The 59019-nt window shown below is 34.3% G+C and overlaps 6 protein-coding genes across 9 annotated transcripts; 3 read left to right on the forward strand and 3 right to left on the reverse strand.

Moving 5' to 3' along the window:
* Nucleotides 1–5644: 5644 nt before the first annotated feature.
* Nucleotides 5645–7350, reverse strand: LOC116007591. Its single transcript, XM_031248306.1, has 3 exons — nucleotides 7304–7350; nucleotides 6319–7161; nucleotides 5645–6026 (listed from the first exon to the last, which is right to left on the reverse strand). Exons 2-3 carry the CDS (start codon nucleotides 7147–7149, stop codon nucleotides 5742–5744), a joined length of 1116 nt encoding a protein of 371 aa, XP_031104166.1. The 5' UTR covers nucleotides 7150–7161; nucleotides 7304–7350; the 3' UTR covers nucleotides 5645–5741.
* Nucleotides 7351–29664: 22314 nt separating this feature from the next.
* Nucleotides 29665–31154, forward strand: LOC116007065 (cyclin-U1-1). Its single transcript, XM_031247647.1, has 2 exons — nucleotides 29665–30219; nucleotides 30794–31154. Exons 1-2 carry the CDS (start codon nucleotides 29795–29797, stop codon nucleotides 31044–31046), a joined length of 678 nt encoding a protein of 225 aa, XP_031103507.1. The 5' UTR covers nucleotides 29665–29794; the 3' UTR covers nucleotides 31047–31154.
* A 504-nt stretch (nucleotides 31155–31658) lies between these two features.
* LOC116006571 (mitochondrial Rho GTPase 1-like) lies at nucleotides 31659–40928 on the reverse strand. The gene is made up of 14 exons (XM_031247003.1): nucleotides 40548–40928; nucleotides 38866–38998; nucleotides 38218–38367; nucleotides 37846–38022; nucleotides 37473–37724; nucleotides 36921–36989; nucleotides 36742–36797; nucleotides 36358–36439; nucleotides 35571–35782; nucleotides 35344–35413; nucleotides 34974–35086; nucleotides 34435–34585; nucleotides 33428–33614; nucleotides 31659–32053 (listed from the first exon to the last, which is right to left on the reverse strand). Exons 1-14 carry the CDS (start codon nucleotides 40760–40762, stop codon nucleotides 31980–31982), a joined length of 1941 nt encoding a protein of 646 aa, XP_031102863.1. The 5' UTR covers nucleotides 40763–40928; the 3' UTR covers nucleotides 31659–31979.
* Nucleotides 40929–44224: 3296 nt separating this feature from the next.
* On the forward strand, nucleotides 44225–49684 carry LOC116007263 (riboflavin biosynthesis protein PYRD, chloroplastic). Of its 4 annotated transcripts, none has more exons than XM_031247894.1 (7): nucleotides 44225–44401; nucleotides 45232–45307; nucleotides 46738–46834; nucleotides 46947–47037; nucleotides 47251–47645; nucleotides 48041–48339; nucleotides 48622–49684. In XM_031247894.1, the coding sequence occupies exons 5-7, from the start codon at nucleotides 47253–47255 to the stop codon at nucleotides 49214–49216; spliced, it is 1287 nt and encodes a 428-aa protein (XP_031103754.1). In that variant the 5' UTR covers nucleotides 44225–44401; nucleotides 45232–45307; nucleotides 46738–46834; nucleotides 46947–47037; nucleotides 47251–47252; the 3' UTR covers nucleotides 49217–49684. The 4 variants fall into 4 exon arrangements, with proteins under 4 accessions (XP_031103754.1, XP_031103752.1, XP_031103753.1 ...); XM_031247892.1 differs by having other exon boundaries at nucleotides 46775–46834; XM_031247893.1 differs by having other exon boundaries at nucleotides 46778–46851.
* A 2718-nt stretch (nucleotides 49685–52402) lies between these two features.
* Nucleotides 52403–54862, forward strand: LOC116007210 (microtubule-binding protein TANGLED). The gene is made up of 4 exons (XM_031247821.1): nucleotides 52403–52598; nucleotides 52782–52924; nucleotides 53029–53090; nucleotides 53705–54862. Exons 1-4 carry the CDS (start codon nucleotides 52509–52511, stop codon nucleotides 54676–54678), a joined length of 1269 nt encoding a protein of 422 aa, XP_031103681.1. The 5' UTR covers nucleotides 52403–52508; the 3' UTR covers nucleotides 54679–54862.
* Nucleotides 54863–55461: 599 nt separating this feature from the next.
* LOC116005665 (protein RKD4-like) lies at nucleotides 55462–56602 on the reverse strand. The gene is made up of 2 exons (XM_031245910.1): nucleotides 56384–56602; nucleotides 55462–56181 (listed from the first exon to the last, which is right to left on the reverse strand). The coding sequence occupies exons 1-2, from the start codon at nucleotides 56600–56602 to the stop codon at nucleotides 55462–55464; spliced, it is 939 nt and encodes a 312-aa protein (XP_031101770.1).
* Between the last annotated feature and the right edge of the window lie 2417 nt (nucleotides 56603–59019).

Below are 59019 nucleotides of genomic sequence, written 5' to 3' on the forward strand. Positions count from 1 at the left end.
TATATATATATATATATATATATATATATATATATATATATATATATATATATATATATATATATATATACACGTAAAATATAATTCACAGTTCAACTGTGAAATTAAAAAAAAAATTAAAAAGAAGAAAAGTCCGCGGGGACGCGGGTTAGGGTTACATGAATCCTAACACGCGGGCCTAACGGGCTGGCCCGCAAAAACCCGTCAGAAATTAGGCCCACGGTGGGGCGGGCCAACCCGCTTTGACAGTACTACCTTTAGTGCTTCAACTTTCAAATTGTTACCATCTATTGCCCAAGTTAACCACCCATAGTCCTTCAACTTTCAAAATTAAACTAGTCGTGGTCCTCTTAGAATGACCTTGGGTGGTTAAAATAGTTGAAGGACCATGGGTGCTTAACTTGGATCACGGATGGTAACAATTTGAAAGTTGATGGACCACGAGTGATCAATTTGAAAGTTTAGGACTAAACGTAGCAAAACCACTATACTCGGAGGACCCCAGATTGTATTAACTCATAGTAGTAATAACAATAATAATAATAATAATAAAATTTAAAAAAAAATTGATGTGGGATCAAGTTTGGATCTCCCTCATTAAAAGGGGAGCTCAACGCCCCTTTAAATATCCATGCCCATCCGATTCTCACATCGGATGGGCAGGAAAAGAGAAGCCGCAGGCTTCATTATTAAAGAAGCCTCAGGCATCTGTTAAACGAAACAATTTCTTTTTTTTTTTTAGGGAAAAGGGTCAAATAAGCCCTCCAACTTTACCTAAGGAGTCAATTAGGCCCCTGAACATTTTAAAGTAGCAATTAAACCCATCAACATTATATTTTGATGCAAAAAAGTCCATAAGCCTATTAATGACCTGTGATCACAGGTCATTAAGATTCCGGTCAAATTTTCAGCACCCATATTCCGGCACAAAATTTGACCGGAATCCTAGTGACCTGTGATCACAGGTCATTAACAGGTTTATGGACTTTTTTGCATCAAAATACAATGTTGATGGGTTTAATTGCTACTTTAAAATGTTCAGGGGCCTAATTGACTCCTTAGGTAAAGTTGGAGGGCTTATTTGACCATTTTCCCTTTTTTTTATGATATAATGGAATTTTGGGCAGAAGTCCAAAACGGCAATCTGAAAGTTGCAAATTGCAGCATTTCAGATTTTTGCGGTTTGGAGCAAATCCGCTGCTCCAAACCACCATTTACCAAACAAAAATTTGAGCGTTTTGACAAAGCCAAAACTTTAAAATGACGAATTCGTCAAAATTTTTAAAGATCCGCCAATTACCAAACAAGCTCATTAGTTAATTGCCAAACAACCCCTTTACTTGCTAACACCTATCAACCACATATCATAATAAAACTACATCGTCATGAGTAATAATAAGATATTAGACAACAATTAGGAATCCAATAATGCTAAGTTCAATATTTAATACATACAAACTAAAAGAACTTTCAAAAAAAAAAAAAACTAAAAGAACGACAAAAAACATGTATAATTTAGGAAAAACTTGATTATACCATAAGGAACAAAAAACATTTATCAAATTATAACACATCTAAACGTACTGAACCAAATACGTAAGGGAGATGAACAATGAGTTCACAATTTAATTAAACAAGTCTGGAGAAGTTGAAATAGGTCGCACTGGACACGAAGAATTAGAAACATACCCATCCATTCCAATATTTTTCATCAAATCATTCAAAGACTTGAGCTTTTTAGTCAATTCCATTACTTGGGCTCTTAGAACATTATTATCATCTTCCAAAATCGAACACTTCACCTGCATCTCAGTAGCCATGCTAGCAATACCCACATCTAAAATCTCCATTCTAAAAACTTCCTCAACCAAACCTTCCATAAGGTTTTGCTTCTTCATTCTTAATCTCCTTGGATACTCCCTACTTATCATCTTCCTTTCATTGTTACTTACACAACTTTGCTGATTGTTTTTTGATGTTGAGCTACTTTCGCTTTGACTTAAATATGACATCTTTCCTGCAATGGATTAAATTTATGGGTTATCCTTCAAGAGCATAGAAATGGATACTTGAAATAGGGGTTTTAAAGGAAAAACATAGGTGATATAGCAAAATACGGACACCAAGTAAAACCGGAAAATACGATCTCTTATTGCCTCAAGGATCCAAACCCGGTTACAAGTCAAAGTAAGGACTCAAAGGGCTCGGCAGGTCGGCAGTGGGCTTCCCTACTGTCCGAGCACTCTCTAAGTCTTAGTCTAGAAATGACCAAAAGATCCTCTCTCTCCTCATAAATGCGCTATTTATAAGGGAGAAAAGTGCGGTTGCCGGACCTCCGGCATGGCGGGAACGTGGCGCGCATGCGTCCGCCCCACTTCGCACCCACGCGGGAAGGAGCACGTGGCAGTCGTTGGCATGCCACGTTGTGGTCGAGTCGAGGGCACTGTTCGGCCCGTGATGTCCGAGTTCGCCACAGTCTTCCCGACCTTTCGGTCTCCCGACCGTATCCCCTTCCGACCGGACCTGGAGTGTATCCGACCGGTCCTGGAGTATATTCACTATCAATAGGAATGGAAAAGAGATACAAACGAGAACAATTGAAGGAGACGATTTCCCAAAGTAATATTACCAATCACTAGCATTATAGATTGATTTTCTTCTAAAAAAAACCTAAAATTTATATCAAAAGCACCACAACTTTTCGAAAATAAGAACAACATAATGAGGACAGGAAACGTGATCTTAACAAATAAGTTGTTGAACAAAACAACAATCTTCATGTGAATAATAAAGAAAAATAGTTCAAAGATCCCGATATTCCGCTCTAGTAACACAATAATAATTTAATTTAATTAATTTGGTAAATTTTTTTTCATTATTACTAGTATTTTCGCACGTGCGTGGCACGAAATGGATTTATTAAAATATTTTAATAATATATAGATTTATACAAAGGAAAAAATATTTGGAAAAATTGCACTTTTAGTCCCTAAGTTATAGGATAATTGTAGAATTTGTCCCTAAGTGTTGGTCATGCTCACTTTTCGTCCCTAAATTATCATTGGCGTTGCACTTTTCGTCATTGAGTTATACTAAAATTATACATTTTATCCCTAATATTTTATTAGTAAAGGGACGAAAAGTGCAATGTCAATAATAACTTAGGAATGAAAAGTGAGTGTAACCAATACTTAGGGACGAAAAGTGTAATTTTTCAAAAATATTTGTACCCCCTCAATTATTATGCAGCTCTAATTGTTTTAATACTTGTACTATAATCATTTCATAAGAGTTAATACAACAAATGGACCTCTGACTATTGGGCTAGTACTCCTTTTAGTCCTTGACTTTCAATTCGACCACAATTGGTCCTCTGACTTTCATTTTTTACCACAAATAGTCCTCTGTTAAAATTTCTGTTAAATAGGTGTTAAATCTAGGGTTAATATCGCCAAATTGATTAATATTATTATGATTACTTCTTTTTGAGAATTATATGATAACATAATTAATTTCAAATATTAATAAACATTAAGTTAATAAATATAGAAACAAAATGGACGTGACAAATCACATAAATGAAAAAATTAAATAAAAATCTATGATTAATGTTCATAATTTATACTTGAATAATTATATTAATTCAGCGGTGGAACAAAATGTTTGACTAATTAATAAAGAGTGAAAACTATTAATCGGCCATGTTTGAACAACCATGAAAATTATGGAAGCAAGGTTTTTGAAACAAATTTCTTCCATTTTAATCCATTGGTTAAATTAAAAATATTTAGCTATAATATTAAATCTTCATTTTGTATGCATAATTACGAGAATAAGGCGTATTGTCTTTCTATTTAGGAGTATTTATATTCATTAATTGTTCAATGCTTGTTGGTGAAAAATTCGAAACATTTTTATTTTATGACAATTATATATATCAATTTGATGATAATACCCCTAGATTTAACACCTATTTAACAGAAATTTTAACGGAAGACTATTTGTAGTAAAAAAATGAATGTCAGGTGACCATTTGTGGTTGAATTGAAAGTCGAGAACTAAAAGGAGTACTAACCCAATAGTCAGAGGACCATTTGTGGTATTAACTCATTTCATAATATACTCTTAACTTTAATTTACAAAACAATTGTTATTATCGTCCCATGAACAATGGAACTGCAAACCTTTGTTGCAATATTACTGTGAGCATAAATATAATATAAACATAAATGTGCAGTCCAACTACCAGCTTAGGCTTTTAGTTGGATGGAGCACATGATTCAATTTGGTATCAGACCCTGGTCGGAGCCCATCAAGTCAATCGCCCCCTCACACGTGAGGGGGGGCGTGTGAGCATAAATGTGCCTTTTAGTTGGATGGAGCATATGATTCAATTATTACATCTTTCATTTTTTATTTTTTTTTGCCAAGTGTATTTGGTAAAAATATAGGGACAAAACCAAAATTATTTTTTTAGTGGGAGGGGGCTAACTTTTGCCAAGTGAGCGATAGACTTGTTAATTTTTGGTCTCGAAAGGTGTGTGAACAAGTCTTGGGGGTGTGAATAGACTTGTTAGTTTTTTTTTGAAAACTTTTGCAAATTAACAGTTTTGCAAACGTTAGAGTACTTTTGTGCAGCGAAAATGTTTATAAACCCTTTTTTTAATATTGTATGGCACATTTATATTGTTAGAAAAGTTGGTTTGATGATGGATAATAAAAGTGGAAATATAAAGCAGCGAATAAAGAGATAATTTTTTTTGGTGGTTCAACAAACTCGGCCTAATCCATTCTTCTAGAATTTCTTAAGATGTTCGACTAGTACTTATCACCCCAAATACAAGTGGCGAGGACTTGTGTTTTGATCACAAAGCTAACCACAAGCCTCATATTTCCTCCTCCACTACCTAAAAAAAAAAAAAAAAAAGCGAAAATAGTGACAAGCATTTTCGTTGCTAAAAAGTGAAAAAATCGTCACTAAAGTGATTAGTGATGGAATCCGTCTCTCCCTAGAACTATGCGACGCAATTTAATTCCGTCGTGAACGAAAACAATTCGTCGCTATTTTCCTCTTCGCGGTGATTTGATTACAAAATTTGCAAGAAAATAACGACGAAAATTATCCTCGCTAAACCAACAAAAACCCGTCACTAATTTCTTGCCATAACGATCTGATGACAAACTTTGCAAGAAAATAACGACGAATTTTCCGTCGCTAATATAACGTCAAAAATTTCTGTCGCTAATTTGTTTCTATTATTTGCATTAGATGTCATTTAGTTACAGCTTAGTGATGAAAATATATGTGCTAAATTTAGCAACAAATTCTTTCGTCGCTATATCGTTGCTAATCTTTATTGTTATTAGATAGGTACTTAGCTACAATATTTGTTTGTCTCTAAATTTAAAAAAAAAACAAAACAAAAATTATCCACTAATTAATATCACATACCTGCATTAAACCTATAATATATTACTTCAATAATATAATTTAAAAATATATTATATTAAAACATTTAAACTCAATAACATTAACAAAAGTATAGCACTATGTAATGTTACATTGTTAGAAACAGTATCAAATATATTAATAAACATAATCTAATCATCTCCTAAATTTTAGCATTTGAATTAGTAGAATGTTCAGCTTGAGTAGTTGGATGTCGTGGCATAGAAATGGATAGCATGCCATTGCGACGCAACTCATCCATCAAGCTTGTAATTTGAGCTTGTATTTGAGCCTACATTTGAGCCTGCATTTGAGTTCTTTCAGCTTGTAATTTAGCCTCCATTTGAGCTTGTAGTTGAGTCTGCATCTCAGCTAGCATGGTTTGTAACTGTTGGGTCACGATCTCCTTCATTGCATCTTGATTAAGTTGTGAAGTAGCAGATGAACTACAGCTGTTCTCCTTAGTCCCTAAGCCAGAAATACGTTGTTTCTTTAGCTGTGACATATTTATAATTGGTGGCTTAGTTGACCCTTCAACTTCCTGCATTGCAAAATCACGTTGCGCTTGTATTTCTTCCTACAAGTAAAAACATATACAAAATAAAAGAAGTATACAAAGGCATATAAGAATTTTATCTATTTAACAATATATGATTATTACTTTATATTTACAACGATTTTTTCTTTGACCTCTCATCAATCAATGTACCATTCTTCTTTCTGTGCATGCACTCAAAGCACTAAAATGAATTAGGTTCTTTTTTAAATTCACTCGCTATTAAACCAGCACAAAGAATTGCATATTTTAATTTATAAAATATATACAAATAATAAATTTTACAAATAAATTATTAAGTTAAATGTATTACCAGTTTATGATAGTGCTCAATAGCTGATCTAGATCCTCTGATATGTCGAGAACATCCCGTACGAGGTCTTGCCACCTCACTCATCTTATTCTTGCGTTGTTGTTCAGATTTAGCTTTCACATCAAGTCTATCCCAATATGCCTCCCAAATGCGCCATGTTTCTTTAGGTACACAAGCTAGCCTCCCAGTTGAAGTCCGTTTTGCCCGTAATAGCCTTTTAGCTTCATAGAAGTTGTCAGGAACTAGATTATTCTCCGGAACAACTTCTTTCATAAGTTCAGTGATTTGATTGAAACATTTTTCTGATATGTGGTTCTCTGATTTCAAGCTTATAAGTCGAGCTATAAGGGACAACTGCGAGTGTTTTTTACACCCAGGCCACAACTCTTGATCTACAGCTTTCAGCATGTCATAAAACTTTTGGGCCTCAGGATTTGGCGATTCTTCTAATGCATCCAAATTAAATTCAAGAGCATTAGCATCCATAACCATTGTGTGGTAAGCATTAGATGTTTCTTCACTAGCCATTTGAGATGGCCCACCAACATCTCGATCAACATCTACCCTCACATTACTCTCGCTATGGAAGCGCCAGATATAGTAGTCCGATACAAATCCATATTTTGCTAAGTGATATTTCACAGTAGGCACATCTAAAAACTTGGTGTTTTGACACTTGCGCTGAGTACATGGACACCTAATTCTTTCCCCGTCCATCCAACTATGTTGACTAGTAGCAAATTGGATGAAAGTTTCAAGACCAGCCAAAAACTCCTCAGTGAGAAGACCATTTCTAATTCGTGTATACATCCAATGACGACTTGATCTCATTGTATTTATCACCTATTTCAAAAAAAAATCAATATTTCATTTAAAAAAAAAAACTACATTTCACCGAGACAAAAACCATACAAAGAAATTCTCATAGACATTCAAATAGAGATTCAAATAAACAATCATATTCTCAAAAACCCCTGGTACCCACAGGCAGTTTAGCCGGAGAAAACACAAGCGTCGGTACCCACGGGCGGTTTAACCGGCAAATAAACAATAGATGAAAAAATTGTAAGTTCAAACCTTATCAACCCAAAAAGACCTTGAAGATTTTTGTATGTTCAAATTTTTCAGCTCGCAATACCTAGTAGTGATGAGAAGAAACTCTCACGTCCGGTTTTGTAGTAGAGATGGAATTCAGAAAAAACCATCAACTATAACCCCAAAAGAACCAGATTCCGTAAACAACATAGAGGAAGAATGAGGGGAATATCTTATCGAGGTAATCCTATTTGTTTCGGTAAATATGCTCTTCAAGCACTTGAACCTGCTTGGATCACATCTAGACAAATAGAAGCAGGTCGACGAGCAATGACACGAAATGCACGTCGTGGGGGAAAAATATGGGTACGTATATTTCCAGACAAACCAGTTACTGTACGACCCGCGGAAACACGTATGGGTTCGGGAAAAGGATCCCCTTAATATTGGGTAGCTGTTGTTAAACCCGGTCGAATACTTTATGAAATGGGTGGAGTAACAGAAAATATAGCCAGAAGAGCTATTTCAATAGCAGCATCCAAAATGCCTATACGAACTCAATTCATTATTTCGGATATAGAAGAAAAATGTAGAACCAACCGAAAGGAATCTTAGGAATGAAACAAAAACGCAGGTTTCTTTTTGTGTTTGTGGACAAAAAGATTTATTTTTTCTTCGCCCTTTGCATTGTAAAGAAAAGAGTAAAAAAATGATATGATTCAACCTCAGACCCATTTAAATGTAGCGGATAACAGCGGGGCTCGAGAATTGATGTGTATTCGAATCATAGGAGCTAGCAATCGCCGATATGCTCATATTGGTGACATTATTGTTGCTGTTATCAAAGAAGCAGTACCTAATATGCCCCTAGAAAGATCCGAAGTAGTAATTGTGCGTACCTGTAAAGAACTCAAACGTGACAACGGGGATGATAATACGATATGATGAAAATGCCGCAGTTGTTATTGATCAAGAAGGAAATCCAAAAGGAACTAGAATTTTGGGTGCAATCGCCCGGGAGTTGAGACAATGAAATTTGACTAAAATAGTTTCATTAGCTCCCGAGGTATTATAAAATGAAATCGTGATATGTTTCTAGTGGAGTATTTGAAAGAAATAGATTAAGAATTTAGTATAATGTGTCTCACGCATATACCTTTCTTTAATAATATAATGAATATTCATAGACAAATAAGTAAAAAAAAACACGTTGATAGTATAAAATTTTTTTGCCCCAATAATTATAGTTCATCATGGGTAGGGACACTATTGCTGAGATAAGAACTTCTATACGAAATGCTGATATGGATCGAAAAAGAGTGGTTCGAATAGCATCCACTAATATTACCGAAAATATTGTAAGAATACTTTTACGAGAAGGTTTTATTGAAAACGTGAGAAAACATCGAGAAAACAACAAAAATTTTTTGGTTTGAACCCTGCGACATAGAAGGAATAGGAAAAGACCCTATAGAAATATTTAAAATTGAAAACGGATCAGTCGACCCGGTCTACGAATCTATTCTAACTATCAACGAATCCCTAGAATTTTAGGTGGGATGGGGGTTGTAATTCTTTCTACTTCGCGAGGTATAATGACAGACCGAGAGGCTCGACTAGAAGGAATCGGTGGAGAAATTTGGTGTTATATATGGTAAGATTTTGAATATCCAAATTGGATCCAAAACTTCCTATTTGTGCAAATTTGGGAAAAAAGGGTCGGGTTGTCTAATATCGTTCTACCTCCATTAGTTGATACTTCAAGGTAACTTACTGTACCTGGGATGAAAGAACCAAAATGAATTCATGAGGGTTTAATTAATGAATCGCTTCCGAATAGTATGTTCCGGGTTTATTTAGATAATGAAGATCTGATTCTAAGTTATGTTTCGGGAAAGATCCGACGTAGGTTTATACGGATACCGCCATNATGGCGGTATCCGTATAAACCTACGTCGGATCTTTCCCGAAACATAACTTAGAATCAGATCTTCATTATCTAAATAAACCCGGAACATACTATTCGGAAGCGATTCATTAATTAAACCCTCATGAATTCATTTTGGTTCTTTCATCCCAGGTACAGTAAGTTACCTTGAAGTATCAACTAATGGAGGTAGAACGATATTAGACAACCCGACCCTTTTTTCCCAAATTTGCACAAATAGGAAGTTTTGGATCCAATTTGGATATTCAAAATCTTACCATATATAACACCAAATTTCTCCACCGATTCCTTCTAGTCGAGCCTCTCGGTCTGTCATTATACCTCTCGCGAAGTAGAAAGAATTACAACCCCCATCCCACCTAAAATTCTAGGGATTCGTTGATAGTTAGAATAGATTCGTAGACCGGGTCGACTGATCCGTTTTCAATTTTAAATATTTCTATAGGGTCTTTTCCTATTCCTTCTATGTCGCAGGGTTCAAACCAAAAAATTTTTGTTGTTTTCTCGATGTTTTCTCACGTTTTCAATAAAACCTTCTCGTAAAAGTATTCTTACAATATTTTCGGTAATATTAGTGGATGCTATTCGAACCACTCTTTTTCGATCCATATCAGCATTTCGTATAGAAGTTCTTATCTCAGCAATAGTGTCCCTACCCATGATGAACTATAATTATTGGGGCAAAAAAATTTTATACTATCAACGTGTTTTTTTTTACTTATTTGTCTATGAATATTCATTATATTATTAAAGAAAGGTATATGCGTGAGACACATTATACTAAATTCTTAATCTATTTCTTTCAAATACTCCACTAGAAACATATCACGATTTCATTTTATAATACCTCGGGAGCTAATGAAACTATTTTAGTCAAATTTCATTGTCTCAACTCCCGGGCGATTGCACCCAAAATTCTAGTTCCTTTTGGATTTCCTTCTTGATCAATAACAACTGCGGCATTTTCATCATATCGTATTATCATCCCGTTGTCACGTTTGAGTTCTTTACAGGTACGCACAATTACTACTTCGGATCTTTCTAGGGGCATATTAGGTACTGCTTCTTTGATAACAGCAACAATAATGTCACCAATATGAGCATATCGGCGATTGCTAGCTCCTATGATTCGAATACACATCAATTCTCGAGCCCCGCTGTTATCCGCTACATTTAAATGGGTCTGAGGTTGAATCATATCATTTTTTTACTCTTTTCTTTACAATGCAAAGGGCGAAGAAAAAAATAAATCTTTTTTGTCCACAAACACAAAAAGAAACCTGCGTTTTTGTTTCATTCCTAAGATTCCTTTCGGTTGGTTCTACATTTTTCTTCTATATCCGAAATAATGAATTGAGTTCGTATAGGCATTTTGGATGCTGCTATTGAAATAGCTCTTCTTGCTATATTTTCTGTTACTCCACCCATTTCATAAAGTATTCGACCGGGTTTAACAACAGCTACCCAATATATTTCCAGACAAACCAGTTACTGTACGACCCGCGGAAACACGTATGGGTTCGGGAAAAGGATCCCCTTAATAACAAGATAGAAATAAAACATTCTGAACTAAAATGATTTCATTTGTGTTCACTTTTTAATACGTATTTGCCCTTGTTATTGATTGAGACAATATCTTTACCTATATTCTTATTGAGTGAGATAAATAGGTAATGTTCGATTCAATCAAATGATTAATTTGAATCATAAACATTAAAAAAGCAAACCTTGACTCAATGATCTCAGATGCCTTTTCTCAATGAACTAAATATTTGATAGTGCTGGAAAACATGTTACTAGAAGATCCTTGACTAGAGCATTTATTTAATTGGAAAAGTAGTAATCTTCTCTCAAGCATTCAATTTCTTAGAGCAGTAAAAGGGAAAATCGCACTTTTGGTCCCTCAATTGTTGCCCGATCTGCAATGTGATCCCCCATTGTCAATTTTAGGCAATTGGGTCCCTAATAGTCTTAAACCTTAGCCAATGTTGTCCTCTGGTCAGATTTGGCTCTAACCAGTGTTAATACCATGGACATTTAGGTAATTTCACACCCCTTTTCTTTTTACCTTTGGCTCTGACCTGTGTTAACCCACCGGAGGGTGTCCTCAAAGATTCTCCAAAACAATTTGATAAAATCAAGCTTAGACCAACTTCACAATGCTGGATGTGGGTTCTTTTATGAAACAATTAACACAAGAATCAACTCAAAAGACAAAGATTTATACAAATTGACAAACAGATAAATCGAAACTAAAAATTTATCAGAAAAAAATTGAATAAAAAAGAACAATAACCGAAAGAAAGAGATTCACTCATTAGGATGCATTAAATGCATAAGATAATGATGAAGATTAAAGGCCGTAGCCGTAGCTGCAACTGCAGCCGTGTGGCGGACCGGCGATGGAGTGAGGACATGCGGCTGACCAGCAGTGGCGTGAGGTCTCAATTGGAAGTAGGTTGGTATTCTCTTTTTAATTGGGTCGCAACCGGCTGCAGTTGCAGCTACGGCTACGGCCTTTAATCTTCATCATTATCTTATGCATTTAATGCATCCTAATGAGTGAATCTCTTTCTTTCGGTTATTGTTCTTTTTTATTCAATTTTTTTCTGATAAATTTTTAGTTTCGATTTATCTGTTTGTCAATTTGTATAAATCTTTGTCTTTTGAGTTGATTCTTGTGTTAATTGTTTCATAAAAGAACCCACATCCAGCATTGTGAAGTTGGTCTAAGCTTGATTTTATCAAATTGTTTTGGAGAATCTTTGAGGACACCCTCCGGTGGGTTAACACAGGTCAGAGCCAAAGGTAAAAAGAAAAGGGGTGTGAAATTACCTAAATGTCCATGGTATTAACACTGGTTAGAGCCAAATCTGACCAGAGGACAACATTGGCTAAGGTTTAAGACTATTAGGGACCCAATTGCCTAAAATTGACAATGAGGGATCACATTGCAAATCTGGCAACAATTGAGGGACCAAAAGTGCGATTTTCCCGCAATAAATTTCTTAGCTTATTTGGGTTTAAGGAGTAGAAAAGAGAAAAGAGCTAGTTTTCTATACTTACTACTATTAGAAATCCTGTTTGAGGGGCTTCCTGTGAAGATCTTGTTCCTGAAATTTTTGGACTATGTCATATCACTGACATTGATATAGCCAGTTCATTCATTGTGTAGTATAACAACCCATTTCTCATATTAGGAAGCAGTTTTCTCCGGTGCTTTCCTGAGCTTTTTTAATTTGAATCTTAAACATGATAAATAGCTAGCTAAGGCAGACCATTTTGTAATTAATACGGAGTACTTATTATCAATAGACTAGGCTAGCTAACATAATTAACTAAAATAACTCTTTCAAGAACACGATTCATTAGCACTACGAGCTCCTACTCTTTGTCTACAAACTATGAGGTCTGAAGCATTTCCTTGACAACATTTTCATTGAGCCATAACAGATAACCTGTAGATTCCAGGTGGATTGATTCCTGTGTGTGTAAAAACAAGAATCTAGGATGCAAATTACATGCAGTAGTTGTTGACAACTTCTAATGACTCAAAGTGTATGAAATCTCAACAATAAAATACAAAATACTCAATTCCTTTCAATTTGTATGAAATCTGAAAGGGCATTCATAACCTCAAAGTGTCTTCTTCAATTTTCTGCTAATACTTGATGAAATCACTTCATAAACAAGTTCAATAATAAGCATGGTTTTCCATTTACCTAAAGAAAGCTAAACAATAATGAATCTATGTTGATAGTGGAAACCAGGTTAAGGAAGCTACTGCAATTCTGGAAAGAAATTGATCCAGTATCTGGCCAGTATCGAAACTGAATTGGGTGAATAAATGAAGGGCAACAGCAAATGTATTTACACTAAATGACTAAAGAACAACCAAAATAATAATAAATAAATAAATAAAAAGTAAAACTGACAGGTTTTTTTACTCAAATTATACACCATACATGAACAAATTTACACTAAAAACTCTCGACCGAACCAGAGAAGAAATATCATACCTCTGTTTCTGAAATTTCCACGTCTTCCAATATATAATATAGCAGCAGGGGAGGGGGCGGTCGGCGGATCAGGCAGCGCCGTCGGTAGTCGGCAGTCTTGCTAAGGGAGAGACGCGAGTTTAGGGTTCATCTGAAATTTGTTCAGCAATAAAAAACAAAAGCAATTTTAATTTAACTTTAAAAACAACAACGTTTAGCGACGGAAAAGTATCCGTGGCTACTATATAAAAATAATCTCACTCGTATGATCGTATCCGTCGCTCTATAGCTACGGATGCTAAAATCTATCGCTAAAATGTTTAAAAACTCCCAATTCCATCCTTCTCTCTCATCCCAAACATCATCAACCTTCAAGGCTTCATCATGTCTGTTGAGAGGGCCAATCGCCCAGGGGGGCTATCTCCAATCCAACAGTCCATGCAAACCAAAGTCTCCTGTCCGTTTCTTACAATCTTTTTGACTCCAAGCTCAATTTCCAGGCATTCGAGTCATTTATTTTTCTCTTCATGTTAGCAATACTCACCCCCGACTTCATATATTTCTTTGTTACCACTTGAGACCACGTCTTGTACCCACCCTCATGACCCTCCACCCCAGTTTAGCGAGTCCAGCTATGTTTAGGTTGCCAACTAGTTGCAAAAATCAACCTGGGGAGATTCGCTTTCCCCACCTCCCGAGAGAACAAAATAAAGTGGCCGATCTAATTGCTAGACAAGCATTCCAACAGGAGGAGGATGATCGCTTTCTCAATAGCGCTACCACGAGCATACACAAGTTACTGCATGAGCTGAGGATGAGCTTGGGCTCCTTGGTGCACTTAACACCGTGAGGACCAATTATTGATCTTGTATGTACTCCCCTCTTTTCCAAAAAAAAAAAAAAATGTTTAAAAACTAGCTTCCTAAGTCTAACGACGAATTTGAAATCCGTCCCTAAAATGTTAAAAAAATTCACGCTTTATAACTGTAGCGACGGATTTAGCTTCGTATGTTTAACGACGAATTTGAGAATCCGTCACTAAAATGTTAAAAAATTCACGCTTTATAACTGTAGCAATGGATTTGAGAATCCATCTCTATATAGCAACGAATGCTCAAATATGTCACTATATAGCGATGGATTCTTATATCCGTCACTAAAATGTAAACACACAAAAAAAAATCTGCTTGAATATTTAGCGACGGATTCATATATCCGCCGCTAATTTGTAGCAATTAAAAGTATGGAATAAACACGCAAAAAATATGTCACAAATCTGTCGCAAATCTATCTTTATTTTTTGCGTCAAAATTTACCGCTAAAATTAGTTACGTATTTAACAATAGAAATATTCCGTCGCAATATCAATTACAAATCCGTCGCTATTCTGTCACTAAATATCAATTTAACAAAAAATAAATAAAATATGTCACTAATTTATCGTTATCATGTCGTTAAATTAGCAATAGAATGTGTTTGTCGCTAAATCCATTGCTATTTCAGCGTTTTTTTGTAGTGCTCTGTCTAGTACACCAAGTAGAGATTAAACTTTGAACACACCAAAAAAATAAAAATAAAAATAAAAAGTTTTTCTCCAACTGTGTAGACTTGGCATTTGAATGTGCTGAATCTGCCAAAGTCTTGAACTTTATTTGGAATTTGATCACATTTGTCTCTCACCAGTCATTTAAAATGCACTCGATCACAATAACACTTATAAGTAATTTTTCTCAAAATGACAAACACCTGATTCAACTTGAATTGATAGTGTTCTTAGTCATTGGAATCTTTGGCATGACTAACGACTCATGACTCATAAATAAGTTTGCAACTTTTATCTTGAAAGTGTTAGAAAAATTCATACATGCGTAGCGGGAGTATCAGATCGGTTTCCTAAGATTCTATGTAAAAGAGGAGTTAGAATGTTTTACCCTTGAAGAGTGCTTTGGCAGAATCAACAGCTTGAACCGTCTAATTGTCCAGCCTCTAGTCCGTCCACCAGTCGAGCACGCGAGAACTCCCAGATATTTTACGTGAAAACACTTTTCTACTAATCTCTGTATCACTTCTTTTTCTTAAGAAAGAGGGCAATGCTTATATATATAGGCATATAGCCTGGTTTGGGCCCAAAGGTGTTAACCTTTAAAAGCTCAAAAATACCCAAAATTGAATTAATTCATTAATCAGTTATTAATGTATTTGATGATTGATGGGATAAAGGCTTGGTACTCGATGCTCGACGTGGGTACGAAGGACAACCGAAGAGGGGGAAGAAAGGGCTCGAAGGAAGAGAGGACGACGTGGCCAAGGTCGACCAGTGATAAGTCGGTCGGTCGGTCGGAGGACGTTCAGCGAACTAGTCGGTGGGGTCGCGGATAAGGAGGAATTTGGTAACGAAATGAATATGCTTGGTGGATCCTTAGGTGACAAGGCAGCTGAAGATCTTAGACTAAGAGTGATTGAACATAGCTATTAAAACAGTTAATTACCATGGAGGAAAAGGTCGGCCCAAAGAAGTAAGAAGAAGGTAAGTCGGACCAGACCGACCTAGGAGGGGTCGGGGAAGGAAAGGCGGTATAAGAAAGACGGTGCAGAAAAGGCGGGGTGAAGCAGGCCGATATGGAAGTTTCCTAAAGGGAGTTTGGCGGTGGAAGGAAAGAGACACGGATGGAAGGTCGAGATAGATTAGGAAAGTACTTAATGAGTCATGAGTGTGAAATAGTAATGTCAAAAAGGGAAAATCGCAAATAAATATATAAATAGACAAACCCCAAAAATCCTAAAGATTATGCACTGAAGGTTTATAATTAGTTTATAGTTGTACTATTTTTCTCTTAATTTTTTCCCACTGAGTTTTGTTAACCTACGATTTTTAATGAGGCAACCACGTATAACACATGTTTTGAAATATATCATGTACTCTTTTTCACTAGTCTAGACTTTTTCCACAGAGTTTTTCTAGCTAGTTTTTATTAGCGAGACATGAGTATGCATGGGTATGGTAATGGTAAAGGGAGAGTGTTGTAAATACTTTGGTTGATGTATTGTTATTATCCTACTTCTCCTATTATTATGCAACTAATGTACGCTTGTCCCTTTGTACACATATGAGTTTTTTACACTTTTAGTCCCACGACTATAGTGGCACTATCAGGATTGATCCACAACTTTCAAACCTTGCAATTTCGGTCCACGACTGTTGTTTTTGTTGCAAAAATGGTCCTTCAGGCTTCAGGTAGAGTTTTCGTCAATTTATTCTCGCTAGAAAAAAATCGGCGAATTTTCGTCAATTTCTCGCCGGGAAAAAAAATTCCTCTTTCAAGCAAGGTTAAAATGGACATCTATATTTTTGACTGTTACCAAAGTTCTTAAAAAAAAAAAAACACTCAATTGTGAGAGGAACCCTAATATGCTCTCTTCTCATCAAAACAATTGTGAACAAGAGGAAAACATTGATTGTCATCTTCATCACACCATCCAATAAAGAAAATAAAATAAAATAAAAACTAATTCATTTCTATAAATAAAAAAAAATGCGATTGCGTCAGCCTGGACTCCAAAATTATTTTAATTTTAGTAAACTAGTTAAAGTTAAAACTAATTCATTTCTAAAAAGATATGTAGCCAATTTAATCTTAGTAAAATTAAATACGAATTCGTAATTGTTTTGATGAGATGAGAGCATATTAGGGTTCCTCTCGCAATTGAATTTTTTTTTTGTTTGAGTTTTTCGCACTTTGGTCAGTAGAATAACATGTCAACGACGGTCAACAATGTAAATATCTATTTTAACCCTGCTTGAAAGATTTTTTTTTCTCGGCGAGAAATTGACGGAAAATCCACCGGAAGAACCATTTTTGCAACAAAAACAATAGTCGTTGACCGAAATTGCAATGTTTGAAAGTCGTGGGTCAATTCTTTTTTGGGGGTTATGATCTTTTTTTCTCCCTCTCACTTCTTTGTTGTATCGTTTAAAGTGCGCATAATTATGCATGTTCACGCGAGAATATGTTGAATTTCACAACACAAAATAGATTATACTTGCTTTTAAAAGTAACAAAATGCACTGACTTCTTTCTCTTTTTTGTTTTTAATTTCCTTCCAATCAATTGTGAATATTGTATAGAGTTATTAGAGTATAGTAATTTTGCCTTCATTTCCGACGAGGTAAAAAAAAATTGATTGGCATCAAAATTTCTATCTTTCATTCTACTTCAATTCCCGTTCAGCTCCTTTGTGCATTTTAAGGCAAATTTTATTATGGAACACGATCTATATAGTAATGTGGTCCATGAAATAAATATCATTGTAATTACACTTTTGTTTCATTTGACAATATTGCTCTGTTTTTTAGTTTCATTTTTCACACACTAGTATAGTTTCATTATAGTAATACCAAAGTATCTTTTTAATTCTACTATAGTTTTATTTGACAATATACATTATTGTATGAACTCTATTTTGCAGCTTCATTTTCCACACACTATTTTAATTATAATAATGTTAAAGTATTATTTTAATTACACTCCACGTTCATTTGACAATACATGTTATTGTATGACTCTGGAGTTTAGTTTTATTTTCTATACACTAGTTTCATTTTAACGATACTAAAGTATCATTTTAATTTTAATTATACTACAGTTGCATTTAACAATATACCGTTGTTGAATGAGCTCTGTTTTTTAGTTTCATTTTTCACACATAATAATTTCATTTTAACAACACTAAAGTATCATTTTAATTATACTACAATTTTATTTGACGAGCATGATCCACATATCACTATGGTACCTGGTCCACTGTATACCAATTGGCATTTTAACTGTCCCAATAAAAACGAAATGGATACAGTTTTGGATACATTCTTTTGAATTCAAATCCTTGAAAATGATGTATCCAATATATTAAAAAAATATTTTTTTTTTCACATTTTAGATTCCAAGCTTGAAAAGAGGGGAATCAGTAGTGGAGTACCAATAACCTTTTCATTTACTTTCCCCATTTGCCCTTATCAATTATGAATCCTACCTTCTATCATTATATAGGCAATAGACCAATGAAATCTTAATATTTGTGTAAAGTCTATGCTACACTATTCTTTTTATTCTTAAAATATATTTTTACTCATAAATTTCAACTTTACATAATCAAGTGAGTTTCAGAGAGTTTATTTTAATATACTCCTTATAATAATACGTGTCAGCTCATATAATCATTGTACAAGTTCGGATTTATTGTATGGGTAAATTAAAATTCAAAAGATTAGAAGTTATTCAATCATGATCAAGACATACCAATAAGAAAGATTGTTGACAACTAGTATAGAATTGAATTTTAGTCAAAGTCATTTTAAGCTAAATAAATTATCCTTTTCAACTGAATCTCATCAACATGAGACAAATTCATATAAAAAAACAAATTAAAGTACTATCAACTTTATTATAATGTAGTATTATTCAATATGCTTTTTCACAATGAGAGCCACAGAGGTGCCGACTGAGTACAGATGCTTGACTAAAAAAAAGTTACATTTTCTTCTACTAAAATTACTATATATACTCTGTAATATTTATTACCTAATATGACTTCAACTACAAAGGAATTTTTTTTTTATTTCTATTTTTATTGACTACTTATGGATTGGTGGACCTCATTCAAATAATAAATAATATTAATTTTTTTTAAATACTCATGATTTTTTACAAGAAATCGGAGTTTGAACCTATGACCATTCATTGAAAGAGTAATATAATTGAGATATCATCACGTTTCATGGTAGTTGGCAATAATATCAAGTTACAAAGACAAATTCTACAGCATCTAACATGTCTGTATAAATAAATTCTATTTTTTTTAACGTGAAGTGTGAACCAATATATATATATATACTAGCGGTGGCACGCGCGATGCGCGTAGTATAATGCCCAACAAAGATCGAATAAATACAATGATATTAAAAAATGTGTTAAAATTTAAATTCTTTGGTATTTATTTTGTAATTTTTTTTGTTTAAATTTGAATTTAATTAAGAGGTCAAGAGTGTTATTTCAATAGTTATGTACGATATAAATATAAAGAGCTAGTTTATTTTTGTCAAACGGAGATTCATACATACAAGTTTATTGATAATAAATAGAGTTGTAGCATTTATATATACAAGTTTATTAAAATTGTAGTTCATTCTCCTACATCATTGTTAGTGTCCTACTTTGGGTTTTTTGTTCGTACAGTTTCTAAAACAAACATAGAAACTTGTGTTTTTGGTTGTTCATATCTCATATTCAAATAAATGTACTAACATGTAATGCTTTTATTTCTTTAAATAAAGTTAGTTGTGTTGCACGAAAGAAAACATAAACAATTTGAAATGAAGACTTATACATGTATTTAAATTATTGTCCATCTCAATAAAAAAAAAAGTTGTGTCAAATTGCATCAATGTATAATAAAAAATATAAAAGTACGAATCGAACATGTACAAAATGATCTCCAAATGATTTGTTTGTTGTAGGGGTTTAAATTATTAAACAAATGAGTAGTAGATAACTTGCTCAATATTTGCTGAGAAGCAAACTAAATTCCACCTAAATGGCTAAATGCGACATAAAAAATAAATAAGCATAAATGAATATAAATATAAATAATTTTGTAAGAATAGAAATAAGTTTTTACAATTAAAAGAGGTGTGCAAAGGTGTAATTTTTAACTCACAGTTTGAGAAGTGCCGCTATTGAAATTGACTCAAACAAATGAGCAACAGATCACTTGATCAATAACCTGTTTTGAAAAAAAAAATTATCAAGTAGGAAGATGAATACTATTTTTTTCCTGTGTGTATTAACCTTCAGCTCAATTAAAGAGAGATTAAAAAAGTTGGAAATCTTTTGCTTGGTTTGAGCTATGGATATATGCGTAAAAAAGAGTTGATAATCTTTTGCTTTCTTTGAGATGCATGTATATACGTGTACTTTATAATTAAATAAGAATATTTTTTTTTAAACCATAAAGCTGCAAACCATGTGTCCAATTCTATAAGTTGATTAAATAATTTTTTGTTATATTTTTTAAGCATGAAGTTGAACAATTTGTCAGGATCTGTTGTAAATTGTGTATATATGTTTGTGTCTTAAGTAATGATGTATATAATTATATATGTTTGTGGCTTAAGTAATGATACGACGAAGAACAATCACGCGACATACATATATATAAGCTATGAGTTAAATAAATCGAAGATGAAATATACATATCACAGCAAAATATATAGATATATCAGCCTAACAATGAAAGTTCAGCAGTTTAGGAAATTACATGGATATCATTTGGTAAGATCTCATGTCCTTCAAAATTATTGTTTTCACTTATTGTAGTATGGAAATTGTAAATTCGGAACTTAGATTTTCATCATCAGTAAAAAAGAAATACCTGAACGTCGTTGTAGATTTTTATTTTTTTTTTTGCGTAGATGTGATTCCACAATGGTTTTGTAAGAATTTTTTTTAGCAAAGGTCGTAAAAAAAATTTGGTATGGAAATGGCGTTGTTACAATGGCCATTTGTATTGAATGTTTTTAAAACTGTTTTTGGCATTTATTTCAATGTTATTTTATATAAATATATAAATATATAAATAAATAAATAAATATATATATATATATATATATATATATATATATACCTTGTAAGTGCAGCATGAGTCACGTGGTACCCCACCCTAAATGTCGATTTGTTCTTTAAGCATAGTGAATTTGGTTGTCCAATCCAATCACTCCTATCATTTTGTTGTTGTATTCACCAAATAACAGGTTTACGCGATCCTATCTTTCTCATTATTGATGGTGGCGGCTAACTATTCCGACACAACAAAAAAAAATCCAATCACTTAATTTTTTTTTATATATTTATGGTCTTCTTAATCTTGTCTTTTCTTAATCAGTATCAGCTCCATAATTAAGAGTGCATAATGAGTCATGTTGTGGTCTCCCACCATTATATTATTGCTTTTTTTTTTGTTTTGTAGATCTTGTTTATGTTGTGGTCTCCCACCCTTCTATTATTGCATTTTTTTTACATCTTGTTTTTGTTTTATCAGTACTGTCCATTGTTAATAATGCGTAATGAGTCATGCAGTAGTCCCCCACAATGGCTACAGGTTTTCCATCTCATCTGTCATGCCACCAATAATTTTGGCCTTTGTAGTGATCGCAAGACCCAAGAAGTGGAAGATGAATGAAGGAGAGGAAAATATAAAGATACTTTCTCCAGTGATCGCCGCCTGAGGAGGAGATCACTGGGGACAAGTTCCATCGGTCTGCTGCTGTTCGTCGTAAAGACTGAGGGGACAAATCAAACTGTCCAGTCAAGCACTTGAATTGAATATGAAATTTGATAAAACACAATATGCAACCGGAAAACTCTTTAACTCTAACACGTCGTTCAGTCCAGCATGAGTCCCAAAAAGGGCCAGCAAATTAGATGACAAACACATAAATTAAAGTTTACTTTCTTTCAGTATTTATGCGTATCCATGCTAGATTTTGGAGTTTCACATAATTGCGCATAACTTGGTCTCACATTTATTTGCCAGGACAGGAACTCGTTCGTCCGTTGCTGCTGCCGTCGTCGCCAACCACCATCAACGGTAGAGCTTCGTCCATGAATAGATAGATGATGTCCTCCCATATCCTTGAAGACTCGTCTTACTGCTCGGATTTTCAGTCTCACCATCCGTTGACTTGCACCTGCTGCTTCGGCGAACCTTGAAACAAAATTAGAAAAAAAAATCAGCATCTTCTTCACAAATTTATCTCATATGGTTATTGTTTATATCCCAATTTTATTATAAAAATAAATTACTCTAGACTGTAAAGGAATTGAGAAGAGTGAGTGAAAGAGAGTCTGCGATCTGCAACTCCATCTGTGAGGCAAGATGGCTGTCAATGAGGAAGAAAATAACACAGTGGAGTGGGTGAGTGGGTGGATTAAAAAAAATTAAAAAAAGATGATAGTGGAGTGGTTGGACGAAAAGACAAAAGGATAAAGAGGAAGAAAACAAAAAAAAAATGCCAAACTCGTAATTTGATAAAAATTTGGAATCAGTGCTTGATTGTCCCCATGGCCCCCTGTTTTTTATTTTTGTCGGCAAACTTTATGTATAATATAGAAAGCAGGCCCACGAGAGTAATTGAATATTTGTCCTTAAGCAGTCGGAAAGTGAACGTCTTTGTAGTATCATGTAACTCACGCTCTGCTGTAATATAACAATTTCCTTTGTAACCTAAATGGAAAGATTTTTTTGAATTAGTAAATCCAAATTATATTACATATAATCATATTCAAGAGCTTAATTATAATCTCAAATACATTAATAATGAAAGCCATTTGTATTGATACATTTGATATCACTACTTAATTATTATTATTTAAAATAAAAAATATTGACAAAATACTAAGTATAGAGATTTATCATTGCTATCAACAATTTCCTTTGTAACCTAAATGGAAAGATTTTTTTGAATTAGTAAATCCAAATTATATTACATATAATCATATTCAAGAGCTTAATTATAATCTCAAATACATTAATAATGAAAGCCATTTGTATTGATACATTTGATATCACTACTTAATTATTATTATTTAAAATAAAAAATATTGACAAAATACTAAGTATAGAGATTTATCATTGCTATCAACAATTTCCTTTGTAACCTAAATGGAAAGAATTTTTTGAATTATTATTATTTAAAATAATTATTATTATTTAATTATTATTATTTAAAATAAAAAATATTGACAAAATACTAAGTATAGAGATTTATCATTGCTATCATCAGTCAATTGTGGAATGGAATTTAAGTCAAATCCACTCACAAAATCCTTGTTTGAATTTGTGGTATCATTCACTGAGTTTGCTTTAGAAAATCATATAAATGTTAGTACAACAGTTATACGAAAATAGTTGTAGAGGAAAAAAAATATATATGATTAATAAAAAAATAGGAAACATATATACTATTTCTAATGTTGCTTAAAGGTAATATATTCGGTGTATTTTGTTTTCTTGGAGTTGGATCGCAAAAATGTAGAACAATATTGAAATATAAGTTTAACACAGAAGGTATATATATTCGAATTTTTTCATATAAGAAACATAACATTTTAATATTGACATTACGACCATAATAAAGTAATAAATAAGGATGAGCAATTATAAGATAAGATTTATATGTTTCAATTTTCTTCTTAAGCATGCATATAGTAATTAAGAAGCATGAAAAAGAAGTTAGTACAGGCATTACCATTACCTTTGTCCTGCTCATATTCGTGTGACCAAAAAATTAATTACATCGAAGTTGAATTCCCAACCTTAGAAATCAGGAAGGCTTGAGAAGAGGTCAAGCTGGATAATACAATATATATAATTGCAAAAATTTGGTTAATTTAATGCAAAATTAAAAGGCAGCATCGCAGAAAGGAAAGATTTATTGAGATTTTGGGTTGAAATTAAATCTAGTAAATAGAATAATGGAAGTTGAAACAATGTTTTATCTGAGTTTGAGTTTAAAGGTTTAAAAAAAATAAAAATAAGTTACGTGTAAGAAAAAGAAGAAAAAAATTGAAAGATTCTAGAAATAACTTTGATAAAAGATTTCCATTAATAAAAGGTTAAAGTCTATAAATTAAATATGCATCACCTTATTGTAGTCTTGCACACCAGGATGAGGGGGATTTAAATTTGAAATCCCATGTGCATATAATTCCAAGGAGACATTCTGCGCTTCCCATGTGCAAAAGATGCAGTTTTCTTCAAACCATGCATGAAAGTAATTTACATTGTTGAGGTCCTTGAGCACCTGTGGCCATATGCCTATGTCGGCATTTAATAAATGACATTTTTTTAATTAAGCCATGCTAAAATAATTCATTAAGCTTTGTGCTTGTCTGACTCTTGGAATCAGATTCCACTTCACANGCTTGTCTGACTCTTGGAATCAGATTCCACTTCACATGGCAACAAGAATTATCGGTCAACAACTAAACCAAAAACACAAGCATATATCAATTTTAATGTTCTAAATTTCTTCCCTCACTCTACAAAGGGATTCAGAAGAAGACCGTGACAGAGTCACAGAGGTAGGTGTAAAATATTTCTATTTTTTCCGACCACCTTTAAAAACAAATACTTCTCTCATCCGCATGCAATGTCTATCAGAGTTACAAACAGTCGCACACCTCCCATAAATCTGTTTAAATAATGTTTTAGGCAGATTGGATTATACTCTCGATCTCACCCACCATCTCTTCCTCTCATCCATTTCTATAGTCTCTGGCCTCTGAGCCTCTCTATCTCACTCATCTCTCAAAATAGGATTGGGGATACAGTGATACAGATAGAGATTGAGGTATATAGAGATAGAGATATGCTTAAACAAACTTTTGCGGAAGTGAATTTCTAATTTCCTATTCATGTTTATATTCAATGTTCTTACCTGAGACAGGATGTGTTCTTCATTTTTCAATATCATAGCTTCAAGTCAAAGGTGTTTCCTCGACGTTGAGGCAGCTGGAGATCGTCGTCCATCGCGAGCGTAGCCGGCTGGAGATCGAAGGAACACCATCGCATATGGTAGACCTCCTCCGCCACCAAATGCTACTGCTTTTCCCGTCCAAGTCGCTGTTCAGGCGACCAGACATCTTCCAAGATCGTTATCGTCATCACCCTCGTCCGTCGTTGTTTCGCCGCATACCGTCACCGTCACTATGCGCCGCACTCGTTACTCAAACCCACGACCCTGTAGAGATATCACGTAGGAATTGAAGTGTGTACGTGACGAACCTGAGTGTGATGAAGAACAGATAAAAAACAACAATTTTTTAATTGAGTAAGAAAACCAGCCAAATTCTAAAAGCATCTAATTTGAAGAGAAACAATAAACCTGTTCTGGATCTTCAATCTGCTCTTTGATTATGACAATTTTGCTCTGCTCAGCATCCAACAAGCCTCCATACGGATCAGCCTCTTCTTCGCCTTTATCTTCGCCTTCTTCCCGTTCCATACGGATCAGCCTCTTATTCGCCTTCTTCCCGTGCAGAAGTATAAAGAAACAAAATAGATAACCAAAATCCAGAGAAAAAAATTCAGGCGTGGGTGACAACTTGCCAACCCAATGCCACTAAAACTCACTAACCCCGGTTTTACAAAACAAATGCCACAACACACGCAAATTGACAAACCCACAACCCAATACATACCCCAAATACAAGAAAACCATGTCACACAACTATAATTGATTCAATAAAGATGAATATAAGCGTAGTTGCGGGAGACTCGCACAGAAGTCACATAACCACCGGTTGCATGCTGTTCAATATAAGCCTTCAACTTAGCATCTTCTTCGATCTGGCGACCATCGCCCTTTTTTCACGTTATTTTTGTCATAGCAAGGCGCTCTACCCATTCTTCAATTATTTCTCTTGCCAGCTGCATTATTCGATCTATCCTCTCTTCTTTCCTGAGATAGATAAGAATTTGCAGACAGAGAGAGAAAGAGAAAGAGTAAACAACCAGCGCCACTTACCTCAGCCGCGATAGCCTCCGTCGCAGCCCTTCGACGTCGTCTATGTCATCCATCCCGAGCCGAGCCAGCGGGAGAGCGAAAGAGCAACATCGCAGATCACAGATTCATGCACCTCCTCAGGGGTTGGTTTGATAAGAATTTGGAGAGAGAGAGAAAGATGTTGATATGCATGTGTCGGCCGCTATTTCTTTGTTTTATTCCCCATGACAACACATACACATACAAAAATTAGTGGAGTTGGTTTGCTTAGTGGAGGAGTGGGTATGCAGGTTAATAATATAATATTGAATCCTAAATTATGTATACATAGCATGCGGACATGCGGATATAATATTCAAAGAAGGCCCATGCAAATAGTGTTAGAGTTGTATTTAAGCGGTCTGAATTTGGACGGCCGATCATCTGCAAGGGCAAATATGGCATTCTGTTTGCAAAGCACATCCGCAAAAGCACAAGGTACAAGAAATTCCGCCGGAAAAAGTGCTGGGCAAATTATAAGTGACTCTTTATATTATTTTAAGATATATATATATATATATATATATATATATATATATATATATATATATTGTCACTTTTTTTTGCCTCCATAACTAAATACATGATAAACAATACTCCCCTGTCTCATTTTACATGTCCTACTTACTATTCATGGGTCAAACTAATTTTGTGTTCTTTGTTTTTTTCTTTTAGTATTTTTTAGTTATTTTTAAATTTGATTTTTTGTGTTTAATAGTACTTTTAGTATAGTTTCTAAATATATAAATTTGTATATTAATATTATAAAAATTGGATTAAAACTAACTTCAGTCAAACCTCATTAATCGAATCAAACACATAAAATATGACGGGTGGAGTACTAATTATTTACACATAATGTGCCACCCAAGAACGGTAAATACTAATTACTTGCACATAACCTGCGACCCAAGAACGGTAAATACTAATTACATGTGATGGGTTTAGAAGGTGAATGATGATGCTAGGTAGCACGTTAATGGGTAAATGCTAGACAAAATGATTTCCCACTTTTTCAAAATTATTATATTCCCCAAACAAGAAAAATATTGGTAGACGTAAAAGNTCTTGGAATCAGATTCCACTTCACATGGCAACAAGAATTATCGGTCAACAACTAAACCAAAAACACAAGCATATATCAATTTTAATGTTCTAAATTTCTTCCCTCACTCTACAAAGGGATTCAGAAGAAGACCGTGACAGAGTCACAGAGGTAGGTGTAAAATATTTCTATTTTTTCCGACCACCTTTAAAAACAAATACTTCTCTCATCCGCATGCAATGTCTATCAGAGTTACAAACAGTCGCACACCTCCCATAAATCTGTTTAAATAATGTTTTAGGCAGATTGGATTATACTCTCGATCTCACCCACCATCTCTTCCTCTCATCCATTTCTATAGTCTCTGGCCTCTGAGCCTCTCTATCTCACTCATCTCTCAAAATAGGATTGGGGATACAGTGATACAGATAGAGATTGAGGTATATAGAGATAGAGATATGCTTAAACAAACTTTTGCGGAAGTGAATTTCTAATTTCCTATTCATGTTTATATTCAATGTTCTTACCTGAGACAGGATGTGTTCTTCATTTTTCAATATCATAGCTTCAAGTCAAAGGTGTTTCCTCGACGTTGAGGCAGCTGGAGATCGTCGTCCATCGCGAGCGTAGCCGGCTGGAGATCGAAGGAACACCATCGCATATGGTAGACCTCCTCCGCCACCAAATGCTACTGCTTTTCCCGTCCAAGTCGCTGTTCAGGCGACCAGACATCTTCCAAGATCGTTATCGTCATCACCCTCGTCCGTCGTTGTTTCGCCGCATACCGTCACCGTCACTATGCGCCGCACTCGTTACTCAAACCCACGACCCTGTAGAGATATCACGTAGGAATTGAAGTGTGTACGTGACGAACCTGAGTGTGATGAAGAACAGATAAAAAACAACAATTTTTTAATTGAGTAAGAAAACCAGCCAAATTCTAAAAGCATCTAATTTGAAGAGAAACAATAAACCTGTTCTGGATCTTCAATCTGCTCTTTGATTATGACAATTTTGCTCTGCTCAGCATCCAACAAGCCTCCATACGGATCAGCCTCTTCTTCGCCTTTATCTTCGCCTTCTTCCCGTTCCATACGGATCAGCCTCTTATTCGCCTTCTTCCCGTGCAGAAGTATAAAGAAACAAAATAGATAACCAAAATCCAGAGAAAAAAATTCAGGCGTGGGTGACAACTTGCCAACCCAATGCCACTAAAACTCACTAACCCCGGTTTTACAAAACAAATGCCACAACACACGCAAATTGACAAACCCACAACCCAATACATACCCCAAATACAAGAAAACCATGTCACACAACTATAATTGATTCAATAAAGATGAATATAAGCGTAGTTGCGGGAGACTCGCACAGAAGTCACATAACCACCGGTTGCATGCTGTTCAATATAAGCCTTCAACTTAGCATCTTCTTCGATCTGGCGACCATCGCCCTTTTTTCACGTTATTTTTGTCATAGCAAGGCGCTCTACCCATTCTTCAATTATTTCTCTTGCCAGCTGCATTATTCGATCTATCCTCTCTTCTTTCCTGAGATAGATAAGAATTTGCAGACAGAGAGAGAAAGAGAAAGAGTAAACAACCAGCGCCACTTACCTCAGCCGCGATAGCCTCCGTCGCAGCCCTTCGACGTCGTCTATGTCATCCATCCCGAGCCGAGCCAGCGGGAGAGCGAAAGAGCAACATCGCAGATCACAGATTCATGCACCTCCTCAGGGGTTGGTTTGATAAGAATTTGGAGAGAGAGAGAAAGATGTTGATATGCATGTGTCGGCCGCTATTTCTTTGTTTTATTCCCCATGACAACACATACACATACAAAAATTAGTGGAGTTGGTTTGCTTAGTGGAGGAGTGGGTATGCAGGTTAATAATATAATATTGAATCCTAAATTATGTATACATAGCATGCGGACATGCGGATATAATATTCAAAGAAGGCCCATGCAAATAGTGTTAGAGTTGTATTTAAGCGGTCTGAATTTGGACGGCCGATCATCTGCAAGGGCAAATATGGCATTCTGTTTGCAAAGCACATCCGCAAAAGCACAAGGTACAAGAAATTCCGCCGGAAAAAGTGCTGGGCAAATTATAAGTGACTCTTTATATTATTTTAAGATATATATATATATATATATATATATATATATATATATATATATATATTGTCACTTTTTTTTGCCTCCATAACTAAATACATGATAAACAATACTCCCCTGTCTCATTTTACATGTCCTACTTACTATTCATGGGTCAAACTAATTTTGTGTTCTTTGTTTTTTTCTTTTAGTATTTTTTAGTTATTTTTAAATTTGATTTTTTGTGTTTAATAGTACTTTTAGTATAGTTTCTAAATATATAAATTTGTATATTAATATTATAAAAATTGGATTAAAACTAACTTCAGTCAAACCTCATTAATCGAATCAAACACATAAAATATGACGGGTGGAGTACTAATTATTTACACATAATGTGCCACCCAAGAACGGTAAATACTAATTACTTGCACATAACCTGCGACCCAAGAACGGTAAATACTAATTACATGTGATGGGTTTAGAAGGTGAATGATGATGCTAGGTAGCACGTTAATGGGTAAATGCTAGACAAAATGATTTCCCACTTTTTCAAAATTATTATATTCCCCAAACAAGAAAAATATTGGTAGACGTAAAAGAAACGCGAAAAGAAACCCATCCACCCATCCATCCAAAAAATTCCTTGTAAACAAAAGCAAGCAAAGCAAAATCCAGGACTCACTGCACTGCACTGCTATTCAATTCAATTCAAATTCAAATTCCTCTCTGGATCTCTCAGCTCAGAGCTCATGGGAGGAGCTCAAGCTCTGAGCCTTGATAAAAGTAGCCGCCATGTTTCCGCAGCAACTAATTACGAAAACATGGGGCTAGAAGAGTACGAGATTGGAGGAGAGAAGGGGGCTCCGAGAATCGTGTGGGTTGTTGGATCAGTTGTGGAGAAGATGATTAAGAAGAATGAGAAGATGATGAAAGGGTGGAAGATGAAAGATGTGAAGATCACTGCATTTCATGGCGCCAGAGCTCCTTCTTTGGGCGTTCATCAGTATATTGACCGGATTTTCAGGTACTCCAGCTGTAGCCCCGCCTGTTTCGTGGTTGCTTATATATACTTGGAACGCTTCCTTAGCCAGACCGCCGGTTTTCTGACGTCACTTAACGTTCACCGCCTTTTGATTACTAGTATCATGTTGGCCGCCAAGTTTCTAGACGATGAGTAAGTAGTCTACCTTTTCAATTCACTCATCTAATTAATTTCAATTCCGATCCTACCAATCAATATATTAACCTTAGCTTGCTGCGATCGAATGAGCTAGGGAGGATTATATTATATTGTGTTAGGATGAAACGCTTCCTCTCTCCTTCGCCAGTCTTCACCCAACAATCCCAATCCCTAGCTGCACAGTTTATCATTTATGGGACTTAAATTTGTTAGAGCAAGCACTTGCCTGGGTACATCAAAAGTTATAACTCACAGTTATATAAACTTTATTTCTTTATATGTACGCCACAGCAGGGTGTTGGATTTTAGTTATCCATGACTGAACTTGGCCTTTCACCGACAACTGCCCTAAGTGCCTAAGATATTGTGAGCAAAGATGCACTTAGTATTTTAAGAAAAATTTGAACCAAACAAATCAGAGATCTCGGATTTGAGCTCTTGAAAAATTGCTTCTTTTTATTTTAATTTTTGCGTGATAATTGGTAGTTTTATGAATTTGTATAGACGACATTGCATATATATATATCCATCATCTTACAAATTACAATGTGTATGGTGGGTGGTGCAGCTGTTACAACAACGCATACTACGCAAAGGTTGGGGGGATTACAAACTCGGAACTGAACAAGCTGGAGATGAAGTTTTTGACGAGTCTTGATTTCAGGCTGCATGTAAGTGTAGACACCTTCAATAGCTATTGTTTGCAGCTAGAAAGAGAAGGGAACAATGGGGAGACTACTCAGATTGACCGGCCGGCTAAAATTTTCGGCTATGTGTGCGGCCGTGCACGTGCACCCAACATTGCTTGTAGAGCTGTTTAATATTGAGATTTTCAACTCAACTCAACTCTCTATATTTGTTGAATGCATATTAAAAACTTATCCCGGCAGATGCCTCAACAGTATACACCAGATGTCACTTGACCACAAGGCCTTTGGCAGTTACATCCCATTTATTTTAACAATATCTTAATTTTTAAGTTCAAAATTTAAAAATTAAAATTAGCAACAAAGCATGACCTTACAACATAAATGCTCTATACCCGAAGACGCCAATAATGTTTCAAAAAATGGTTCAAGTTCGTATACACACTAATTCAAACCAACTTAATAAAACCAAAAATAAACTTGCCAATAGAGTTAAAGTTCTTTTTTTTTATCCTTGTATTATTATGATAATATGACATCACAAAATGTTATTAAATAAAGATATTTCAATCTTTTTAATACAAAGTGTGTTGATCCATTATACTTTGTTATGTTTATTTTTTTAAAAAAAATCATAACCGAAGACATGAATACAATACCCGACATTTAAACTATTTTGTGAATAGAAAACCCCAAAGGTAATCATACCACAATAATACAAACCAAAAGAGAATGTTTTGAAAAAAAAAAAAAAAACTGTCACTTATATAAATGTAAGACCAAAAATGAAATTAACTGCTTGCCAATAAACCAACAAAGATCAAATTTGCATTACAAAATGTAAGATTAGCCAAAAGGCCCAAAATCATTTTTATTGCACAAACATGCATCCATTGCTATCATCAATTCTTTCTATCTGCAGATACCACTTTGACTAAAAAACAGCTCATGCATAACTTGCAAATTGAAACCTGCTAGGAAACAGCTAACTGTATAGAATATTTAAAAATTTGATATGAGAATTTCACGCCAGGGTAAACAAAATCAGCAGCTGCAGTGATCTGCATAAATCGGTTTGATGCCAGAAACATCTCACCCTTCACCTTTTCAACTAGAGCTGTTCTTCCTTGCAGCATAAACACGGTAAGCGGCAAGGCCTACAACAGCAACTGCAGCCCCAACTGCATTCCCCAAACATTTAAAATTTCAAGATCATAAATAAAGGTCATATCTTTGAAATAACAATGATTATTATACTAAAAGATCATTAAGAACTATGGCATAACCACCCACACATGCTAGGATGGTAGACTTTGAGATTATGTGAAAATATGAAATACGAAGTATTTAGCAATTCAATATTCCAAAATATCACAACAATGAATTGTTTGAACCCAACTAAGAGAGAGTCAAGCCCTGTCTAATTATATAAACAAGAAAAAGACACGAGGAAAGGAGACTGCATGTCTGCATCTGTGCCAACATTAAGAAGTGTCTAGTTAGCACTCCCCACATTACACAGGCATCATTGACATAAGCATATTCTTCCTTTTTATTGAGTGAAACTGTGAAGATTGGTTTTTGGAATAAATAGATGGAGGGTTAGAATATGCCATTCAGCCCATTCTGCAACTTAATGTAGAAAATTTACAATATACAAGAGAGTGGATGCACAGAATTTAGTTTAAAAGTAAATTTTAAGCCAATACTGCAATATACAAAATGGTTGAAAGCAATATTCATTTACAAATTCAAGTTCTAAGTTTAACCATGCATGGCAGCACACTAGAAGTATGTGCCAAGTTACTTTTTCCTCCTTTTCAATTATAAAATTACAAGGTGTTGCAAAAATAAAAACACAGAAGGTACACATAGGGATGTCAATCGGGTCAGCCGTTCAGTTTCGGACTAGCTCCATCGAGCCATCGGTCTTATCAGTTTTTTTCTGGTTGAGTTTAAAATTCCTGTCCCTAAGACCCTAACCCTAAAACCTCGAGCTATCGGACTTGTGGAGCTGGCTCAACTAAATTTGACATTTTCAAATTAAGATTCTAAACTTTCAATTTGAATAAATTAGTGCATTTATAGTTTTATACTAAAAAATATGAACTTATACATCATTCAATCAATCTAAACTTACATTTCCAAATTCCAATTAAAGATAATTAATATATTCACACTATAATATAATAATTATAAAAAAGTTTTTTTTCATTATTTATTTTCATAAAAATATTTTATTTTGTAATAAATTTATTAAAATTTTATTTACAAAATTAATAAAAATTACTAAAGATGAGCTTACATATAAATTCCCTATATATTTTGTTCCTCATCACCGGTGAAACAAAGAGTAGCCTTTAAGTGGCTCGAGCTATCAGGCTAGTCCATTCGAACAATCTGGCTTATCATTTCGGGTTTAATGGGCTGATTTTTTATCAGGCTAAAATGTATGGGCCCTAACCCTAAAATTTTTCAGGCTTATCGGGCTAACCCATCGGTTTTGGGCTAAGATTGGCATCCCTAGGTACATATTCCAAATTCCATATGCATACCTGATACAAACATAAGAGAGCGGTTGATAAGCCGATGATATTGCTTCCTACTCTTGCCAGCTTCAGTCTCAGGAATGCTCAGATGAGGACGTTCTGCTGCATTAACAATCCTTTGGAACAAATTACTCAAATCTCCAAGCTTTGTACTAATTGGAATAGGAGCTTCTATCCCCATATCCTGGCTAACCTGTTGGACAATACATCACAAATTCAGCAAATTACTTCTAGACACTAGTAAGAATAATGGTGTCTGAATTATTGAATATTGCTGTTATGAAGAAACAAAAACACACAAAATAATACTGGCATCTCAGTTCAAAGACTTCTAACCAATAACTGCAAGTGCTCAACAATATTGATAAAAATTATACAACAGTTTCAGAATGGGAAACATGCTTTAAAATGTAAATTAAATTTAGAACAATGCTTAGTACCCCTACACCTACCCCTCACAAACTTGCCACTCCCTAATGTGGCAAGTTGTAATTGGTTAATATATGAAATAAAAAAAAATAAAATAAAAAAAGGAACAGGAGAACCAAACCAATTAAAACTTATCACAGGGAAGTTTGTGAGTGGTAAATGTAGGGGTACTAAGCATTTTCGTTAAATTTGTACGGCATACTCCTAAATATTTTGGAGATTTCATGAACTTCAGCCAACTTATCACACACAAAACAGAACTTTCCATTAATATATAATGTATCAATTATCAAATGATCCTTACATCTCAGTTCAAAGATTTCTAACCAATGAGGTGTCTGTCCAGTAATCTAAATATAAACCTTAAGATATACTCTGCAATACATTATGCCAGGGGATATCACTTTAAAGATACAAATTGAATTTGTATGGCATACTAATTCATAAACTTCAGCCAACTTATCACACACACAACAGAACTTTACCCCTTTAATAATGATGGATTGACAAATGCTCAAATATCAAATCTCATCTATATCCAAAGTTCCGTAATAACTAAAACAGGTCTATAATGGACAGGTTACCCTTGTTGAATCTTGTATTTCAGTCAAATAAGGATCCAGATCATCTTTAGCTGCGACAATCAGAGAAGGGATCTCATAGCCAGTGGCCTCACCATAACTAGCAACATCTACAAGCAATTCAGATGCTCTTTTCCATGATGCCTCACGAGAACTAGCATGCACCATGAAACAAATGGATAAGAGAAAAGCATGATAAAAATATGGCATTCAAGGGAGAACAATACCATACTGGGAAAAAAAAAACTATTATCAATATAAAAATGATACCAAAATCAAAATAAGAGTAAATTAGAAGACATGCAGCGAGGATGTATGAGAAAACTAGAAGACAAGCAGAGTTTTCATTTTAGCTCACCCATAGTCCCAACTCCCAAGTAGTCTGGGACTAGGACTTAATGGAGTTGGGTGCAGTTTTATCTATGTTATGTATTTCTCCTTTAGGAGGTGAAATGATTTAAAAATAAAAAAATAAAATAAAAAATAAAAAAGAGGTTATATCCATAACACAGAATGATGTAACCAAAGAAAATTCAAGACACCTGTCATGGACAAATATCGCCACATCACAAGCTGCTAAAGCATCTTTTGAAGAGAGAAGTTTCTTCACTCCATCTTCTGGTATCTCATGCAATACTAGAGTTTTCTTTCCACCCTGTCATCCCCAGAAGAGCATGTAAGAAGAAAGAAGAAATCTTAACCTACTTACAGCTGCATAGCTTATACTTTTCAACTAAAATCATATTATTACTGTCCCCTTGACATTTTTCCCTCAGACTATTTTCCAACTCATAATTTCAGAAGAGTGAAAAGATCAAAAGATAACAATGTAAAAATTCCCATCACTAAATTTCATTTCAGACATCAACCAATTTCCCTATCAGGTAAACAAATGGATGAAATTGTAGTTACCCCAGGTAGACGGACAATATTAACAGCATATCTGTCATCAGCATTTGATTCATATTCTTCAGAGAAAGATCTGCAGTTGAATGAGCAATCAAACTTGTTAGGTTGTTTTCTGTTTTTTTTTTTTTTGGAATAGAAGTCCAAATACATTTCCTATTCATTTAAAGTTAAAGAAAAGCCTCATCACCAAAAGTTTCAGAAAGGGCAAGGAAAAAAACACACGCACACACCTTCCAACAAAAGAATTCAAAATCGCAGATTTTCCAGCTTCTTTGGGACCAAAAACAAAACACTGGTAGACATTTCTATCTGATTGCTGCTTCTTACGATCTAAACGTCTTCTTCGAGTGACACGGATAGTAGATGAAGGGTCACCAGCATATCCAATGTATATAAGATTTTCCACAGCAGCCATTGGATCAAGAAGTGCCATGAGATTCCACTGCATAGCATGTAATTGCTAGTCAAAATAGGAGCTAAGTTTCTCAATACACAATCTATTAGTTGGCTACTCAAATCGCTTATGCCTGTCTGCTAATACCAACATCAATTTTGCATTTCAGTTTGTATGCATATATAGTTGTCCCACTTGAAAATTAACAAGAACCATTGAGGCATTCTTAAATAATACTCTTGAAACAATTATAATACACACACACACACACACATATATCAGACTAGAAACTACATTGAAATTCATCTCTATTATACACTGTCCCCGCCTATTTGAGAGGACAAAGAAAAGACTAGCAACTTTAGGAGGCAAGTGCATAGATTAACACAAGTTCATAAAATCAACTCAATTATGCTCAAAATGTAATTTACAATTTTAGTCACATTGAACAATGGATTCCATAAGAACAGCAACATGATTGTCATCAACCCACACTTACTAATTTCTACTAAATATGATTACAATTTTAAATAGCACTTCACACTGGTTAACATGCAGTTAGGAAAAAGAGATTTGCAGGAAATATCAATAGTCTCATAAATATAATAATCTAATACACGCACCAGTGAAAGAAACCCATCAAGTGAGAGTCCTCTCAAAACATCCTTCTCCGCAGCATCCTTGTACGGTACTTCATTCCAAGGACTAATAAAAAGATCATAAAATGGAAATCAGCTTGTGCTTGATAAGGAATAATTATTAGGCATCATATGGTGTATAAATATATATGTAATAAACCAAAATCTTAAAACTTTAACCCCATAATGATTTTTTTATAGAGAATTTTGTCAGTCATTAGCCAATAAAATTATACTACGTAATTGGTTTCTTAAATATATGAGAATAATAATAATAATAATAATAATAATAATAATAATAATAAGTGGGTATATAACAATATACATAATACATTTATACCAAATTTAAGAAAATAAAGCAAGCATTACTTTTCAGGTGCCACTGAAAACAAATCATCAAGATCATTGGATCGAAGGACAGCATCCTGATGGAAATTCAAAATCAAATCAATAATTAAGAAATCAAATTTACAAGCTTTTAAATCCCATATTTAAAAAACACAGATAAATTTAGAAATGGAAAAAAAAATAAAGAAAACCATACTTACTCCATCAAGGTCAAATGTGAGAAAAACTTTCTTGAGGAATTCAACAGCCTCATCTGTCAGCTCCACACTCTAAAAGTAATGCAACAAATTCTAATCATTTACAACAGATTCACAGAACCCCAAAAAATGCATGCTAACTACTTAGTTATATATAAAGCAACTATGATTTTCCAAGAACATTAAGAATTTAAGATTATATATATGCTACAAACTATCTAGGCCATAGCATGGCATTGGGTAGGTAATGAAATTTATAAATAAACAGATTGGCTATGATTTTGGTTTAAGAAGGCTGTTGGATATCATCAAGCAGCAATATATTGACAAAATATGAGTTACAGCAGCTTAAAGGGTCCTATCTCAAAGTTAAATTGAAATCCCAACCTAATCTTGTCAATTTTGGAGCAGATGCAAGATGCTTAAGCTAAGGAAATAATTTCCAGGACCATGAATACTATAAAGAACCATAATTTATAAGTTTGATAATAATATATAAAAAAATATAATAAATAAAAAAACATTTGCAAAATGCCAAGTCAAGGGGCAGCTTGCCTGGTCTGGTTGCCTCTTGATTGGAGGAGGAAGTTGATCCTCACTAAGTCTGATGTCATTATTGTATCCAAATTTCCGCAGTACAGTCCAAGTTGTCTCCAGACGCCCTTTTTCAATAAACAAGGCATGGAGAAAGAGGAATCCTGTCAATGTAAGACCATAGATGTTGACTCCCTCAGGCAATTTCTCTTGCACAACTTTCTTAACCCCCATTATTTCTGAAGGTTGTAATGGAGCATTGAAGCATTTGACCTATGTAATTTTGGTTATTGCAAAAAGAATCAGGCAAAAAAGAAAAATCATTAAGCTCCAACTTTATTATTTATAAAGCATGTAATCCAGCATACACAAAAGTTGGCTAAAAATATAAAACCTGAAAATTATTCAATTCGGCATCACTAAGGGCACCATCCCTATCATGGTCACACAGAATGAAAATCCGTTTTAAAGCTCTAACACATCTTGGTCTTAAAGTCTGAGCTTCCTGATCAAATAACGGAGCTGTTGGGTGCAGAACTGTCTTTTGTCCATAGTAGAAAACCTCAGCAACCTGGAAGTAACACACATGCAGATTGTGTGGTTCAGGGTATGAGAACTGCACTCTTGCAATACACTGAACTATAAAACCTTTCCATCAAATACATCATGATGAAAACCTAAACTCTATGCTAGAAAGTGTGAGTGAATTGTTAATGCCGTATCAAGCTAAACTGACGGCTGAGAAATCAATGAAATTACAGTTGACCTGAATTAGTTTGTATGCTGAGCACTCAATACATGTTTCTATCTCCCGGAATTGTTGCATTATTGGTAACATAACCTGCTCCAAATTTATAGCTTGCTGGTCATCCCTCTTGTCAAGCATGCAACCCACAACAATAACAGGGGCCTTGACCTGCCACCACACATAACACAAGCCATTATCAGGATAGAAAATAAGTAAACGAGAGTTACTTATTTGGATACCAGGAGAGTTCATGTGTGATGTCACCTAGGACCAGTACATATTATTTTTGAGGTTTAGTCCCATTACCTTCCAAACATAGTATTGTTAGTCTACACCTTTAAACTGATCATTATTTGTTAAACAAGCATATGTTTGTATTGATCCGATCAAATCCCAACATTTATCCTAACCTATAATCCTCACAATTACGGGCTCACAATCATCCGTCCATTGTCCCTTTCAAATCAAACAACCCCTTGTGACAACTGAAAAAGTCTACAACACCCACTTATTTTCAGGAAGAGAAAATGACACAATCCTTCTTAAGCAAATACTTCTTTTTTAAGATATGAGTATGTGATTGTGTCTTTGTCTGGAGTGGGGTTCATTACAGTAGTACATCAAACTGTATACAGACATATCAAAACATTTATTCCAGGCACAAACCTCTAGTCTACGAAGTTCAGGTAGCCAATATGTGCTCAACCGATCAAGAGTAGCAGGTTTGTCACATGCATATGTTAGTACAATTGCATCAGCTCTCATCATTTCCTCAAAAAGTTTACCCCTGTTTTCTGGACTGCACATCCATAAAAATTCAACACAAAACTGAAATGAGTTAATTAGAAATATTAATTTTAAATGATTATTAACTAGTTAAAAGTGACTGACACCAGAAAAAACATATTGTCCTTTAATTGGCAAAAAGTCTGCATTGACTTTAGGCTTAAGGGGAAAAATACCAATTAGAAAGCCTGTAATAGCATTTATTTGTCAAAAAGTAACAATTATTTCAGTTGAATTCAGTTCTCTTTAGGTATTACAGTTTATTTGTTTAGTTATTGGTTTTGTAAAATGTCAAACCAAACTGACTCATTCTAAATACTGAGTATTTATTATATTTTATGTTTGCACACATTCTATACTTGTACATTTTTTAACTTTGTATAACACTATTTGAAAATAAACCTTTGAAAATAATAAAACCATTAAATTCTAATTAAAATTAAGAAAATTAGAAATAAATTTTAAAACATTTTGAAACTACAGACCCTTCAAGACAGTTTTCATTTGGCCAAAAAAAATCAATTAACTTCGGTTTTAGGCTAAAACTGACAATTATTCACCCCTAGCCATTGTGGCAAAAAGGAAAAAGTCAGCACTTACACAAGAACAATAAACAGTGAGATCAAGTGACATGCCAATTGATGGAATTCCTATCTGTAATGTTTTCCTTGCATAGGTCTTACTTCTAATCTCGTTCTTTATATTCAATTATTCATTATCATCCCTTAGCGTCATCATGATCCACATAATTATTATTGTATTCTATTTCACCCAATTCGAAGTATGCATGGCCATCCTATCCTGTACTGTCACTACTGTGTCAGATGGCACATCTTTAGGCGTCAACAACAGTTTAAAATATCTGAGTCTGATTTAGGTCTGTAAGAAGCTGACATTTATAATCTATTATTCAAGCTGTGACACCCAAAATTTCAAATTTTACAAAGTATGCATGGCTATCCTACCCTGCATTATTTGTTTCAGATGATACTCTTTAGGTGTCGATAACAGTTTTAAATATCTGAGTCTGATTTAGGTCTACAAGAAGCTGGCATTTATAATATATTCTTCAAACAGTGACACCCAAAATTTCAAATTTTGCATTATTGCTAAGGTTCACTCCTGCAAGTTCCTCAGAATAACCATTTTCAAAAAACCAAAACACAGAAAGTAGCATTTTCAAATAACCACTCTCCACCAAATTCTGGATCTTCAGAGTTAGTGACCTCTCCATTTTCACATTCAATTTGAGTGTAGTGTAACTACCCTTGAATATTATCTAAGCTCCTTTCCTTAGCCCTTCAAGATTGAAGCAGACTACTATAAGACTGGCATTTACATGACAAATCGAATGTGTTTTGTGCTATTTGCAATGGAGAAAAAAAAACATAGCAAAACTATGTGGGAGAGAATTTTGGTGTCAGTGTATGCAAGGACATTCGCTAGGAACTTCAATCTGAACAGAACAAGTGTTTATACCAGCATACACAAATACACATACATATACTACGCAGCCAATAAAAGCAGTAAAAAAATCCAAATTAGAGAACGAAACTGAGGACCTAGACGATGTATCGATGATGGTAACGGGAACTCGATCCGGGAAGAGGTCATCGGGAAGCCTCGTCGGGGGCAATACAGGGGGGACACTGGCCGGAAATGATTCAGTGGCGGCTGTCAAGATTAAGCTGGATTTTCCGGTCTTAGGGTCACCGGCGACGATGACGCGAACACCGGAGATGTTCCCCTTCGCATTAGATGAACCACCTCCTGCCATTCACTCTCCGCGCGAATAAACTTGTATGTAAACCCTAAACCCTAATGCCAAAAGAGATAATATTAATGGAATGATATGAAGATTAGGAGCTTTCGCGGGTAGCGGAAGACGAGAGAGAATATAAAATGGCTGCTGAATAAGCGGTGAAAGCTTGAAGAAAAAGGAATTCGAGAGGGTTTTGTGAATTTGTGGAAAGGGGAAAAGCTGGGGATATCTACGAAATATAACCCTTGGATTCTGATCCGACGGCTTAAAATAATGCAGCTTTCCGGGTCGACCCATTCGAATTTTGCTCGGTAGATATCGATTCTTACCGTGTAACATTTTCTAGTATCTATCAATTCAAATTCCTAATACATGACCTATTTGAGAATAGCAATTAAATCAACCAACATAAATAACTCTCAAATAAGTCATTAAATTCGAAAAAGAAAAACAATTAAGCCATTGAAAACAGAAAAAAAAAAACAATAATAATTACTTTAACATGTTAACTTCAAGTTTAAAGTACAAATAAGCCACTAGACCTATATGGGGAACAACAATTAAACCATCAAATTCAAATAACTCCCAAATAAGCTATTTTTTTATTATTTTTTGTACTTGTTTTATGAATTAATTCTATATTTTGCGATAAATTTATAAGTGACAGTCCATTTTTAGTCTTTTTTACATCCTTATTTTTTTATTAGTTATGGCCAAGCATTTATTATTTAATAAAAAAATAAATAATAATATTAATTCGCCCCTGGGTGAATTTGCTTCGATAGTTTGCCTTTGGGCGAACTAATTCACCTAGGGATTTTTAATATTTTTTTATTTTTTACCTTTTTCATTTGATTAAATAAATGTTTGGCCATAACTCATACAAGAATATAAAAAAAAATAAGATTGTTCTGATATAAAAGAACTAAAAGTTGACAGTCACATATAAATCTATGACCAAAAATGAAATTAACTCATAAAAAAATGTTAATTGTTTTTTTTCCGGTTTCAATGGCTTAATTGCTTTTTTTTTCGGGTCCAGTGGCTTATTTTGGGTTATTCGAGTTCGATGACTTAATTGTTGTTTTCCGAATAGTTTAGTGACTTATTTGTAGTTTATCTAGACCTGACAATTATGGGCACGACTCGTTAACACGACACGATACCGGATACAAAAATAACGGGTTAGTATTTAGCCTTAACATGTTCCAGGTCGTTAACGGGTTGACCCGTTAAGAACCCATTATGTTTCGTGTCTTAGCGGGTCAACCCGTTAAACATGTTAAGAACCCGTTTAACCCTTTAATATTGTCGTATTAACCTGTTTATAACGCGCTATTTGAATTTTTAATGTGTTCAGTTTTCTTATTAAAATTAGTTTTATATAGCTTAACTTTAAATTTATTTTTTTTAGCACTACTGACTCTGTTACAATGTAGTATCTGTTCATAACTATTTTCTCAATCTTCTGAAGCACAAATAATTAGCATTGCCTCCACTAAAGCGATGGGGGTGCAACCGAGTGCCACTAGACCACAAGGTCATTGCCTTAAATTGTAGTTTCTTTAAAAAAATATATTAATAGGTTTAGTGGGTTTAAACGGGTATCGTGTCGACATGACTCGAACTCTGTTAACAAAACGTTTCTATCGTGTCAACATGTTCAACTCGTTAACAAATCGTGTTCGTGTTCATGTTAAAAATTTGAACTCGTTAACCTTAACGTATCGTGTCTGTGTTTAGCCTTATCATGTTTGTATTGTTATCGTGTCGACCCGTTAACGACTCCGTATACACAAATTGTCAGGTCTAACGTTATCCCAATTTTTAATACCCAGCATAAGATAACCTACTTTCCAAAAGTAAATAGTATCTCATGTGTTTGTCATATATTTATGAGTATTGTTTCAATTTTAGTAATTTTTTTTCATAATAATTTTCGTCAATCTTAATATTATTATGATACAACCATTTTTATCCTCAGTCAATAAATATATTTAAATGACGGTAAACATGAGGGCATTTCGATCTATTTAGTTGACCATCTTCTCATTTTCTCTTTGTTCGAAGAGTTAATTCTCTTTTTTTTTAATCTTAGATTTATAAGTTTCATTTTAATTCTAGCCATTTTTCATAATATATCTGTTGATCATAACATTATTGTAGCATACTTATTTTTGTCATCCGTCAATAAAATATGTTTTAATGATGTTAAGCATGAGGAAATTTTTGTATATTCAGCCTACAATATCCTCAATAACGATGTGGACAACTCATCGTTCACGGTTCTCATGATTTCCAGCTTGCAACCCACTACAACCATTGACACCATTGTCGTACCCACCACAGCTTTTTCATGTTTTCATCAATAACATAGTTGAAATCATATATAACATGCTTTCCAACCATCACCCCAGGAAGAGCTCGTTTATCTCTCAATTATGACGATGTCGAAGTTGTTTGCTAATGCCACTTTCCACATCCACAAAAACTACGCATATTTTCGAATCAATTACATTTCTCTCTTTGTCGTCATGCTCTGGGTGTCCCTCATCACCAGCTATTTCTTGCTCATCTTCCGAAATATACAACAACGCCAATCATCCTTGGCTAACCACGTCGAATTCTTCATAAAATCATGATTTTTTTAGTAGATAATCATAGCAAATATAATCAATTCAATTCATACAATCATACTTGTAGTCATACATAGATAGTTGAACCGTCCATTATAAATGATTTCATCTATGTTATTAATGAAAGTACGGGAAGCATGTGTGGGTATGATGGCAATGTTATAGGTTGTGGCAAGTTGCGAGCTATAAATTAGGATAACCACTGACAACTAATTATCCATTGCGTTATTAAGAAGATTGTAGTTTGAATATACCAAGATTCATCATTCTTAATGCCATTAAAACATTTATATTGACAAATGACAAAAAATGACCATGTAACAACGTAACAATGTAATGACCAAGACAAAATGCTCACATGTTTAACGTTATTTAGACATATTTGTTAGAAGATGACCAAAAATAGCCAAATAGTACGATGACTTATTTGTACTTTATCCCTTCTAAGTTCAGAGATTATGTGAAAAGAGAATTGAAACTCCAAACTCCGCTACGTGTAGGGATGGTAATGTGTCTCGTTTCCCCTTGTTATTTTGTTTTCCATGAAAAACAAGTAGGAAAATTATGTCATACAAAGAGATTTTTTTTTATTGAATACTACGAACTGGGTTACAATGTAGTATACCTACTGAAGCACAAAGAGCTGAGGCTCGAATCTGCCTCCTCCAACATGGAGTGCAACCAAATACCACTACGGAATGACACTAGACCATAAGGTCATTGGCAAACAATGAGATTAATATTCTTAATTATTTATTTTTCACAAAACTTCAATTTTATTTACCCTCTCAAATATTTTCGCGAACGTTTAGAAAAAAAAAAAAATCGCGAACCAATCAACCAAACCGTCAGTAAATGACTAAATCCCTAGTTAGTAACGCCTCTGACTCTCTGAGCCTCTCGCCACTCGCCACCGTCAGACCATCACCGGTACTGCCTCCTCCACCGGTCGCCACTGCGGCACTGCCTCCTCCACCGGACCACTGCGGCTTCGCCGGTCACAACTCCAGGCTCACGAGTATGGTTTTAAATGTTTAATTGTTTATGCTTTATCATTAAGCATTTGAGTTAATACCCAATATAGTCCTCGACTATAGTGGTTTTACTCAGTTTAGTCTAAGTGACTTTTTGTACTCTATTTAGTCCTCGACTTTAATGATTTTACTCACTTTAGTCCTCTGTTAAGAATTCTGTTTGTTGGGTGTTAATAACAAGGTTAACATGGTAATTTCATTTCTATTTTGTTTTTTATCAAATTAATTATTAATTATATGTCCTAATTTATCTCTATCTTAGTATCTCTAATGTATTGATACTACAGGAACAGAATGCTAATTGATTGAGTTTGAATTCATTACTGTTAATGCTATTTGCTAATTATTTGCTAATTGCTTTGTGTTTGAATTCATTTGAAAATAACTAAAAATGCTTCTATTTGAATTCATTTGAAAAGTGATCAGAATTTCAATATGCCAAAGTTAACTAATTGCTCATTATTTGCTAACTGTTTTTTCTTTTTTTTCCTAAAGTATTATAATTTACTTTGTCTTTAGTATGCAATTGTGTAAATATATATAGAACATATAATTAATAATTAATTTGATAAAAAAAATAAAATAGAAATGAAATTACCATGTTAACCTTGTTATTAACACCCAACAAACAGAATTCTTAACAGAGGACTAAAGTGGGTAAAATCATTAAAGTCGAGGACTAAATAGAGTACAAAAAGTCACTTAGGACTAAATTGAGTAAAACCACTATAGTCGAGGACTATATTGGGTATTAACTCTTAAGCATTTTTTTAGACATAACATTTACACATGGGTATGGTTTATTTGATTGCAGGCATTGGGAGATAAAGACTGTGGTATCCCTTTTGAGACAGAGACGCCGTTCCTCAAACAGCACTACAGCAGCACAGGTCGGTAGTTTGCCCTTTTCTCTCTTCGTATTACTTCTATAATATGATTCCAACGATTACTCTTCTCCTCTCTTGCGTTATCTGTCCATAACCTCACACTATTAAATTCTTGATTCTGGATTGTTATTTTACAAGATGAGTTGGGAATTTACTAGTTTTTTTTTTTCCTAATTTTAATAATGCCTCTTGGTCTGGTTAAAAAGAAGAAAGAAAACTGGAAAAAATCCCTCCCAATTAGTTTGATTCTGATATTTATTTGCAGATTTCACTCATAAATATTTGGTTTTCATTTAATATATAAGGCGATGGCTGATATGATGAATATGGATTGATTAGCAAGTACAGTGAATGATTCCTGAACATAAAGTCCGACATTATTTGGATATGTGACCTATTTGTCAGAAACTGGTGCCAAGAAAGCACGCCTCTAATGTGTTTGATTTATGTGCTTCTTTCAGTTGCTTGTTACATTGCATTTGCATTTGCAATTGGTGGATTAGGGTTTCGTCATGCAGACACATACCTATATTGAATGAGTAAAAGTAATGATTTTACCATTTAGTCATGCATCAATCAATCTGTCTATCTTTAGGTGTCTGGTTCAGTGGTTCTCTGGATTTACAGTTTCTGCTTGATGACTTCAAAACTTCTTATACATAATGGCTTGCTTCAAGATTAATTCATAGTGTTTCCCCTTGTTGAACACACACATACATGCTAGACCTTACCAATTTAATGTTCTATGGATGTGCATAGGTACTTTGATTAGGGGATATATATATATATATATATATATATATATATATATATATATATATATATATATATATAAGCATTTAATTATTTATTGTAATGCAGTAAATATAGTTGTGGTGCTAATTATAGTGCACTATTGTTAACTTGTTGGCTTAAAAGACATTATTTGATATTGTAGTACCAATTACTACAATTTTTAGAACCTTTTATTATTCTTAATATAATATATCACAAATATTATAAACAATATATAAAATATAATTATATTATATAATTCAATTATACAATTTAAATCAATACTTTTGTACTAGGCAGAAATATTGAGTACTCACTCTTGCGCAATGCGCATATCAAACGCTATTGGAAATTGAGATTTGTTAAAATTTCCTATACTTGGTTTACTTATCATTAACATTTACCTTTGTGGTGCAATTTTGAGTCATAAATTTTGCATAGACCTGCATATTGGGCATTCATTTCTCACGCAATGCGCATGTCAAATGCTAGTATTCATAAGTTATTTCACATATTAGAACTAATTGCCAAACAAAACCTTAATATTTAAGAATGAATATCCCAAAATTTAATAAATAACTATATCAATAAGATTAAGGAGGATGCTCTTCCAGTTATATGTTTCACCAAAATAATATTTTCTTATCACTTTCTACCAGCTAATGTTTCCTTCTTCCTAATACAATTGAGTTTCAGCAGAGGAAAATGGTGGTGGTTCCTCTTAACAGCATTCCCCTGCACAAAAATCTCAACAAGGTAGTCCAATTATTATGGTTGGTTCCCCTTCCCCCATTCTCCTCTGTGAAAAACCCCTTATTTCCTTTATTATGTACTTCAATCAATCCCCATATTTTCATAATTGTTTCAGATTTTTCTAGCCAAAGTCAATTGCAATTAAAGTTGTGCATTATCTACAACATTCAAGCTTCTTACTTGCGGAATTGCACTCAAGATCTCAGGTATTGTATAAAATTTAAAGCCCCATTGCTGGATTTCCTCATTTTCCCTTTTTATTTTTTATTTTCTCCCCGAATCTTCTTTTTTAGTTTTAATTTCTATTATCTTATATTAAAATTCTTAAATAAATCTTAAATTCCCCTTTTGGCTCAAAGGATGCATCTTTATGAATTGATGCCTACTGACTGAACATCTGCATGTTTCTATTTTGTTAGATATGTATGCACAAGCATTCACAGTATCAATGTACAGTCCCACTGCAACAAAGTTCTCACCTTTACCTCATTTTCTTGCTCCTTGCACTCAATCAAAAAGTTTGTTGTATTTTTCAAAATCGAAATCTGGGTATTGCAATTTGGTTAAAAGGGTCTCCGAATCACAAAGAAGTTCAAGAAACGGTAATGGTCATGTAGTGGTGAATGTCCGGTGTGAAGGGTCACCAATGGAAAATGATAATGATGATGGGTTTTACATACGGAGGTGTGTGGAGCTTGCTAGGAAGGCAGTTGGGTGCACAAGTCCTAATCCTATGGTTGGTTGTGTTATTGTTAAGGATGGGAGGATTGTGGGTGAAGGGTTTCACCCTAAGGCTGGTCAACCTCATGCTGAGGTGAGTGGAGTTGTGATTTTTTTCCCTCTCTATACCAAATAAAATATGAAAATGGTTTATTTAGTTTCAGTTGTATTCTGTAATTTCTTTCATTTTGCATTGTGTTGCTTGAAATGAGTTGAAAGTATTTGTTATGAATGATTCATGAATTATTTGTTGGTTTTGAGACGCAAATTTCAGTGTTAGATCTTAACCTTCGCTTTATTTAGAAGAGTGACATAGATCATAACCTACATTTTTTTTAGAAGAGTTGTGTTGAAAATCAGCTTGTCAAGAGTTGGGATTGAATCTTGAATTTGAAGAAAAAAGGCTTGTCAATAAGTTGACTTAAAGAATTATTTATTATTATTGTTGTTATATTTGTGATGCAGATAGATGTTATAAAAAAATTGTAGGTTTTTGCACTTAGAGATGCCGGGAATATGGCAGAAGATGCAACTGCATATGTGAGCTTAGAACCATGTAATCATTATGGCAGGACTCCACCATGCACCGAGGCACTGATCAAAGCCAAAGTGAAGAAGGTGGTTGTTGGAATGGTAGATCCAAATCCCATTGTGGATTCAAAGGGGTTGGACAGACTACGGGAAGCAGGAATTGAAGTGACAGTGGGGGTTGAGGAAGAACTTTGCCAGAAGCTTAATGAAGCCTTTGTGCATAAAATGCTTACAGGGAAGCCATTTGTTACTTTGAGGTAACCACATAGACATTATTTTGCATTGTTTTGGGTAGCGCCCCATCACGAGCACCCCCACTACCCTTGCCCTGGAGCCTTGTGGAGGAGGTAAATCGCGGGATGTGCGACACAGCAGCCAGGAATCAAACCCGTGACCTCACGGGGGCACTGCCATGAGTGCCATCAGCAGGCTTGCCCTTTGCCACTGCACCATATGCCCCGGGGGCATTATTTTGCATTGTTGTATTAGTATGATATTTGTTATACTCAGTTATGGTAATTATCTCTGATCGTCTGCAGGTACACCATCTCACTTGATGGCCATCTTTCAAATCAGCTTGGGGAGAAAGTCATGGAATCAGGTGGCTACTACTCGAGACTGTTGCAAGAAAATGATGCAGTTATACATTCTTCCACCTCGGTAGCAGAGAATCCTTCGGTTCTTTCATCTAAAGAACCTGGAGCCAATCAACCACTTAACATTTTATTAGCAGTCTCTCCTAATCTGCCAAATGTCCCCCCAGCCTTAACTGCAGATGCAACGCCAAAACTGATTATATTCACCGAGAAAGAGACAGCAGCAGCAGCACCTGATTCAAACCAAAGAGCAGTCGAGACAGTAGTTTTGGATAGAATGAATTTAACAGCAATACTCGATCATTGCAAGCGCCAAGGTCTATGTAGTGTCATGCTGGATGTAAGAGGTAACTCTACTGAATTTGAGGGGATTTTGAGAGAGGGTTTTGAGCAAAGTTTGTTTCAGAAAGTCGTGATGGAAGTTTTGCCAGTCTGGGGAGGATCAGATGTGTTCAAGAACTCGGGGCTAAACCTAAAGGTGAAGAATTTGACAACAAGGGTATCTGGCAACAGTGTGCTCCTGGAAGGATATTTCTGATTCAACAAATGGAGAGTGCTACTAAACAGCAGTTCTGATTTGATGCAAAATTACTATGACTGGAGTTGCAGTTTTGGCTGTGAACTTTTAAGTTAAATAGTGGAGTGTGGATGAAATTGGAGACAGCTTGGGCTAAGCAGAGTGTTATTCATGGTTAACAAGATTCCTGACTAGAAATCATGGCTTCAAAGCAATTCTTATACTCTACACGTTACGTGAGTTACACTATTCTTATTATTTACCACAAATTTTAAAATTTCCCCTATGTTTGCCACAAATAAAGTCTAGAAGTAATTTTTTATTTTTTTTAATACTCCATACATTTGATTGAAATTGAGATTTAAGACTACAAGAGTTTTGACAAAATTAATGTTAGAATAATGTTGAACATTTGACAGAAGTGGTATGTATGGCATGTATTTAATGTAACGTTGTTTAAGGCAAAGAATTATGTTCATAGTTGTATCATTCGAATTATCAATCTCGTTAAGCTCATTGAATATTTCTAACTCGATGAATGTTGGCCATTTACCAAACATGGCTGTTAGTTGATTGGGTTAGAAGGTATAATTAATTGATAATATTAGCTAATTGTAGAAAAGTGTTTGGTAAATTAGTTGTTAGCTGATAGCTGTTTGATATAATTTCTTTGGAAAAATCACACTTTTGCTCCCTAAGTTATGTGCATATAGCACTTTTTTCTCTGAGTTATTAAAGTGACAGTTTTTCCCCCTTAGTTATTTTAAAAGTGGTAATTTCCCCCCCGAAATGTTAAATTGACATTTTTACCCTTAAAAATAACTATTTCATTTATTTTTATTCTCCAACCAATTATATTACTAATATGTATGGAAGATTACGGTTCGATACGAACCTAATCGAACACCGTAGCAATTGAACTTAAAAAGTATGGACAGTTACGGTTACGATTCAGAACTGGAAAAATAAAATAAAATAATTGTTAAATTTAGACTATTTTTTTTTTTTGAAAACAAATTTAGACTATTTTTAAATAAGAAATAAAATCATAAAAATAAATTAAAAAAGTTTTGATTGGCGGTTCAAAATCGAAATTGGAACCGAACCGTACTGATTTATCAAATAAGTGTTTGATCATTTTCACTATATATGACTGTGGTTCAGTTCCGGTTCACGGTTCAACAATTATTTAATTTTATTTTTTTGGTTCTGAATCATAACCAGAACCCGTCCATACTATTTCAGTATGATTGCTACAGTGTTTGGTTAGGTTCGAACCGAATCGTGATCATCCATACATATAAGTAATAATTTGTTGGAGAAAAAATAATGAAATAATTATTTTTAAGGGTAAAAATGTCAATTTAATATTTCAGGGGGAAAAACTGTCACTTTAATAACACAGGGGGAAAAAGTGCTATATGCACATAACATAGGGGGAAAAAAATCCCATTTTCCCTAATTTCTTTTTTCTTAAAAGGTTAATTGAAAAGGCTACTTTGAGTAATCTTTTGAAATTTAGTATTTTGGAGTTACAAAAAACTTATTAACCAAATTTTTTTTTCTCAAAAAGCTAATTGAAAAGGTTGATTTGAGTAACCTTTTGAAATTTAATATTTTGAAGTTACAAAAAAACTTATTAACCAAACACTTATATTGATCTTTTAACCAAGTTAAACAATTAATAATGGTCAAAATTGACTGATAGACTAATTCTTTACCAAACAGGGCCGTTATATCCTTAAAATTTGTACTTTTATTTTAATTCAAATAATTTGTATTTTGTGCTTTAAAAGTTGTACATTTAGTTTTTAAGGACACAAATGCCCTTAGACGGTTAGACCATTAAAACTTTTGTTTTGTTTTGTTTTGTTTTTTTTTTTCCGTTTATTTCTTTTCTCAAAGAGATAGTGGATTTGACACATCCCCATTAATTTATTTTCTTCAAATTTTATCTATACCATAAGAAGTAAAATGCAATTCTTATTTGTTGGGGGAAATAAGGTTCACAATGTGAAAATAAAGAATATTGTGTCGTGGTTAGGTCTAAATTTTGTTGCAGTTGACTTGTTATGTGAGACTGGCTGATATACCAAAAGAAAAAAAAAATACAATAAAAAGTGCATTTTTACTATTCAAAATTAAGGTACATGCAAAAACTCTTTTTACTCAAATCTGACTAACACCACTACCAGACACTTTTCGCTAAGTCGATCTATAACTATTATAATTTTTTTTATAAATATGTTTTTAATTTTACAAAAGATATTTGTAATCATTTCCTGTTATTTTCTTTTGTATATTTTATGTGCTGTACTTGTAGTTTAATGTTTACATACATTGAAGTTTATATTTATAAACATAGGCAAAAACTTGAGTGAGACCGTTTCACCGTGAGACGGGTCGGATCAAAATGCAAATGTAATACTTATACGCACAAATGTCATACTTACATGCTCAAATGTAATACTAATCAGGAATAAAATTTTTGTTACTTACGAGGGTAAATGTAATACTTTTAAGGGAAAATATAATACTTTTACATTTCAATTTAAAAGTATTACATTTTACCTCAAAAGTATTATATTTTTTCTTATAAATAAGGGGCACTTGTCAACATTACTCATTATGAAAAATGAATTACTTTTTCTTTTATAAGTAACAAAAATTGTATTCTGATTAGTATTACATTTGAGCATATAAGTATGACATTTACACATTTAAGTATGATATTTGCATGTTGCTTCGACCCGACCCGACCCGTCGCACGAATCCTGATTTGTGAGACGGTCTCACACAAGTGTATAAACATAGTACATGATAATATTATCTAATAATGAATTTTTAGTACACAAATAATATATATTCAAAAAATGAATATCTAATGTATTAAAAATGAATTTTATATCAATGGTGGAACATGGTACATTGCATAATGAGAATAATTTGCATAGTTAAACTTAAGAGTTAAGAAACCCAGATTATGGGTCCAAGATCCAAATATAAAGAAAAGCTTTAATTATTACGAGTTTTTATTGAGTATTTAAAAAATAAGATTTTTAGCCGTTCAGTACACATTAGCGGCTATAGAGTCGACCGTTAGCAAAATGAAAAAACAACTATCCGTTACACTCCCAAAAAGTCAAACACTTTTTTTGTTCTTCTCATAATCTCGCTTTCTACTGGATAACCTTGAGTGAGTCCCTTCTTCCACTTCGGAGACAAAGTGAATTGCAGGAGCGGTTTAGAGAGAGAGGGAGAGAGAGAAGTCCCACACATATCTACTTTCTTTTGATTTGAAGGAGAAAAGAAAATGGTGGCCAGAACCCCACCAAAGCTTCAGCACAGGAAAATGGCGGTGCCTCCTCTCAACCCCATACTTCTCCGTGAAACTCTAAGCAAGGTATTTCTTCAATTATTGCTGGTCCCCTCCCCACCCCACTCTCTTAATCCTTAATTTTATAATCCAATCTGTTTTGCCCCCTTCCCTTTTTCTGTTCAATCTAATAAAGATTCAATTTTTTTGGTGTTTCTGAGAAATGGGTACCCTGAAAAGAATGAAAATTTGATGTTGTTTTTGGTGAAGGTGGACAAGTGTATGGCTAGATTGCAGGAGCTACAGTACACGGTGACAGGAGGGAGCAAGGTCATTTCTGGTGTGACTCTTAGCCCTCGAAGCACCAGAGGCTATTTGAGGACTAGCCTCAGATGTAAACAAGAATCTCTCAGGTACACCACATAACAATAACCCCCCCACCCTTATATATTTTTCCTCATAATTTCTGGGATTTTGTTTTACTTCAACCTTTCTAATTTATTATTATTGTTTTCAGGATCAAGAATGCCACTTCTAACAGATCTCCTCATGGAAAGTTGCCTGCAACTACAAAAACAGGTATCACAGTTTAACATATATAGATTGAACAATTACCAATCTTTTTGAAACATAATTTTTAGAGTTAAAAAGGGCAAAAATGGTCCTTGGCTATGGTGAAATTACTAATTTGTTCATCAACTACTACTCTTCTCTCATAAAATCTTTTAAATATGAAAACCCTACACAACTTAGTCATCCCTAAGCTGTGTATTTTGAGGGCAAAATGGTAATTTCAGTTCTCATATGTATGTCTAGAGTATCATTTTGGATATTTTTACATAATTGGAAGACTATTTTAAGTACTGAAAAGTGTGAAATTACATCATTGCCTTCAAAATACATAGAGACTTCACAGTAATGATAGCAAAGGACTAAATTAAGTAAGGTTTTCATAGTTAAGGACTTAATTAGGCAAGAATGATAGTCAATGACTAAATTGGTAATATTGTTATAGTCCAAGATTGATTATTAAGTCTAATTCTTATTATATGAATAAGAAATGAAGAGATAACCCCACCACAATAATATGTGATTCAGACCTTTCTTTATGTGTGTATACCAACATATAAAATCATTGCATTTGTTGTACTAAGTTGTCTGAAAAAGGTTGATGGTGGGGGGGTTTTATACAGGAGAGTGGAAGAGAATGTCACTACCAGCAATGCTGTTGGGGGAGACAGTAAATGAAATCCTAGAAGCAAGCCAATTTGCAAGAAAAATAGTGGAAGAAGCAGCAGCCAAAGATGACCCCAAAACTCCTCCCCTCACAATCAGGCAAAAGAAGAAGCCAAGCCCCGAGAACTCTGAGCTTCGGGCTCGAAGGAAGAAGGAGAAACAGGTTAAACTCCTTCAGGCTACTCCGTCTCTCCAGCGTGCCAGATCGAGGCGAATAAACTTCAAGGTTGTTGTTTCTCCTCCTAATTGTGAGAGGGAAAACTGCAATAAGTACTACATGGCTAATAGGGTGTCTCCAAGGCATAGGCCATGGGCTAAAAAGACTGTTCTTTTCCCCAACCCTGTGTTCCATTCATCCTCCCCCCCTACACAGAAGTTGAGCAGAACAAAGTCTCCTGTGATTGCAAATGCTCAACCGAAAACGCCTCATAAGTTCTTGATCAAGTCCCCCCACCAGCCTTCCAAGTTTCAGGTCAAAATCAGGAGCCCTCCATTGTCTATTTCTCCTACAAGGACTGCTGCTGTGTCTAAGAAGTCTCCAAAGATGTCTACAGCTGCAAAGCTGAGAAGATCGTTTTCGCCTTCAAGATTGGCAAACAAGTTAGTACCATCATCATCGCCCTCGAAGATGAGAAAATCATTTTCGCCTTCAAGATTGGCAAACAAGTTAGTACCATCATCATCGCCCTCAAAGATGAGAAGATCATTTTCGCCTTCAAGATTGGCAAACAAGCTAGTATCATCATCACCCTCAAAGATGATGAGAAGATCGTTTTCGCCTTCAAGGTTGGCAAACAAGCTTGTTTCACCATTGAAGAGTAGGAAACCTGTACAGAATGATGCTGATGCAATGAAGATGATGATGAGTGGATTGAAACAACGACCATCGGGCTCTTCATTGCCAAAGCAATTCCCAGCTCGGCGATTGTGATTCAATGGATTCTTTTGTTTGCATTTTTTGTATTTTTTCATGTCTATATATTTGATTTTGATTGGTATAAAGTTGTGTGTGCCTTTTTCTTTGGCCCTATCAGACTTTCAACTGTGAGGTGCTTCCTCAATAATTCATGTTTGCTAAATGAAGGACAATGAAATATATTCTATATATTGAACTATATTATGTATCTATTGTATTTATACACATTACAATTCCATTATTGGTAATTTTTTAATTGACCTTTTAATGATATACTAGCTAAGATACGCGCGTTGCGCGTAATGCAAGGCCCAACGTAAACTCATTTATGTAAGTTTAACATTAAATGTTTATTTGAACTTATTCATGAAAAAAAAAAGATTGTAATATTGACATCATGACCATAATAGAGTAATAGATTGGGATGAGTAAGTGTAAAATAATATTAATATGTTTCAATTTTATATTTAATTACTTGCAACATTTACAGACGATATTGTCACATATAATTAGCTTTGCATAAAAGCATGTTCGTTCAAGTATATTGCGTTTGTACAAAAGGAAACTCTGTTTATCATTCCATTTCATCTGGCAGAGTCAATTGGCAGTATGCAAAGGGGAAAACCCAATATATTTTAAAAAACAAAATAAAACACAAATAAAATGACAAATGATGAAACAATTACTACCCAAAAGTATATATTTATTTAAATTTTTTATTTTTACAAAAGAAAATTAAGAACGGGAAAAGCTTTAATTATCAATGAAATCGAGAATACAATAATGATCTTGTGAAACTTAAGGTGGTTCATCTATCACTTCTGATTTGACGCCATGAAGTTTCCATGAATTGTCATATTTAGCAGCGTGTGCAATATCCATCAAATGTTGATATCTTCTTTTCTTTCTTGAAGATTCCCTAATTACTTGAGTCTCTGCACGTAACTCAATGTTTGGGTCCTTTAACATTCGTTCCTTTTCCTTTTGAAGCTCAATAACTTTCTCTTTGTTGACAGCATATGTTTTGTCTTTGCTGAGATATTGTAAGTTCTCAAGAAGGTTGTCCATGCTTTGCAATTTCCGGTATGGCCATCGTTTAATTCCCAATTTTGTACACATTCTCTTCAACTTATCTTCACTTACATTGAGCTCCCTTGCTGCTTGGGCTGCGGGTAAGTGGAAGAATTTTGAAATAGTATTTAAACCCCAGTGTTTAGAGGTTCTCTTGTCAAATACAATGATTTCAGTTGAGTTGGATAATTCAGCTACAACTGGAGGCGCCTCAAGTGGAACATCGTTTTGGCCACATAGCATGTCATTCACAAGACCCCAGTCGAAATCTAATTGTTCGGCGGAGCAACAACTTTGTTGAATTTGGTGTAAAGTTTTACCTGTTGGAGATGAAGTTGGATTATTGAAGTGATAATCCAAGGGGTGGTTTTCAGCATGATTAAAAAAAGGACGGTAATCTTGTTCAGGAGAAGAAATAGGAATTTCTTTATCATCCTCATCCTCTAACTTCAAGAGTTTTATTCGAGGCCATCGGGAAATTCCTAATATCCTGCACCTATTCTTTAATGTTGTGACACCAACCTTTAATTGTACCGCTGCTTCACTAATCGGAAGATGGAAATAACTTGAGATCATTTCCTTAGTGATCGTTCTTGAATCACACAAGGTTTTCTTCACCGGAGTGTTTTTTTTTTTCCTCGACTGCAACCTCTTCCAAAGGTTTAGGTAAAACAGGTGGAACAACTTGGGCGACCGGCTCAGCGTCAATAACTTGTTCACCTTCAACAGATGGTTCTAGTAGTGTGTACAACTCATTCTCAATCTGCAAAAGAGAAGGTAGATTTAGTTCATTCCAAAAGGAAGTATCTTCAAAGTCAGAACAAGAAAGCGAATGAGAATGAGATGAGGATGAAACATAATTTGCCATTTGATTGGAAATGTTAAAAGTATAAAGAAATAAAACAATTAAGGTGAAAGGGAAGGTTAATTGACGGCTGTAAGGAAATGATCAAACATAATTTTCTTATAAGAAAAACCAAGTGCTGCTTTCAAAGGAGCAAAGGACATGTCGGACTGACAAATTAATGGAAACAAAGTTTAATCACACACATTTCAGAATAAATTTTAAAAAAAAAACGTCAAAAGGTAAACAGGGAATTGTTTTTTTTGGTTTATTTGATTCTGTCTGGTTTTAGAGACCGCGTTTTAAAAGTTCTTTGGCATCCCAATTTGTATTTTTTGGGGTATATTTAGGACTTTAGTTTTACCTTTTAAACACAGTATGAAAAGACGGTATACTGTTTTTTTTTTGACAATTGATTTTGTAAGTACGTGGATATCTGCTAAACTCCAAAACAATATGCTGATTTCGGAGGACTAAAGGACATGTAAAAAAAAGTTTTAATTTAAAAAAGTTTAATGTAATAACGGCCAAATAGGCCACTGAAAGAGGAAGATTTGCGGCAGTTCCTTTTTTTTTTCTTAAATTTAATTTTAATTAATTATTTTATTTAAAATTATTTTAAAATATTATTTTTAAAGGTGATAACAGGAAGATCAAGTCAAACAAGATACTTTGGGTTAATTTGCATACATTTGTGTAGTTCAGGGACCCAAGTGCATTGTTTTTGACTTCAATAGCCTAATTGCAATTTCGTTTGAAGTTCGGTGACCTATTTGACCCTAATTCCAAGTTTAATTACACGCATTTCAAAACAAATAAAAAAAACAATACAAAAAAAATGTCAAAAGGTTAACCTGACTTTTTTTTTTGTTTGCTTTATTTTTTCTAGTCTAGATTTTGTTTACGTTTTTGGTGTAAATTTAGGCCTATAGTTTTATATTCTAAATGCAGCATGAAAAGATGTTATATTGTTTTGGTTTTCCACTTCTTTTTTTTTTGTTAGTACGTGGTTATCCTCTGAAATCCGAGACAACCTCAGTGTACAAGGTTAATATTAGCTGCATTGTTTGCATCTTTAAGAACTGTCAAATTTTTTCATCATATTACAGGGATTGTTGCCTTGCTCTTCCCAACATTATCTATTTTTTTCATCTTTCTTCATTGATTTTATTTCTCATTCTTATAATATTTCATGTCAAATGGCGAATCATGCTTCGTCCTCTTCTCATTCTCAATTCATTTATTGTAATGATTTTGATGATGCGTCATTATTAGGCGAGCTAAATCTAGCTCCCCTTTATGATTTCGAGAATGATCTGTTAGGACCGATTGAACCACCAATTGGAAATAAACCACTTTATGAAGTAGGAATTGCAAATGAAATTGATCCGTTTGTTGACGTTGAACCCACCACTACACATGAGCGTGTTGATGATGGTGAATCTGCAGATGTGATGCCTGAAAAGAATGATAAGAAAAGATGGGTCAAGAGGACGTTTTGTGATTCAAGTACGGTAACTAAGGAAATGATTTCAAGCTTTTTCCATTTACCGATAAATGAAGCAGCCGTTCAATTGAAGATGAGACTTACAGTTTTAAAGGTTCGTTGCAGGGAATTAGGAATCTCCAAATGGCCTCAAAAGAAACTCTTGAGGCTGGATGATGACGAGGTAATTCCAACTCCCGCTTCTAGCCAGGTCATCTATTCAACTTTAGAAAATACCGAGGATTATATATGGGATTACCAATACCATGACTTTACTTTACCTCTCTGGGATTTTGAGGGTGATGCACAAGTTGTTCAAGAGACATCTAATCCGGGTATAATTGCTGCAGATGAAAAGCCTACCCCCAAAGATCCATGGAGTTTTGAAATGCTTTCTAAGTTATTTCATTTACCCGTTTCTCAGGCGGCAAGAAAAATGAAAGTTGGGGATGTAAAGTTTAAACAAATCTGCAGGAAATGTGGTGTCAATCGATGGCCGTATATGAAGTTGAAAAGTATGGATCGACTAATTCAAAGCGTTCAAACCATGAGTAAGTTCAAGAAAAAATCTAACCGGGATGAGAGGGTTAAAGAGCTACAAATGGAAAAAGAGCGGATGATGAGAGACCCAAGAGTTGAGTTTAGTTTCGAAACTATAAAAATCAGAAACTCTTCTTGGAGGAAGAAAAGATATAAGTACTTGACGAAGCTTTCTTATTCTGCACATGATGCAAGTTCATCTACAGCTGTTGATGTCAAATCTGAAGGGATTAATTAAGTTCTTTAATCTGTACGCTAAGCTTGTTATCCTGTCTTTAATTTTATGAATGAAATTTTTAGCTACTCATTTTTCCATCTAATTAAATCATGTTCAAATGAATACTTGCTATGGGTGCTTATTGATTGAAATTAAAATGTTTAACAGCTTTCAATAAAAATGTTATCTTTTTAGCTT

This window comes from Ipomoea triloba, chromosome 15 (assembly GCF_003576645.1).
Source record: "Ipomoea triloba cultivar NCNSP0323 chromosome 15, ASM357664v1".
Lineage (NCBI taxonomy): Eukaryota > Viridiplantae > Streptophyta > Magnoliopsida > Solanales > Convolvulaceae > Ipomoea > Ipomoea triloba.

Coding starts and splice junctions, on each gene's coding strand:
- LOC116007263 (XM_031247894.1), top strand. CDS start 47,253: ATGTATGCACAAGCATTCACAGTATCAATGTACAGTCCCACTGCAACA. Junction 47,646..48,040: donor CTGGTCAACCTCATGCTGAG/GTGAGTGGAGTT, acceptor AAAAAATTGTAG/GTTTTTGCACTTAGAGATGC. Junction 48,340..48,621: donor AAGCCATTTGTTACTTTGAG/GTAACCACATAG, acceptor GATCGTCTGCAG/GTACACCATCTCACTTGATG.
- LOC116007210 (XM_031247821.1), top strand. CDS start 52,509: ATGGTGGCCAGAACCCCACCAAAGCTTCAGCACAGGAAAATGGCGGTG. Junction 52,599..52,781: donor TCCGTGAAACTCTAAGCAAG/GTATTTCTTCAA, acceptor TTTTTGGTGAAG/GTGGACAAGTGTATGGCTAG. Junction 52,925..53,028: donor TGTAAACAAGAATCTCTCAG/GTACACCACATA, acceptor TATTGTTTTCAG/GATCAAGAATGCCACTTCTA.
- LOC116007065 (XM_031247647.1), top strand. CDS start 29,795: ATGGGAGGAGCTCAAGCTCTGAGCCTTGATAAAAGTAGCCGCCATGTT. Junction 30,220..30,793: donor GCCAAGTTTCTAGACGATGA/GTAAGTAGTCTA, acceptor TGGGTGGTGCAG/CTGTTACAACAACGCATACT.
- LOC116005665 (XM_031245910.1), bottom strand. CDS start 56,602: ATGGCAAATTATGTTTCATCCTCATCTCATTCTCATTCGCTTTCTTGT. Junction 56,182..56,383: donor TACCTAAACCTTTGGAAGAG/GTTGCAGTCGAG, acceptor AAACTCTTGAAG/TTAGAGGATGAGGATGATAA.
- LOC116006571 (XM_031247003.1), bottom strand. CDS start 40,762: ATGGCAGGAGGTGGTTCATCTAATGCGAAGGGGAACATCTCCGGTGTT. Junction 38,368..38,865: donor CTGAACTTCGTAGACTAGAG/GTTTGTGCCTGG, acceptor GTGTGGTGGCAG/GTCAAGGCCCCTGTTATTGT. Junction 32,054..33,427: donor CTCTCTTATGTTTGTATCAG/GTATGCATATGG, acceptor TGGGGAATGCAG/TTGGGGCTGCAGTTGCTGTT.
- LOC116007591 (XM_031248306.1), bottom strand. CDS start 7,149: ATGAGATCAAGTCGTCATTGGATGTATACACGAATTAGAAATGGTCTT. Junction 6,027..6,318: donor TTGAGCACTATCATAAACTG/GTAATACATTTA, acceptor TTTTACTTGTAG/GAAGAAATACAAGCGCAACG.